The sequence below is a fragment of the Bubalus bubalis genome, chromosome 14 (genome assembly GCF_019923935.1).
Source record: "Bubalus bubalis isolate 160015118507 breed Murrah chromosome 14, NDDB_SH_1, whole genome shotgun sequence".
In the NCBI taxonomy this organism is placed as follows: domain Eukaryota; kingdom Metazoa; phylum Chordata; class Mammalia; order Artiodactyla; family Bovidae; genus Bubalus; species Bubalus bubalis.
In genome coordinates, this window is record NC_059170.1 from 5182093 (window position 1) to 5240003 (window position 57911).

At 54.1% G+C, this 57911-nt stretch overlaps 3 long non-coding RNA genes across 4 annotated transcripts; 2 read left to right on the forward strand and 1 right to left on the reverse strand.

Moving 5' to 3' along the window:
* The first annotated feature begins 4152 nt into the window (after positions 1 to 4152).
* Positions 4153 to 13772, forward strand: LOC123329124. Its single transcript, XR_006544298.1, has 3 exons — positions 4153 to 5268; positions 9073 to 9135; positions 13577 to 13772. It is a non-coding gene; the product is annotated as an uncharacterized LOC123329124 (long non-coding RNA).
* LOC112578675 lies at positions 13773 to 50080 on the reverse strand. 2 transcript variants are annotated; one of them, XR_006544296.1, is made up of 4 exons: positions 48072 to 50080; positions 26542 to 26861; positions 25662 to 26219; positions 13774 to 18497 (listed from the first exon to the last, which is right to left on the reverse strand). It is a non-coding gene; the product is annotated as an uncharacterized LOC112578675 (long non-coding RNA). The 2 variants fall into 2 exon arrangements; XR_003102976.2 differs by lacking the exon at positions 48072 to 50080 and having other exon boundaries at positions 13773 to 18497; positions 26542 to 30831.
* LOC123329123 lies at positions 23621 to 25753 on the forward strand. The gene is made up of 2 exons (XR_006544297.1): positions 23621 to 24596; positions 25627 to 25753. It is a non-coding gene; the product is annotated as an uncharacterized LOC123329123 (long non-coding RNA).
* Positions 50081 to 57911: the final 7831 nt, after the last annotated feature.

Here is a 57911-nt window from a genome sequence, read left to right on the forward strand (position 1 = left end):
CCACCACGATCGGAGCCATGCCAAGAACTTCTTCCCACTGACCTATTTCATTCTCACAACTTCTGACGGGGTGGGTACCACCACAGCCCGCCTGCAGAGCTGAGGGTGAAGGAATTTTGCCCAAGGTGTCACCTAGTGCTGAGAAAATAAATTACTGGATTAATTCATCCTAGGAGGCTGCTCTAGTGAAGGGTACAGCAAGCAGCAGTCGTGGTCATCAGGGGAGTTGCCGCCGTTCTCAGCAGCGTCTGACCGTGACGCCCGGCCCTGGGCCTGGAGAAGCCGGAGGTTCCTGAGCAACAGGCAGTGGGAAGGATGGCCTCTTGGTGACTCTAGGTCCCCTGGAAAAAGGTGGAAGGCAAACCTAGAGCTCCCCAAGGCTAGCAGGAGGGAGACTGGGAAAGCAGCTCAGAGGAGATGAGGGAGCTAGAGTCAAGGACCAGACTGAAGCCTCAAGCCAGGCGAGAGACTCTAAGACTTTAGGGCAGACTTCGGCGTCAGTGAGACCCCCACCACTTCTAAGGAGTCCACAAGTGCTCTTCATCAGATGCCTCACGCTCACCATTCACTGCAGCCATAGCCACCCGCTGGATGGAGCCCGGAGAAAGGCTGAGGCAGGGGTGTTTTTCTGCGTGTCATTTTGGGGTGGGCCACTCTGGTTTGTCCTTCTGTGTGTGGGACCATGTTTGTTATTTGTATATTGTACGTGTGTGAATCAGTATTTGCACTGTGGGGTTCGATTTGTCCACTCAACATCCCCTGAAGGTCAGGAGAAGAAGAGTAAGACCCAGATAGGGTTTGTTGAGATCCAAGTTTGTGAGAGCCACTGGACAAGTTTCTAATATGTAAAATCAGAGTTGCGATCCCTTTTTCCTCCCAGGGCTGTGATGGGTTAATCTAGGGCTTGGAAAACTTATTCTGTAAAGAACCAGATAGTAAATATTTTCACTTTGGGGGCTCATATGGTCTCTCTCACAACTCCTCAACATGTGGTTGTAGGGCGCAGGCTTTAGAGATGATAGTAAATGAACGGGCATGCTGTGTGCCAATAAAACTTTATTTACAAAAACAAGCTATAGGCAAGATTTAGCCCATGGGCTGTGGTTTGCCAACCACGCCTGGCACAGAGTAGGCACTCAATAATATTTGATGAATGAGTGAAATGAGTCTGGATTTCACTTTCTTCACTTCTTAAGAAGAAATAATTACAGGGACTCCCGTGGTGGCTCAGACGGTAAAGAATCCCCCTGAAATACAGAAGACCCAGGTTTGATCCCTGGGTTGGGAAGATCCCCTGGAGAAGGGCATGGCTACCCTCTCCAGTATTCTGGCCTGGAGAATCGCATGGACAGAGGAGCTGCAGTCCGTGGGGTCGAAAAGAGTTGGACAAACTGAGCGGCTAACACTCTTTGATGGTCCAGTGGTTAGGACTTTGCCTTCTGGCGCAGAGGGTGTGAGTTCAGTCCCTTGTTGGGGAGCGAAGGTCCCACATGGGTCATGGCCAGAAACCCTTGTTGCTTACGGCTTCAGAAAGGCGACAGTAACAATGGTGGTGGAACGGCGACAATAACGGTCACCAAGAGCCTGATGAGGTGGGGCCGCAATGGCCCGCTTCACCGGACGTGAGCCCGTGGGACGGGCAGAGGCCGAGCTTGGGATTCCAGCCCGGACCTCCCGAACCTGGGCCTGGCGCTCTCGCTACTCTGGAGTCTGGAGGCTGAAACAGAGACCCTGGGGCCCACACTGGGTCTGCAGCGGAGTCAGGCTCTAGATCTTCGGTTTCATCCTCCCTGCAGCCAGGGGTGTGCTGCCCATACTCCCTCCAGAGCAGTGGGTCACACGCACAAGGGAGGGAGACACAGAGACAGAGAGACAGACAAAGACCGAGACGGCGGGTCCAGGGAGACGAAAAGAGAAACAGAGACGCAAAGAGAGGTGGAACTCAAGGGGGGTGACGCCTCCCATCCCTCCTTCCCGCCCTGGGGCCCCCTCAACGGGCCCCACCATGCTGTCCATCCCCAACTCTTTACATGGAAAATTCGATCCATGCCCCACACAGTCCTGGGTTGGAATCCTGGCTCAGACGATGTGTGACATTAGACAAGGGACTCCCCGTCTCTGACCCTCGTTCTCTCCATCTGTGAAATGAAGATGATGCTGAGTGGACCGCTTCGCCGGCTGCTGGACCAGATGGAGCATATGGTCATGGTTGACTGGAACCAACATGCACCCAAGGACCCTAGGCACCCCACCCCCTCCCTGGGCTAGGGAAGGAGGCTAAGGACACTTTCAGGGCTCAGGGCTTGTATTCCCCAAGGGGTCACTATTTAGTTATTCATTCTTTCAACATTTATTGAGCACCTGCTGTTTGCCTGATCCTGTGCTGGACTACAAGGGATGCAGCAGTGAAAAAGGCCAATAAAATTGCCTGCCCTGGAGGGGCTGATCTCCTAGGTGGGAAGGCAGCTGAGAAACCAACATGCCCATGAACACAAAAGTACCAGGTGGAGAGGAGGGCAAGGGGAGAAATAACTCAAGGACATGGGGGTGGAAAATGCCTCCAGGGGTGGGTGGCTAATTATTGAGTAGTTTCCTGAGTGTAAGGCACTTCCATTGACTTTAATCCCACTGAATCTCCTCAGCAAGCCCAAGAGATAGGTACTCTTATAGCCTGCAATTCTCAGGTAAGGAAATGGGCTCAGAGAGGATGAGTGACCTGGCCAAGATCCCACAGCTGTAAAGGGGCAGAACAATTCAAATGGGCCCTGAAGTCCTGGGGCCAGTCGGAGGGGTTTAATCCAAGATGGGATGAGTCGGTAGCAGTCGGTACTTGCTCTGCAAGTTAGCAGAGCAGGAGCTTGAATGGGGGACAGACAGGCGGAGAACAAGACTTGCGTCAGAGGCCTCAGCAGCCAATAGGTTAAGCCCCTAGGAATCCGGGTCCCCGGGCTCCCTGGCAGTGCTCCAGCTCCAGCTCCAGCTCTCGCCACCACCAGGCCCCAGATAGGGTGACGGCCACACCCAGGCTCAGCCTCCGGCCCGCGCCGCCTACTGGAACACGCAGTCCTTGGGACTAGGAGGCTCAAAATAGAAAGCTCAGAACCTGGGATGGAGCCTGGAATGCCCGGCAGGCAGGCCGGCCCGGACTCCTGGACCGGCCCGAGCACTGCCCGGCCTGCCAGGGCAGCAGAGTCAACAGCATCTCCCGCCAGGGCCTCCATCCCAGCTGCTATCCTCCCGAAGCAGCTTCCAGGAGGCTGGCTCCAGGATCTGATGAACCTGGGCTCCTGTCTTGGCTTCAGCTAGGACTAGCCGTGTGGCCTTGGGCTGCTCACCTACCCAGAGGGACCTTAGCGTCCTTGACGGTGTCACTGTTTAGTCACTTAGTCATGCCTTTGCAGCCCATGGACTGTAGCTCACCTGGCTTCTACGTCTGTGGAATTTTCCAGGCAAGAACACTGGAGTGGGTTGCCATTTCCCTCTCCAGGGGATCTTCCAGACCCAGAGATTAGAACCCAGGCTCCCTATGTCTCCTGCACTGGCAGGCGAGTTCTTTACCACCGTGCCGTTTGGGTGATTTAGTGTCTTTATCTGCCAACAGCCACAGAGTTGCTCATTCAGTCATTCTTCGACTGGCAAGCACCTGTCATGTTCCCGGCCCTGTACTGAGCACTGGAGACCCAACAGAGAACAAAAGAAATAAAAAGCACTGCCTCTGTGGATAATGAAAGTCTACAGTGTGGCGGAAGGGCTTCCCCACTGGCTCAGAGGTAGCGAATCTGCCTGCATTTCAGGAGACATAGGCAGGAGACCTGGGTTCAATCCCTGGGTTGGGAAGATCCCCTGGAGAAGAAAATGGCAACCCAGTCCAGTATGCTCGCCTGGAAAATCCAATCCATGGGGTCACAAAAGAGTCAGGCTTGACTGGGTGGCTAGACAACAACAGCAACAAGGGTGCATTAGGCCCTCTGGGGCTCTTTGCGACCCCGTGGACTGTAGCCCACCAGGTGCCTCTGTCCATAGGAGTCTTCGAGCAAGAATAGGTGGCCCTAGTGGTAAAGAACTTGCCTGACAATGCAGGAGACATAAGAGACGTGGGTTTGATCCGTGGGTCGGGAAGATCCCCTGGAGGAGGTCATGGCAACCTTCTGCAGTAGTCTTGCCTGGGGAACCCCATGGACAGGGGAGCCTGATGGACTACAGTCCGTGGGGTTGCAAAGAGTCAGAAGGTGATGCACACTCTCGGGGGAACATGAAGCAGGGACAGGGACATGGAATACTAGGTGAGGAGGGGAGGTGGAGGGGGGCCTGTGGACACTTGGGGGAAAAGTGTTTCAGACCGGGGGAGCAGCCAGTGCGAAGGCCCTGGGGCAGCATGAGCTTGGGTCATTTCAGAGACACAGGGCAGCCAACGTGTCTGGAAGGGTGAGTGGGGAGGGGGCAGGAGGGAGGGGAGGTCCCTCTGATACGGGGCCTGTGAGCCAAAGGATGAGCTCAAGCTCGATCCTCGAACCGCTGGGGATGTGACTCAGCGAGGGAGCAAGGTGGACTGATGCACAGTTTTATGGGACCCGTCTGGCTGAGGGTAGAGAGGGATGTTCTGGAGGGACGTAATGCAGACTTCTGTACCTGCGCAGGTGAGAGGTAACAGCTGCAGAGGAGGGAGAAGGAAGGACGTGGAGACCCCTCTAGGTCTCAGGAAGCCCAGCAGGAAGTTGGCAGGCCGGAGGCCCAGCCTGGGAGGCTGACTGGTTTGTCCAGCCTGGAGCCTGTGATCCCCACCCCTAGCCCGTGCTGACATGCGGCAGCCCTAGAGCTGGGAAATGTGCCTGGTGTGTCCGCCACGAGGCCTGGGCCAGACAGCGCCCATGGGACCTGCCAGGAGGCTAGGCGGGCACCCTGGCCACAGGCCTGCCCACACGTGGAAACTCTCAAGCCCACTGAGTGGGGCGAGTGGTAATTACAGGGCCTGGAGCAGAGTGGGCGGGGACTGTAGACCAGAGCCTCCCCCACAGCCGGCCCCACTCCTGTTTGCTGAGCACCTATTATGCACTGAACCCCCACCACACACCATCCCAGCCCGCCGGCACCTCAACCGTGTGCCTCTGGGACCTTCACATGACCCGACTTTCGGACGAGGAAGTTAAGTTGCCCACAGTCCCACGGGATGAAACAAGACAGGAAGGAGCTGAGATGTACACCGAGGACCCCAAATTTGGCCTTCCTTCTTTGTGGCTCCACTAGCAACAAAGTGCTGCAGAGATCAAGGTGAGTCCAGAGAAGAAGCACAGGACTTTGAGCCGCATGGGGCTTTCTCTGGGCCTTAGCCCCCTGCTATGTCAAGGAAGTAGTCATTCATTCATTCACAAGGGTTTACTGGACACCTGCTCTGCACAGGCACTGTGCTGGGGGCTGGAGGTACAGCAAGGAGCAATAGACAACACTCCCCCCTTGACGATGGTGACGTTCCAGTGGAAGAAGACAGACAAGCGTTATAAACAAGTACAGTAACCTTCTAGAATAAGCTCTGAGTCCTAGGAAGAAAATAAAAGAGCCTGAGGTGATGGAAATGAGGGGCTGGCCAAGGGCCCCTCTGAGCTGAGGCCTGGGGAGAGCTGAGGGAAGAGAGTTCTCTATTCCAGAGGAAACAGCAAGTGCAAAGGCCCTGAGGTAGCAGCATGATTGATGTGTTTGTGGCACAAGGAGGTCAGTGTGGCCACAGTTGAGCAGAAAATGGGGGAGAGCAGGTGGCTGGGGTGGGGGACGGGGGGACGTTAGAGGGGGCTAGGAGGTGATGGAGTAGAGTGACACCCCCCCACCAAGCCTTGTGGGTGACTGTAAGGACTTTGGCATCTGCTCTGAGAGCAGTGGAAGCCATGGAGTGTTCTGAGCAGAGGAGGGCCAGGACCTGTCTTGAGTTCTAAGGGAATCCCTCTGGCTTAGGAGGCAAGAGTGGAGGCAGGAAGACCCCTGAGGAGGCAGCTGCAAAAGTCCCAGCTGGAGAAGGCAGTGCTGGAAAAGGTGGGCAGTGGAGATGGACCCTCAGACATTTGGACGAGCTCACTGGTGGACTAGCCAGGGTGAAACTCAGGTCTGGAGCCTGGGCAGCCAGGTGCTGGGGTGCCGTCACCACAGTGGGGAAGACCCCAGGTCTTTGCTAGAGGTTGGGGGCCCTTCTGGGCAGGAGGACCCACCCAGAGTAAAAGGGGGTACCTAGGGCTTCCCAGAAGGCTCATGGTAAAGAAGCCGCCTGCCAATGCTGGAGACACAGTTTGATCCCTGGGTCGGGAAGATCCCCTGGAGAAGGAAATGACAATCCGCTCCAGTATCCGTGCCTGAGAAATTCCATGGACAGAGGAGCCTGGTGGGCTACAGTCCATGGGGTTGCAGAGTTGAACACAACTTAGCCACTAAGCAAGGTCCACCACAACCCTGCCTCAAGCACAGACTCAGTGAAGAGGCAAGAGTGGAGGCAGGTACATACCCCATGGACAAGTAGCCCTGGAATCTGAGACCCCAGAGATGAGATGCTCTCCCTGGTGAGAGCTCTGCAGATACAGTGCACCCTTGACCCACCCGACCTCTCACCCCACAATAAGTGAATTCGCTGCTCTTTGCTGTGCCCAAGCATCCCACTGGGCTCCCTGGAATCCCAGGAAGCAGCAGAGATGGGATGGAGCAGGCTGTCTCCATCCTCCATGGTCCCCTCCACCCACCTCCCCCTGCCAGCCAAACAGGGCTGAGGACTCATGGCCAGCTCTTCCCCAGCACCTCTGTCCACCCTGGTCCCCTTCCCCTTTTTCCCTGCCCACACCACCGCTGGCTCCTATTCATCCCAACCCTGAAGCCTTCAGAGGTGACCCCCAGCATCACCTGTGGGCCCTGCAGCTGGGAACTTGGCTCTGGCCCCCATCACCTCACGCTCCATCTCGTCATCACTCATCTGCGGTACTAAGTTCCCATTTCACTGATGGAGGAGCTGAGGTTCTGAGAGAGGAGGCTGGTTCCCAAGGTCACAGGCAAGGTCAGCAGTGCCAGGATTCAAACTCAGGTCTTGATTCCTGACCTCCTAACCTCAGAGTGGTACAGCTGCTCGCTTAGCTGGGCAAAATCGACCCAAGACAAAGATTAGGATGCAAGCTGTATATTTGGGAGGATGACCCCAGAAACATCGGTAGGGAGTGCGAAAGTGGGGCAAGGAAAGGGTGAGCAGGTTACCTTTGTGAGCTCAGCCCCTGGGAAGCTGGGGGAGAAAGCGCATTTATGCACCCGTACTCACACACCTGTTCCCACCCTTCTGCCTGGCACTCCACAGCCCCAGGAAGCCCTCAGGCAGAAAGAGTGAGGACAGTGACCACAGCGTGAGCTCCCAGGTGGGCACGGCCAGGACCTGGGGCTGTGCTCCCCCAGAGGGGTCTTAGGTCCTTCCTCTTCCCCACACCACCCACTCTGGTCCTGCCGCAGCCCTTCTGAGCTGCAAACATAAGCCTAAGAGACAAGAGCTGGTACCAGTGGGAAAACGGAGGCTGACAGAGATTGCCCGCACGCCTCAGCCTGCTCAGGGGGGAGTGGCTGAATGCCCCTCCCTTGTGGGTCTCCCGACTTCTGGAATGCGCTGGCCCCAGGATGCAGACGGGATGCAGCCGAGTTACATGACCACGGGCAAGTCCCGCCACCTCTCAGAGCCTCAGTTTCCTCATCTGAAGAAGGGGATCGTTAAAATCAAAAAGCCAACTCGCAGGATTTTCTGCAGGGATTCAAGGGGATAGAAAGATATAAAGGGCTTAATACAGCACCTGCAAGTATCAGGAGCTGCATCTATAAATGTTTGCATTTCAATGAGAGGGGCCTGTGTCTCTGGCGTTCAGTAGACGGAGGCCACTATTATTGTGGTTGTCATGGTGGTTGGGGACCCTCTCCCTGAGGACCCAAGCCCAGGCCGCTTCTGTCAAGACGAGATATGGCTGGGTCAGACCTCCCGGGTCCCCCAGCCTCTTGCTCAAGGCTCCCTGAACTTTGGGGAAACAGAGGAGGAGGAGGAAGGGGTGGGAGCTCGGCCAGGCCGGCTGGCGGTAACCGCGGACACTGACCCTGCCTGAGAGGCCCGTCCTCGCCCGTCCACCCCTCTGCCAGCGCCTCCTGCCCCTTCCACGCCGGGGACGCCTCATCTTACACAAGACAGGAAGTGGGAGGCCCGGGGGGGAGGCCGGTGACGCCAGGGCCCCATGTCCACCCGGCTGCAGACGGGATGGGCAAGGGAGGCCCCCGCCAGGCTTCCTGTGTGCTGAGCACACTGGGCAGAAAGGAGAAGTGAGGCCCAGGGTCACAGGGAGATCCAGGCAGCATCCTCCCCTCCCCGGCCCAACTGTTCCGCCTGCCCTCCCTGACTCAGGGGCCCTGAGTTCAAATCTCAGCCCAGCCATCTCCCAGCTGCGTGACTTTGGACAAGGCAGTGCTCAGCACCTCTGTTTCCCGTCACTGCTGGGGAGCAGAGACGCTTCTCCTCTAAGCCTCCCACCTCTAGGGTATTGTCATTATCCCCATTTCACAGATGAGGAGAGCAAGTCCATGAGGTTTTTTCAAGCAGCATCAATATACTTGGATATTTAGGGGCATGATGGGAGAGGGTAAGCCTAAAGACCTACTGCACCCTGGCGAGGCCAACAAAGACCCCTAGACTCCATCCTTAATCCACTCGGCACTGTCGTTATTCAGTCGCTCAGTCGTGTCCGACTCTTTGCGACCCCATGGACTGTAGCACGCCAGGCCTCTCTGTCCATCACCATCTCCTGGAGTTTGATCAAACTCATGTCCATTGAGTCAGTGATGCCATCCAGCCATCTCATCTTCCTGCCTTCAATCTTTCCCAGCATCGGGGTCTTTTCTAATGAGTTGGCTCTTTGCATCAGGTGGCCAAAGTATTGGAGCTTCAGCATCGGTCCTTCCAATGAATATCCAGGGTAGATCTCCTTTGGGACTGACTGGTTTGATCTGCATGCTGTCCAGGGGACTCTCAAGAGTTTTTTCCAGCACCGATAGGCATTGCTAATCAATTATGATTCTCCCTCCTAGGAGCCCAGATGCAGCCTCAGTACAGCTCTTCAGCCACTGCCACTCCAAGCCCCTAAGGCCTGAGTAAGTAGGGAGAGAAAGTCTGCTCCCCCAACTCAGCAACAGTTTGGATCAGAGGAAAACTTTCTCAAGAAAGAGGCTGCCCTCTGGCAAGCTGTCTTTGGGTATTTCTCAGCAATCAGGGACCCTCGAATATATCTATACCTATCAGCCCAGACTCTGAGGGCTCTTCCTGGAGCAGTATATTGAGGGGGCCACCGGCAAAGTCTGGGCTTTGAGGGAGACGTTAACACAGTAACTGGGGCTGGGTTTGCCCTTGGAGAGGAGGGTTTGGGGTCCAGGGCTGGGCAAGCAGGGGGCCAGGAGGAAGAGAAGGCCAGATTGCCAGCATGCTGTGGACTCTCAGCCACGCTCGGGGAAGTCCAGTGACCCACAGCCCTAGGGAGGATCGTGTAAGAAGGAAAAATGAAACCAAATGCAGAGCCCTGGGCCTCCGGCCAGCCCTGGCCATCTAGCCCTGTGTTCACTGCCCTCACGCTGGTCCAAGCTGCCATCAACACTCGCCTGGATATCTGCAGTTGTTTCCAACCTGGTCTCCTTGCTTCACCTTTGTCCCCTACACAACCTTTCCACATGGCAGCTGGAGGGATCAGAAATATAACCCCAAGCAAGCCACGCCCCTGCTTCAACCCCCCACTGCCCTTCACATTTAGGATAAAATCCAGATGCCAGATCCTGGCCTCCAAGTCCCAGGTGCCTGGCCCCTTCCTCTTTCCAACACCATCTCCTGCTTCTTTCCCCATCACCGACGCCACCCAGGAACCCCCAGGAAAACTTGCTACTCCTTAAGGAAGCCAAGCTGATTCCACTTCAGGCCTTAGTTCCCTCGGGTCCCTCCACCTGTAACGCTGTTCCTCCATATTTCCCCTTGGTGGGCATCTCAGGAATCAGGTCTCCGGAAATGCCACCTCCTCCCGGAGCCCCCGCCCCCACCTCCCCAGGCCACCCTTGCCGTCTCCCCTGACGCCCTGCATTGTGTTCCTCCGGTCAAGTCACTGTAGCACTCCCCCGGGCCTGGAGGGTTGTGTGCTCAATCGTGTCTGACTCTTTGCCACCCTATGGAGCGTAGCCCACCAGGCTCCTCCATCCATGAAAATTTCCAGGCAAGAATACTGGAGTGGGTTGCCATTTCCTCCTCCAGGGGATTTTCCTGACCCAGGGACTAAACCCACATCTCCTGCATCTTCTGCATTGGCAGGCAAATTTTTCACCACTGAGCCACCCGGGAAGCCCCGAAACTGTCTGCTTATTGGTTTACTTGTTTGTCTGTCTCCTTCACCAGAATGCCAGCAGACAAGCACTGTGCCCACCCTGGTCACTGTGTCCCCAGCACCCAGCACACAGTAGGTGTTTAACAGATATTTCTTGAAATTGAGAGGAAATGGCATAAATCGCCTAGGGAAATTCTCACTGGGCTCTTCCGAGCCCCCATTCACTGTCCCTCCCTGGGAATGACAAGGTGGTCCCTTAAGTGCCATTCACCAAGGGGTGTACAGGCCTGGGTAATATTCTGATTTCAGTGGGAAGGTGATGGGTTAGTGATGTCTGCCACAGAGCAGGCACGGTGGGGCGTCTGCATGCATTCATATCTGGTCTGCTCTATGCTATCTCCACAACACCCAGGACAATGCCTGGAACCCAGTGCTCGAGAAGTATCATGGAAGTTCAAATACATGGGTACTTCATCTAACTGGCTACTTTTTTCAGATAGAAAAACATCGCTAGCTCGTCTAACTAACAACTGTTGGCCAGCCATTCAGCCAGTCCCCAAGGTGTGCTAAACCTGAGAACAGTCTGGGGAGAGACTCCGATCCTCTGTTTACAGAGGAGGAAGCCAAGATGACAAGATTTGATTGAGGTCACCCGGCTGGGTTTAGTTGACCCCAAAGTTCTCCCAGAACTCAGTCTTGCAGCCCGGTGTGGGGGAGACGGAGACCTCACCCAGGCTCCTGCCCTCCCCCAGGGCATCCCTACCCACTCCCTCTGGCACAGGGACTGCAGAGAGGCGGCCTCTGCTTCCCTTTTGAGGCATGTCACACGGCTGTGGTTAAACGGAAGCAGGGCCCCTGCCCATCCCGGGCGCGGACCTCCGAGGGCCCCACCCTCTCCATTCCCGGCTCAGACTCTTTCCAGCTGACCACGGGGGTGTCTGTTCCCTGTTCCTCTTTTCTCTGGGCAGGAGGAAGTGGGTGGGGCCAAGAGACAATGCAGGGACTCAGTTTCCTCATCTGGCAAGTGGGCTCAACCCCGGACACCTCCAGGAGTTGGTCTGTGGTGGAGATTCAAGAAAACTCGTGAAAGATGCCAGGCCAGGCTATGACAGGTGGTCAAGCAGGAGGGCAGAGGTGGGCAGAGGGGCCTCTGGACCCCATCCCCCTCTTACCCTAAGGGCAGCCTCTCCATCACCTTCAGTATAAGAGCGGGCTGCTGCCCCCGTGGAACCTGCCCCGTCCAGCTCTCAGCCTTCCCTACTCCTCACTCCCCCTTCACCTCACAGCTCCAGCCTCATGGGCTTTTGTTTTATTTTGTGCTTGCTTTTCACATTTATCTGTTTGGCTACTTCCAGTCTTGTGGCTCGTGGGCTCCTCGCTGCGGCAGGTGAGCCTCTTGCCAGCTGTGGCTCGAGGGTTTCTCTCTGGTTGCAGCGGGCAGGCTCAGCAGCTGGAGGCCTAGACCCTGCACCAGGCGGGATCAAATCCGTGTCCGCCGCATTGGAAGGCGGATTCTTAACCACTGGACCACCAGGGAAGCCCCTACATGGTCTTTTTAGACTCCCTTATTCACTCTGCTTTGCCTTGCCACAGGGCCTCTGCACACGCTGGGCCCACTGCTGAAACACATGATCCTCCCTTCCTCAGGTCCTTGGCCCCTGCTCACGCTCCAGTTCTCAGGTCAGTTCTTTCTAGGTTCCTGACCTCCCCAGTCATGTTTCAACCCTCCTGCCCCATTGTGTGCTTAGCCGCTCAGTCATGGGCGACTCTTTGTGACCTCCATGGGCTGTAGCCTGCCAGGCTCCTCTGTCCATGCGGATCCTCCAGGCAAGAATTACTGGGGTGGGTTGCCATGCCCTCCTCCAGAGGATCTCCCCAACCCAGGTGTCCCACATTGCAGGTGGATTTTTTATCATCTGAGCCACGAGGGAAGCCCAAGAATAATCGAATGGGTAGCCTGTCCCTTCTCCAGGGGATCTTCCCCACCCAGGAATCGAACTCTGGTCTCCTGCATTGCAGGTGGATTCTTTACCAGCTGAGCTACCAGGGAAGCCCCGTTACAGGCCCTCAAATCACCTCAGGCTTGTCAGTCATAAACAGACGTTTCCGAGGGTGATTTGATTAACATCCAGCTCCCATACTGGGTTGTGGGCTCCCTGTGGGCAGTGGTCATTGTCTCCCTGGTGCCTGGCACAGAGGAGGTGTTTATATTTGTTGAACAAATGAATAAATAAATGGCAAATGCAGAATGAATGAGGCAACAGACACACGTGCCCTCCAGATGCCCTCTCCCACCTCCCGCTCTGGCCGTGGGCCCAGCCCCACCGCTGCCCTGCCCAGAGCCCCTCTCCCAGGAAGGCTGCTTCAGCCCCCACCCCCACCTGTCCCCTCCCTCAGCTCTCAGCAGAGAGAGAGAGAGAGACTTCCTTTCCTGGACAGAAACCAAAGGGATGGACCTCAGTCGTGGGCTTTCAGACTGGCTTCCCCTGAGCCTGATATTCTAGGGCCGAGCCTTGGAGCCAGCCTCCAACAGAGGTCAAGGCTGGGAGGTCTCCCATCCCTGACTTCAAGCCGAACAGGCCTCCCCCTTTTACTCATGTTCTATTCAGGGCAGTCCCAACTTAGGCACTTTAACAGGAATTCAACCATACATGCTCAGCAGAAAAATCAAGCCTCAGAGCGAGAAGAGCTGACCTGGTAGGCGGGCCAGGAGGGGGAAATGTGGGTTAGCAGTGCCCCCAGGGTCTGAGTCTGCTCAGACGCGGCCCTGCTCCCTTAGTGCAGCCCCCAAACACCAGCCCGGCCTCCCCCCGGGTGGGACCTAGTGCTGGGAAGATGGCACGGAGTGCGTACATCCGCTTCGGTCAGGGAGGGCTGTGTCCTTCCTGTGGAATCCCCGAGGGGAACTTGGCCGTGGCCGATTTCCACCTTACGGGCCAGAGTTTGAGCCTGCCCCTGGGCGATGCGGGCCACCGCCATGGGATCTTCTTTCGAACAGTGGGTACCATGGCTCAGAGAAAAAGGAAGAGAAAAGGAAACCATCGGACAAGATGTTCCCAAAGGGAGCACGGAGGGTGAACCGAACATTCCTAAATTCCATTCCTGCCAAGTGTCATGGCCCAGGCTACGATAAGTTCTGGGCTCTGTTCCCCTTTGCTTCAGGCAGAAGGGAGGCTCAGGGGTGCTCGCCCCACCTCTTGGACCCCTCCCTCACTGTCCCCCAACCCTGACAGGTCTAGGCAGCGCCCTGGGTTGAGAGGGACCCATCAGCTCTCAGCCGGAAGTTTCCTCGGCCGCAGGGACCCCACAAGCTGCACCACTGAGGAGCTGCCAAGACTGTTGCCAAGCATAGTGTTCTGGGACTTCCTTGGTGGTCCAGTGGTTAAGACTCTGCTCTGCCAATGCAGGGGTCGCGGCTTCGATCCCTGGTCAGGGAACTAAGAGCTCACTTGCCATATGGTATGGTTAAATTTTTTTTTAATCATAATAAAATTAAAACAAAAATTTTTTTAAAAACCCGGTGTTTTGTGTACCTACTGTGTGCCAGGCTCCATGTGAATAAGACACCATTCCCACTTGCTAGAGCTCACCTTCAGAGTGTGTTCAGGGTGGGCAGAAAACACTGAGCAGATGACCAGATAAGTAGAAAGAGAGAGAGGATGGCAAGCTCACCAGAAAAATGAATCAGAGTCAGGGACAGAGGAGGGGGCGGGGGCTGTCACTGTGGGTGAACCAGGAGGACCCTCGCGGGAGCAGAGGCCTGAGTGAGGAGGGGAGCAGGTCAGAGAAAGGTCCAGAAGGCAGTGTCCCAGAGTGAGCTGCAGCAAGGGCAAAGGTGGGGACGGGCTGGGGAAAACTTGGTGTGTTTAAGGAGGTGCATACGAAAGTCCTTGTGGCCAGAGGGGAGGCGGTGGGAGGCAGGGTCTGCAGGGCAGGGAGGGAGGCGGGGGCCTGGGAGGGCTGTGAAAAGGGCAGCAGTGAGCTGATGGAAGCTCTAACAGGGTCCTTCTGGAAGGCGGCAGCAGGGAGGAGGGGATGAGGAGGGACCAGGTGCTGGCAGAGGAGGCGGATCCAGTCAGGAGGCAGAGCCGGCGGGATTTCTGATGGAGTGGATGTGGGGTGAGAGTGAGCTGAGAGTGACTGCAGGGTCTGAGAGCTGATCCCCTCCTGGGTTGGGGGCAGTGTCGTTATCTGAGCCGGGGAAGATGCAGGGAGTTAAATGACATCCATGTCTCTGATTTGGGAAACTGAGCAAGACAGAGAACCGGGAGGAGGAAGAAACTGGTCTCAGGCAGACCGAGTGGCCTGAGCCACTGATGGACACGCAGACAGGGACTGGGGAGACCTGGTCAAGGACGAGGGGCCCTGTGCGGCTGAGCTCGCCAGGCATGGGGTCAGGTGAAGGCAGGAGAGAGTTCCACTCCCCCTCAAGGGCCATTTCTGAGACCTGAGAAAGAACAGGCGGGGAGGACAGAGGAGAACCAGAGAGACCACCTCTGCAGCCCTGGGAAGACAGTGCCAAGGTACGGGGAGTGACTCAGGGGGCAAGTAAGAGATGTCCTGGCAAACCCAGCCCACCTTTGCTGCCTGGATGTGGGATGTCGGTGAGACTGGAACTGCCGGCCAGCCCAGATGAACCCCCATCACCTTTAGAGCCTAGATTTCTCTGGGGCAGACAGAGAGACTGTGTTCTGATTGGTCTAAAGTCAGCCACAGGCATTCTTTCCCAGCTTAAAGGCAAACATGTGACTCCACTGTCACATGGGACACGAGGGGAAGTCTACTGGGACATTTAGACAATATTTTCCTGTTTGATATAAGAGTGAAATTCTAGATGAGAAAGATCGCTTTCCTGCCCAGCCCCCTTCCTTTCCTGGTTGGGATGTGGTCGTGGGGTGTGATGACTGGTGCACAGCAGCCACCAGGGCCCATGAGGAAAAAAAGAAGGGGAGAGAAATTAACCCAGAGCCCAGACTCTTGTTATAAGGTTTAGCTAAATGTCTTTACTTTTCCAGGCATGGAAGATCTCATCGGGATAAGAGGAAAATGAGAAGGAACCCTGAGATGGGAGAAAATAGAGAGGAGGTGTCAGAAGGCCTTAAAAGAGTCTTTTAGAGGATTTCATTTAGGGCAGCATTTTTGTCTGGTCCCTGGGAGAGAAAAAAGCCAGCCTCACAGATACTTAAACCCTCACCTAGGATGAAACTTAAAACTTCATTCTAGAAGTCCAGGATGACATGGGTAAACATATCTAATGGTACAGATGGGGGAAACCGAGCCCCAGGGAACTCAGCAGCTGCCCACGGCCACACAGCAGAGAAACACCAGCTCGCGCACCCAGCCATGCTGACTGCCTCCCATGTCCTTATCCACCAATAGGGATAAGAGCAGCAGGTATCGGGACTTCCCTGGTGGCCCGGTGGTAAAAAATCCACTTTGCCACACAGGAGATGCAGGTTCAATCCCTAATCAGGGAACTAAGATCCCACACATGAGGCAAGTAAGCCCGCATGTCACAACTACTGAGGCCCCGAGGTCTGGAGCCCGCGAGCTGTAACTAGAGAGCCTCCATGGCTTGGATGTGGGGTTAGAGCAGAGAACAAAGGATCCCACATGACGCAGCGAAGATCCTGCGTACCACAACTAAGACTGGACCCAGCCACACAGATAAATATTTAAAAAAAAAAAAAAAGGACAGCAGGTGTCCATCTGACGTGTCATGAGACTCAAGAATCCAAGAGCACTCAGCACAGTGGCTGAGATACAGGGGGCGCTCAACAACGCCCAGGCACAGGGCCCGGTCCGTGGCGGCTCCGTGAATGTGAGCGGCTGTTTCTGCAAGCGGTAGGTGGTCTACGAAGGACGCGCCCATCTACTGAGCACCTCCTGCATACCAGGCACGTTTCTAATCCAGAGCACCCGGTAATTTGCTTCATCCCCCACAACAAACAGCTCAAGAGGTTTCATTCGCTCTCCAACTTAGAGCTTCCCTGGCCCCATGTTCAACGAAACACCCTAACTCCCCTCCAAGTCCTCACTGACCCCCACTGAGTTCCCTTCGCCCCTGCTTGTATGCCTCCTGGGGCAGGCAGCTCACTCCTGAGGACCCCACTTTCCAAAGTTCTTGGTCCCTGTGTGGCCCCAGGCAAGCGTCGAGGGCCGCTCTGGGCCTCAGTTTCCACACCCGTAAAAGGGCGTGAATCACAGTCGCAGCCCCTGGCTGATGGGGAGCCCCAGGACGGCCCTCGGCACAGCGCCTGGCCTGCAGCTAGTGCTCAGCCAACACGAGTGTGTGGGCATCAGCCATCCCCGTTACACGGGGCCTGCCCGGCCTCTCCTATCCTGCCTCCTGCTGGAGCCCTGGGTCTGTCCAGGTGTGGCCGCCTAGGGGCCCCGAGCGACCCCTGTCCTGACCCAGGAGCTGGAGGAAGGGAAGGGAGGTGCTGAGTCTCCCGGGCCCGCCCGCCGCTGCGCCCTGCGGCCCCCGGCTCCAGCTCCCGCCTGACCCAGGGCCACCACCACCTCTGAGGACCCATTGTTCCTGTCTGACTCAGCTCCAGGGCCCTGGGCCTGCCCAGGCTCCCACTTCCCTCCAGGATCCTCCACCATCCCCAGGGCCAAGGCCTCCATCAAGGGCCCCAGATGAGGTGCCAGGTACGGCAGCGACTCAGCCATGGGACGAGCTCTAATCCCAGCTCCGTTCTCCCCAGCTGTGGGACCTCAGGCCCTCTGCCTTACGCAGCCTTGGTTTCCTACTCTGTTCAGAGAGGCGTGACAAGACCTCACTGCACTGCAGTGAGCAGCCTGTGATCTGCAGGTGGCAGGGCGCCTGGCACGTCAAGAGCCTAGGGGAGCATCAGCCCCACTTCCTCTGCTCCCCACAGGCCTGGAAGATGGAGTCAGGAAGAAGCAGATGCAGGGGCCAGGAAGGGGTGACCGGCCCTGAAGCCAGAGGCCGGGGACCGTGAACAGAGCACTGGATGAGGAGCCCACGGCCAGGTCCTGGCTCCAACCCCGCTGTGTGATCTTGGACAGACGATGGACATCTCTGGGTCCCAGAATGTGGGAAAGAAAAGACTGGGATCCTCTCTCCCTGGGAAGCAAAGCAGGGGGGAGGAGCCAAGTTTTCTTTTCATTTTTTTATTTTCAGCACAAAGGGCTTGAATGAAGACCAGCTGCACAGACAGAGAATCCTATTGTGAAGGCACCCGAGACTCCGGGGCAGGCGGAGAGGCAGCTCTTGGGTGTTGGGCTGGGTAAACAGAGGCTGGGGTATTGGCCAGACACAAGAACAGGCAGGGACAGCTCCCCCCACCCTTTAGAGTACTAACCCAGGAGGCTGGGCGCTCCCTTGGGCGTCTCCAGCTGAGCCACCATCTCTGCTTCCAGACACGGGCCAGCCCTTTCGCTTCTCAGAACCTCTGCTTCCTCATCTGCAGAATGGGCACAACCATCAGCACTTCTCTTTTTGGAAGGTGTGTTGTAATAAGCTCAGGACAGTCTCCTCAGGCAAACAGCGCTGGTCTAATCCTGGCTCTGCCACTCACTGACTGTGTGACTTGGGGTTTCCACTTTCACTTCTCTGTGCCTCAGTTCCCCCATCTGTGAGATGGGCACAAGAGCAGTACTAACCCCCTGGGAAGATGAACCATTTATTACGATCCAGGATCATAATAAATAATGATCCTGGATCATAATAAATAATGATCCTGGATCATAATAAATAGTGACAATTATTATTTTCTTCTTATTTTTATTGTCTCATGAGCTCAGTCTGCTAAGGCCCCATCCTCAGGAAGTCTTCTTTCCTCTGAGTGACAGTTCGTCTCAGCACTTCCATCACGTAATCCTGGAGTGCTTGCTATGCACTAATCTTGGCAAAGCCAGCATTCCAGAAGAAAGATGTTAAACGCCGGACTCGTATGTGAAGGGTTCGGCACGCAACAGGTGCTCAGTGATGTCATTCACCCAACACCTGGCCCCCGTGGCTGCCCTGTGCTGGGTTCTTGCCGGACTCTGGAGATACAGCCCTCTTTTGGGTCCCAGTCAGGGGGTCCAGCTTGGGATGGGAGATTAGCACATGAAAGAGGCAACATTCTTCAACAGAGGAAGTCCAGGTCACCTCAAGAGCCAGAGGAGGTCAGGGTGGGCTTCCTGGAGGAAGTGAAAAAAAATAGCATCTATTAAGAATTACCTTACGTGGCACATAATGCTTAACAGCTGGGCACTGTTCTCTTTAGCCCTCTGGGCAAGGTTTTTTCCTCACACACCTATTCTGCGGGTTAGAGACTGAGACCAGAGAGGTCCAGTGACCACACAGCAAAGACATGGAAGAGCTGAAATTCAAGCTCCATGGTCTAACTCAGGCCCTGCAGTGCTCTCTAGACTGTCTGTCCAGACTGTCTCTTGGATCTGACTGCTGCTTCTGCCTAGACCAGGCTCTCACCATCTCCTCCCTGGCAAAAATTGCCCCGAGGCAGCCTCCTCTGAAGCCTCCCCACACTCTCTGCATGTCGCCTGTAGGCCTTGACACACACAGAAACAGGGCGTTCCTGGGATGAACTCCCGAAAGCGTGGCCCTCCTTCATTCTGGTAAAAAGGAAGGAAGAGAAGGGGCATCTTCTGCGTCCTCCCTGCGTGCCCACTCAATTTCACAACAACTCGACAAGGTCAGGTGATTCGCATTTCTAGAAGAGAACACAGAGGCAACTCTGCACCCTCTCACCCCGACGTTGCTGAAGGGGTGAGGGGGGTGACCCCCAGGTGAGCTGGGGGCTCCAAAGCGTCTCCGAGTCCCTGTTTGCCTGTTTGGGACCTGGGGCCTGCCGCTCAGGGCTGCAAGAGAAACGAGGCACGCGGCCTTGTCCACCTGGGGCCTGGCCGGCAGGAAGCTCCACAGGCTGCGTGATCCCTGCCGCTCTGTTATTACTGTCACAGGGACACGCCCGCCCAGGCCTGGAAGCCCTGGACCTGCAGGCCTTCCTGTAATGAAACCCTCCTGCCAAGGCCTCAGCCAGGGGCCCTGATCACTCATTTAATTATAATCTTTGGGGGAAAGCACACACCCCCACGAGCTACTGGGGGAGCCGACTGTGTGGCAGGGGTAACCTGACGCCCCTAGTCGACCAGCCCTCAGGCCTTTGTCTGAGTTCTGGCCAGATCACGCTCCTATTTTTCTAACCCCAAACCTGGGCTGGCATGAACTCAATGCTCTGCATTGTCCTGGGACCAGGCCCCCCAGGCTCGCAGGGCCTGGCCTCGTCCTTCCTCCACCTGGAGATCCGGCCCCCAGGAGGCGTCTCCGGGGAAATCAGAAACCCAGCAGGGCCCACTGGGCCGCCTCCTGCGTGTGCCCAGCCCTAGGCTTCCTGCACGTCACTTCACCAAACCTTCACAACTTCCCTGTAGAGGGGCTCACACTACGCCCATTTTCCAGGTGGAGAAACTGAGTCCTGGAGCATCAAATCATCCCCCAAGTTGACACAGGGGAAAGTGGCAGAGCCTTTCCCAGGAGGTGGGCAGGGTACCCTGGACCCTCAGCTGGAGCCAGACATCACATCCTGTCAGCAGGAGGTTCTCCTGGGAACCTCACAGAGTAGAGAAGGAAGAAGACTCAACTGTGGGGCAGAGGATGTCATGGCTAAGGGCTAGGATTTCCCCAACAACTGCTCCAAGTTCGAGTCCAGCTCCAGCCCGGCCTTACACAAAACCCAATTGCTCTCCACACCTTGGTGAGGAGACGATTCAGGTTATCAGCCGTGCAAAACACTCCTCAGCAGGTTAAGTGCTTGACTACCAGGTGCTTAAAAAACCAGAGTTTGAAAATGACAAAGGTTACCAGCAGGCACGTAGCAGCTGCAAAAAGGGAATTAAGTGTAAGGACCGCCCACTCAGCCACAGCACATCCCAGGGGCCAGAACTGAAATCAGAGCAACACCAGGGGCTGCCACAGAGGCGGGTAGGGGTGTAAAGTGATGCACATGCCTTTTTTTTTTTTTGGCCACACTGCGTGGCTTGTAGGAACCCAGTTCCCTGAACAGGCATCAAACCTGTGGCCCCTGCAGTGGAAGCATGGAGCCCTAACCACTGGGTCACCAGGGAATTCAACACATGTCCTCTTTAATCCCTCCTGATCTGCGCCTTTCCCATCTTAATACGTGCCTGGGAAGCAGACCCACATAAATGCCACCAGCACCACTCTCAGCTTCCTAGGGGCTTCCCTGAATGCAGGAACCATCAGACACCCAGCGGGGAGGGCGAGGGCAGTGTGGGGACAGCTCCCTCCGTGCAGGCTGTCCTTCTGGAAGGTCTCAGCTCCTGCCAGGACCCTTTCAGTGCAGCAAGCATCAGCTCCCCGCTGCGGCCAGTCCCACACCACACTTTTCCTCACAAATTCCCTTAATCTTGCCTGAAAAGTCTCCTTAGTAAACCCTCCCTAGGGTGCTCCATTCCAGAAGGGTCTGTTTCCTGCCAGCCCCTGAGTGTTACAGACATGATATAAACATGGCCTAGTGCTGAGAAGTGAGGAAGCCAGGTGACTGCGGCCTGGGGCTCATTAGACTATCTCTTACCAAGTTCTGGGCGGTTGATACATATTTTCTAAAGAAAGAACCAGAGGACCAGAGAGAAAGCAAACTCAGCAGGCAGGAAGCCCAGCCCATCCGGGGTCCTGAGGGCACGCCCTGAGGTCAGCGGAGGTCAGAGGGTCCACACTCACCCTCTGCTCACTCCTGGGCTCCTTCCCTCTTTCTCTTTGGCTTGAACCTCCCTGCAGGAAGTGGGAAGTGCATGGGGGTTCACTGCAGAGGGGTCCCCAAGCAGGACCGCTGTGTGCCTCTGGGACCCCTCTGGGACCCCTCAGTTAGAGAGCAGGCTGCACTGAGGGAATCTGGCTCCACTGGGACCTCACAATCTGGGGTGGGGCGGGCAGGGGAAACAGGGGACACCCTCCGGAGAGCAGGCTCCTGGAGGTACTCTCTCCTCTCTAGTTCCTCATCTTCCCAGGCCCCTGTCCAACCCTTTTTGCAGAGAATACTTGGAGGGGTGCGGGGTTGGTGTTTTATTTTGTGTGTGTTTTTAATACCAACATACACAATGACTCAATGTGTAACTTGTCACACATGCCTAAATGGAATTATTTTGTGTGCACTGTTTTGGTTTGGCATCTAGCCGCGTTTTTTTTTTGCTTTTCCTTTTCTGCAGAAGCCCTCTCTCTCACCATGTTGACAGCTGAGAATGGGATCCTGCATATTCTTCTGTAAGCATCAAAATCCTATGCAGGCTCCGGCCAGACAAAGGATTTCTTTATCTGTCCTTTTTTTTAACAAATGGGGATCACGTTGTTTGTTGGCATCTTGCTTTTCTCATTCAGGAAGACGCAAAACAGGGACTGGCGCTCGGATATTCTTAGCAGTGTTATTCATAATCGCCAAAGGTGAAAGCACCTAAACGTCCATCAGCAGACGGATGGGTGAACATAACGTGGTACATCCATGCAGCAGAGCATTATTCGGCCACGAAGAGGAATGAAGAACTGAGACATGTTGCAGGAGCCTCAGAAAGATCGTGCCGATTGAAAAGCCAGACACGCAAAGTCATGTATTGTGTGACCTCATTTGTATGAAATATCCAGAACAGATTAACCCGTAGAGACAGAAGGCAGAGCAGAGGTTGCCAGCGACTGGGAGCAGGCTGGGACGAGGAGCGACTTGTTGAATGGGTAGGGGTCTCTTTTTTGGGGGGCAGTGAACGTGTCTTGGAACTACATAGAGAAGAGGGTTGCTCAACATAGTGAATGTTCCACATGCCACTCCACTGTACACTCTAACATCATTAACTAATCAACGATTAATTCAAATGACTTGGAGAAGGAAATGGCAACCACTCCAATATTCTTGCCTGGAAAATCTCATGGACAGAGGAGCCTGGAGGGCTACAGTTCATGGGGTCACGAGAGCCGGACGTGGCTTAGTGACTAAATCACCAAATGACTTATGTTTTGTGAATTTCATCATGCTTTTTTTAACTATAAAAAATATGAATGTCTATATTCCTCCTGCTGAGAACAAAGGCAGGGGTAAAGAATCCGCTTGCCAATGCAGGAGACGTGGGTTCCATCCCTGGGCCTAGAAGACCCCCTGGAGAAGGAATTGGCAACTCACTCCAGTCTTCTTACCTGAAGAATCCCATGGACAGAGGACCCTAGCAGGCTACAGTCCATAGGGTCACAAAAAGTCAGATAAGACTGAGTGATTAAGCAATAACAAGAATACTGTATACACTGTATTTTTCCTTTAAATTTTTCAGTTAAAAAATAAGCCCTAGGGGGAAAAATGCCTGTGTAAGTAAGAATGTTTAAAAACAAACAGAAAAGATTAACTACACAAGGCACCTGGGAAAACCATGAGTCATTCTTTTTAACGGCTGCATTGTAGTCCATGGTGTGGCCAGACCAGAATGGACTCACCCATTTCTCCAAAACAAGGAATGATGAGTTTTCATTTTCATTCTTTTTTTCCTCCTTTTTTTCCTCACACACAAGATTTTATTTCACCCTCACTCCAATTCTAAGTTTTTGTTCCCATTCCTCAGGTGAGAAAACCAAGACCCAGAAAGAAGAAAGTCAAGAAGTGACTGAGCCAGAACTCAATATCAGGACTGTCTGGCCCCACAGCCACACAGCCCTGGGCCCACTGCTTGCTGTGGATACAGCAGGGAACAATACTGACCAAGGACCTGCCCCCTGAGAGCGGGCAGCTTCCTCACTCTAATGAGGGAGAGAGATGAGAAATAAGATGAACTGGTGACCTGTGTGCCCTGTCCCGGGTGTCAAGGTTATAGGAAGAAAAAAGGGAGGGACGGGGGAAGGGAATAGTGCAGTCAGGAAAGGCCTCGCTGGGAAGATACATCTGGGCAAAGGCCTGAAGCAGGTCAGAGAGAGAGTGAACCTTGCAGCGGTCATCCATTTAGGGGAACAGTGTTCAAACTGGAGGGAACAACAAGTGCAAAGATCTGCAGACAGGGAGAGACAAGGAGCTGGGTACTGCTGCGTGAAGGGAAAAAAGCAAGATCAGGCCACAGAGGGCTTGTAAACCCCCTGAGGAGGCTGGACTTTATTCTGGGAGTCATGGAAGATTTCGTAGCAAGACAGATTGGAAGTTAAATCTGGCTTGTGAAAAGCTCCCTCTGGCCTCTCTGGGTGGAGCCGGAAGACCAGGAGAGCATGTCAATGGTGGCTCAGGCAGGTGGGGGTTGTCATGGAGATGAAGATGGAGAAAAGCTGTCTGGGGCTGGGGAGAGGCCCTGTCCACCTCCCCTCTACCTATGCATCCTTGAACTTAATCCCCCTTGGAGGAAGCCAGCTCCCTATTTCCCCAGAGAAAGTGCCAAGAGAGGAAGGAGAATTTTGCTGACTCACCGGCAGAGGCCTCCCAACAAGGATGGACGGGGGAATCTAAGTGCAGATGGTGGGGTGGGGAGCCTTGTGGGGGCTGAAAGCAAATAAATAATTACAACTGTGCTAAGTGATGGAAAATAGGGAGGACTTCCTGGTGGAGGCAGTTGTCTGGGCAAGAATCAGAAGAAGTAGTAGTTTAACTAGGCCAAGGATAGAAGGAAGAGCATCCCAAACAGATTAAACTGCCAAGAGACTGGAGCCAGCCTAGTGAGTTCATGTTCCTGAAACGAGGCCTGGCGGGGCAGATACAGCCCTGCGTGCTGAGCTCAGGACAGACAGTGGCGTCAGCCAGGGAACATACCCAACCTGGTGCCACATGCGGTCAGCTCCCGGCAAAGGACTGCTCCTGCCACCATGGAAACCATGTGGGTAAAGATCCGCCCTCCATAAACTTCTCTGAGCATCACCACAAGCCAATAAAATAAGAAGAAGATTGGAAGACCAATAAAAGAAGTTCCTGAGATTGTTCTTCTCTTCGGAGAGACAAGAAGAACAGGGCCCAGGGAACAGCCAGATTGTCGCCTTCGACGAGTCACTTCGTGAGAAGGTTGCTGCGAGCTTCCCTGCCCGGCACCAGCCTTCCTGGCTCCCTTTATGCGCCTTGCAGGACCACAGGACAGACCAACTTTGTCACCCTTGGAGGGGGCCCCTTGGTGGTGCAGATGGCAGCTGGAAAAGCAGGAAAGCAACCTGCAACAGAAGCTGGCTTGCTGCCCGAGGAGGGGAGCTTCAGAGAGGACAGACAGAGATACCGAGAGAGACAGAGGACAGAGACAGAACAAACAGAGAGAAGACAGGTGAGAGGAGGGAGCGGAGGGGAGGAGAGGAAAGAAAAGGCAGATAGCAGAGAGAGACAGAGAAAGGGAGCGATGAGACCACGGAGAGACAGAGAGAAGGGGAGAGGCGGCGGGAGGGAGGGGAATGAGACAGAGACAGACAGATGCTGAGACAGAGCAACAAAGAGGAAGACCCAGTGACAGAGGGAGACAGAGAGGGGCCCGCCGAGCTGGGCTTGAGGAAGGGGGCAGATGGACCCCAGAGCCCCTGAGTCTCCGTGCCTCCGAGTCTCCAACTCTCCACTGCGGGAGAGATTTTAAGAACCTTGCAAAGCTTGCGCGGTCTGATTTCACAGCACTGACACTCACTCATTCGACAAGCAACCACTGAGCGCCTGCTGTGTGCTGCGTGCCAAAAACCGTTCCAGGCACTGGGGTACAGCCCCCAGGCCCAGCTCCCCTCCTGGAGCAGATAGCCTGAGGGGACACAGGCATTCTTCACGTGAGCAGATCCATGGCTGTGTTTCTCCAAACTGAGATAAAGGGCTTGGAGGGTGGAGACAGGGAGCCGTGGGCAGGGCAGGTTGCTGGGGGCCAGCTGACCCCCAACCCGGAGCCCCAAGAAGGCGAGGTGGGGATGGTGGTGGGCGAGGCCTGCTCAGAGTGGCGACACGACCCGACCAGGCCTCACAGGACCTGGTGGAGCCTCCTAGCGAGGTGGTGTCCTGGGAGAGCGCTGAGCAGGGCAGGAACACGGACTGCCTCGGTTCCAAGGGGCACCTCTGGCTGCGGGTAGAGAACCAACCAAGGGGCCCAGGGTGGAAGCAGGGCACCCAGGGAAGGGGCGACTACCACGATCAGGGCAGGAGAGGACGGGGTGTGAACGATCAGGCGGAGTCTGTGGAGGTGGGGAGATGGGAAGGAGCCTGGAAGTCCCACCCTGGTGACACAGGAGGGACTGCAGGGGGGACCGGGAGCCTGTTTTAGGGCTCAGCCTCAAGCGCCCTGAGAACCCCCCTTTTCTGATACAATGAACTGCTCCTCCCCACAGGCCCCCACCCGTATCACACACGCCAGAGGACTCACATATTCTCAGTGTCCCTGAAACAAGACCTTCGGAATCTGGGTGCTTCCTTCTGCTGAAGAGTCTGCAGATGGAAAGAAGCGGGGTGGGTGGGGGGCGGGGAAGAGAAGGAAGCGGCACCTGCCCTCATCACAGACCCATGGACGCCCACCCCACACACTCACCTTCCAGAATCCCTAAGAATAATGGGGAAGGGACTTGCCTGGCAGTCCAGTGGCTAAGACTCCACACTTGCACCACAGAAGGTGTGGATTTGATCCCTGAGGAACTAAGATCCCGCATGCCACTCCAAGCAACCAAAGAGGGAAAAACAACAACCAGAAAGAATGATGAGACAGAAGAAAAGCCTCCACCGGAGGTGTGAACTGAGCCTCTGGTGGCAATCATTTTGAGATCTATAAGTATATCCAATCAACACATGAAAGTCACGCAGTCATGTCCGACTCTTGGCGACCCCAGAACTGTGGCCCTTCAGGCTCGTCTGGTGAATCAACATGGAATCAACACGTGGTTCACCTTAAATTTACCCGGTGTTATGGGTCAATGACACCGCAATGAAGCTGGAAAGAGAAAAGAAGAAGAAAGTCATGCCAGAGCTGGGCAAGGGCTCCAGGGTCCATTGCCTCTTTAGGAAACTTCAGGAGTAAGTGATTCATTCCTACCAGAAATGAGAAGAAGACATGATAATAATAGCAGTCACTGTTCCTGCATACCAGCATGCCAACGGCTTCCCAGACATTACTTCTATTTTTATAAATTATTGTGTATTTGGATTACAAAACTAAGAGACTCACTATAAAAAAAAAAAAATGAGAGAGGAGGAAGGGAAGGAAAGGAGGAAGAGAGGGAGGTGAGGAATTCGCACATCACGGAAATACGTACCTTACTGTCCCCTGGTCACGCTGGCCTTCTCACTGCCTTGCAAGCACCTCAGGCCTGTGCCTGCCCCAGGGCCTTTGCACTTGCTGTCCTCTGTCTGGAATGCTCTTGAGTCAGAGAGCCAGGCACACGGCTCTCTCCCTCCCTGCCCACAGCAGCACCTCCATCACGCCGACCATTCTTCACAGAACTCAGTGCTGCCTGACCCTGTATTGTTTCGTGGCCCCTGAGCGGCCACCAGAACGCCAGCTCCGCGACGGCAGGGACTTTTGTCTGTTTTGTTCGCTGCTGTGTCCTCTGTCTTCTGAATAACTCCTGGCACACTGCGGGTGTTCAATAAATTGCAGTACAGGTGAATGAATAAGTAAATGAATGTGCACATGAATGAAACAGCTCTCTCTTAGGCTAGGCCAGGAAGAGGAGCTCTCTGAGGGCAGCAGCTAGAGCTCGTGTGTCCGGCACCTGGTAGGCATTTGTGGATTGAACAGGTGGCGAATGCGGTCATTGGGAAATGGGAAAAAGGAAGAAAAGGAAATATTTATCCAGGCTCCCTGAGAGCCTACCGCGTCCTAAGCCCACCCCATACGTTAGTCCACTTCAACACCACAACCACCCTGTGAGGTTTATTTCAAGCCCATTCTCCAGATGAGGAAAAACTGAGGCTGAGGGAGAAGAAACCTTTTCCTCCCCAGGTTCCATAGCCAGGAAGGACTGGCTGAAAGTCGATCCCATCTGCCTCTAAAGCCAGGGTTCCAAGCCGAATGCATTTGGCCTGTTCATGTTTTCAGCGGTGGCCGAGCACCTGCTCTGTGCCAGGCACCGGGCTGAACCAGCTGGGGGATGAGAGCTCAGGGCTGCCAGGCTTTCCACCTTTGTAAGAGAGCCTGGGTGTCCACGTTTTCCCATGAAACCTTTTGCCCTTCAATGCTAGCTACCAAATCAAAATGTTAGAAAGCACTGCGCAGGCAAAAGGAAGCGTGTCTGAGGGCCCCTCGCTGGAGACCCCGAGTCTGGGCCGGGAATCTCCGAGAACAGGGACATCATTGACGGTGAAGTAGGCAGAGAAGGCTTCCTGGGGAAGGCAGCATCAGCCTGGCCCTAGGCTGGAGGAGGGTGGGGCTGCTGAGAGAAGGAAGCCTGGTGCAGAGAGGAGGGAGGGGCTTGGGCTGCCCTCAGGCCATGCTGGGGGTCAGAGCAGTCTCCTGTCCAAGACTCCCCTCTGAAGATGCCCAGCAGGTCAGACCAGACTGACACCAGGAACCCCTGGGGGTCAGAATGCCACGGCCGCCCGGCCCTTCCCGGCACCCACGCCCCGTCTCCACCTTCCTCGGGCCCTCTGGGATCTGAGCCGCCTAGCACATGCTTCCCTGAAGACTGTGTCCTTGCAAATTTCCCACCAGGCCGGCTGGAGGGAGACCCTGAGGACGGCCCAGCAGGGCGACTGGGTGGATGTGCCTGAGCTCTTTCATCAGTCCGTCCTCAGATACAGCAGAACTTCACGCAGAAAAAGTCTGAGATCCAAAATACTGTATTGGCTTCAAAGGAAGTCATGACATTGACGTGAAATGTCTTTGAAATATAATACTATATCAACCAGTCAAAAGGGTAAGACAATGTCTCTTCCTTTCTTTTTGGCTGTATATAAACGCTCTTTAATGGAAGATGTGGATGCACTTTATGCTTGACACGACTGAACCAGGTTTTGACACCGACTCCATCACTTACTGTGTGGGAGACTTTCAGCAAGATCCTGACTTGTCTGTGCCTCTAATACCTCGCTGGTAAAATGAGGTTGAGGGGAATAACTAGGGCCTGGGGCTGACAAGTAGCCTAAAGGAGATAATGCTAATTTCTAAGTGTTAAACACTTAGAAAGTAAGTAGCACATAGTAAGCACAAAGTAAATGGCACTGATAATTATCGTTATCAATATAGTGATTCATCGCTATTTCAAATCACATTGTAAAACACATTGGATTCAGGAGATATCAGTATGAACTCATGTCTAGTGAAATATAGATACAGCTGGTCACATGTAGAAATATTTGTAGATAAAATCATATACATGAGTTAGTAAATAGACACATATATACACATATATTGGGTTGGTCAAAAAGTTCATTTGTATTTTCCTGTAAGCTGGTATGAAAAACACAAATGAACTTTTTGGCCAACTCAATGCTTTTTTTTTTTCCTGTTACTTTTGAGAAGGCCTAAAAGAAATGCCACCCACTAGCAGTGGACACGTGTGGCACCCAGATGGGACTTCCCTGGTGGCATCTTAGTTTCTAACACCACACTCCAGAGAGGAACAAGGGCTCCACAGAGAAATGACTGAGTCTAAGTTTGGAGCAAGAAATACACAAGACGAGCCTCGCACATTGGTGGCACCGGAAGTCAGCAAATGCTCAAAGAAAGAAAGAAAAGAAAAAAAACCTACGCTGATGGTGGAACATCAGTGGGCAAGGGAACCAACCCAAAGGACTCCCACTGGCCAAAGCTGCAACAATTTGAATATTGAATTATAACTCAAAGTATAAATGAAATAAATAGCCAGGAGCCCATGCTGATACAACTGAATAAACTGATATGTAAAAGAGAACAGACAGATGTGGGCAGAAGAACTCTGAATCATTTGTACAGCAGAGAGTAACTGCCTCCTCCTTGGGTGGAGGCTAACAGAGTGACTTCCTTCTTCCCTTTCTTCCCAGGTGGCTCAGTGGTTAAAGAATCCACCTGCCAATGCAGGAGATGCTGAAACACGGGTTCAGTCCCTGTGTCGGGGAGATCCCCTGGAGGAGGAAATGGCAACCACTCCAGCATTCTTGCCTGGGAAACTCCCATGAACAGAGGAGCCTGGAGGGCTACAGTCCCTGGGGTCGCCAAAGAGCTGGACGTGGCTGAGCACAAGCACGACTACTTCCTTCCCAAGAGCACGATGTCGAGGCAGGCGGGGGTGGGGGAGAAGCGTGACGTCATGGTGGAGAAACCTGACAAGCACAGCCTGAGCCCAGTGATCAAGGTCAGCATCAGCGGCAATGAATCCTGTTGACAGCATGCACTCTTGATGTGATGTGATAAAAATGGCACTTTATTGCTGAGAGCTTCCTCCTCAAAACCCATAACCCCCACCTAGCCGTGTCAAAAACAGCCGACCGGTTCTGCCCATAGAGGAGCAGCCTACAGAAAGACGTCACAGGTATTCCTCAAAACTGTCACTTCACCAAAAAGAAGGCACGTCGGAGAAACCGTCACAGCCGAGAGGAGCCTAAAGGACATGATAACAAAATGTGGTGTGGAATCCTAAATGGGATTCTCAAACAGAGAAAAAAAAAAGACACTGGGTAAAAAAATTTTACAAACCTGAATAAATTGTGGACTTTAGTTAATAATAATGCATCAACACGGTGTGTTCACCGTAACAGATACGCTAGACGAACATTAAAGTGTCCATCGTTGGAGATGCTAGGGGTAGGGTGCTCTCTTTTTCATTTTTCTGTAAATCTAAAATGGTTGTAAAAAATAAAGTCATCCTTAAAAACTAGTATCTTTTTCCAACATGGTCTCTTGCACATTCTTTTTTAAAATATTTATTTATTTATTTGGCTGGGCCAGATCTTAGTTGGGGCAGGCAGGATCTTTAGGGGCAGTGTGTGAAATCGTAGTTCCCCGACCAGGGATGGAACCCAGGCCCCTGCATTGAGATCATAGAGTCTTAACCGCTGGACCACCAGGGAAGTCCCTTATACACTCGTCTAAGTCATGGAATGACTTTGTCCAAACCCAACTGACGCGTCTTCTATAACAGAAGCTTTATTTTTCTATTTTACTATCCAACTTGTGAGCTTCAGACCTCACGTTTCCAGAACACGGCCTGTTCATCTCCACGTGACACCCTTTCTGTCTGGAAATTGCGCCTGAAACCAAAGGACTTTTCCTCCTGACCCTGGAGAAGTTCTTTGGTTAATTCATCCTGTTGATGTCTGTGTTTAACCTGAATATCCCGCAAATGCCGCTGTGGGTTGAACCCTCAGGAGTCATCACTAACTCCGAGTTAAACTGCTTTCTCTCCTCCCTCTTTCTGGTTCTATGACCTTGAGAGGCCCTCCCAGGACCCTGTGTCCAGCTGAGAAGTGGTCTGAAGGCTCCACTCGGGACATTCCCCACGACAGAGAATAATCTGCTTCAAATGCCAGCGGTGCTGCGGATGAGAAGCTCTGTGATCGAGTAAGGATGGGCCCCGACCCCCGACCCCCAAACCCTGACCCCTCTGGACCCTTGCTCCCAGAGTCCCCCTCCCCTGCTCCCAGCGTTCCCCCTGGCCCCGAGGGCAGCTGACACTGTCTGGGAGGAAAGAGCAAAGGGGAAGCCCCTGGCAAGACACCCATTTCTCAGAAGCTCTGGGTTGGAAGTCAGGGGGCCTGGGTTCAAGTCCAGCGTCTGCCTCTGACTCATAGTGTCACCTTTGGCCACTCACTTCCCCTCGTCTGGACCTCAGGTTCCTCATCGGGGAGTCAGGGGGTGGACCAGCTGGTCTGCCGAGCCTTCCCCATTTGACAGGCGCTGTTGAAATTGGGGCAGGTGAAACCATTCCCCTTCCCAGCACCCCTGCTCCCGACTCTCCCAATAAGCGCCGAAGTCCAGAGACATTCCCAGCTGACAAACTCACATTCCCATCTAACAGATTGTGATGACCTGTCCCCTTTGTATTTCTTGAAAACAGAAAAGCTCAGGGAGGGGTGGGCAGGTGCTTTTCTCTAAGGTGCCAGTTCCAGAGGGCCCAGGCTCTGGGCTGGAAGTGAATCACCATGAGTTTGCACTTCGTATACTGTAGTCACTCATAACTGTAGCCTTTGTTTATAATAATCACCGTTGGAATGAAATTCAGAGTCCTCCTGCCTCCGAGGCCCTGAAGGACCCACCCGCCTCCTCCTCCGACCCTCTCCCTTTCCCTCGCTCTGACGCACCTTCCTGTACTTGGAGCCCCTAACTTGTTCCCATCTCAGGGCCCTGGCCTCTGGGGTTTGCTTCACCATCAACAGCCCTCTTTCAGGTCACAGCTGCTTCTCGGGGAGACACTCTCTGACCACCCTACTTCAGGAAGCCCCTGGCCACTCTCCGTCACCCCGGCCTGCCGTGTTTCTCCTAAACGGGCACCACGGTCTGAAATGATGCTGTTCGCTCACTCACGCACTGTCTGTCCAAAGGCGGGGATTGTTTTGTCTGTTCTGTGATCGGACCACGACCTTCCTGCCCAGGACCTGATGCACAGTAGGGTCTCAGTACATCCTGGTGGAATGAATGAGCAAATGAAACACGAGTCATAGAACTCGTCGGCAGCAGAGTCTGAAGTCCAAAGAGCTGGTATTTGGTGAGCATCTACTGAAGTGCCAATACTCTGGCCACCTGATGCAAAGAACTGACTCCTTGGAAAAGACCCTGATGCTGGGAAAGATTGAAGGCAAGAGCAGAAGGGGACAACAGAGGATGAGATGGTTGGATGGCGTCACCAACTTGATGGACATGGGTTTGAGCAAGCTCCCGGAGATGGTGATGGACAGGGAGGCCAGCATGCTGCAGTCCATGGGGTCGCAAAGAGCTGGACACGACTGAGCAACTGAACCGAACTGTGTGCCAGTCACCACACTGCTGTCTCATCCTCCCAGACGGTGGCTTTATGGTGCCCATTTTGCAGTTAAGATCAGGAGTCCCAGGCTTTAGGGCCTTCAAAAGGACAGAGCTGGCCTTGAGCTCAGCCTGGGGCCCCAGTGCCTGGGCTCTGTCCTCTCCACTCGGCTCCCCACTGGTGAGAGAGCTGGGGGAGGGGAGCCGAGCCCCGCAGTGCACACGCACCCCTTGTCTCAGACAGAGCCTCCTGAGGACCTCGCTGTCCCCGCCACCTGGTGGAGCCCCGGGGACCAAGCTGGGAGCCAGGTGTGCGGGCAGCCTGGCCTTACGCCCGTCGGTGCTGGGAACCAGCTAGGGGAGTAAAGAGTCTGGACCCGTCCCAGGGCTGCTGAAGGGGGCCACTGGCCCCAGGTGAGCTCCTGGGCGTCCCTGGGGCTCGGACAGCAGCAGTGGGCACAGGGTGCTTCTGGGGGCCCAGAGGCTCGGGTCCCACCTGCCTTCCCTTGAGGGCAGAGCTAACCTCTGGGGTTCTGAGTGGAGGAGGCAGGTAAACAGTGGCCGACAGGCAGCCTGTAAATCCCCAGTGCAGACCCCCTTCTGCGCTTGCTAGCTGTGTGTGCTTGGGCAGGTCTCTTCACCTCTCTGGACCTCCATCTCTGGCAAGCGGGTGATGTGACTGATTCTAATGGAGCCACTATATTTAAGGTCTGCTCGGGCAACAGAGAGGAAAGAAGACAGCTGAGGGGTTGGAGGACAGGCTCCTGCTCAGGTCGAGGAAGCTCCCCCCTCCCCAGTCCACCTCCTACTCCCGGAGGAGGAGTCTGCCCAGCCAGACCTGGAACAGGGAGTGGGAGTTTGGCGCAGAGAAGTAGAGAGAAGGGCGCTCCGGGCAGAAGGCACAGCCTGGGCAGACAGCGGGCATTCTGCCCGGGGAGCCTCCTTCCTTGCTCAGGTCTCAGCTCAAACGCCACCTCCTCAGAGGGGCCTCCTGCTGTCTCCAAGGGAGGGAGCCTCACCGCCTGCCTGCCATCAGAGCAGCTTCCTTTCCTCCTCGCACGTAGGGCCGTCTCAAGCGTTAGTTTATTACTTGTGTGCCCTGCCAATTCCCCCAGGACAGGGACGCGTCTGTCCTGCTTGCTGCTCTGCCCGGGGGTCCAGCCCCGCCGCTGGCACACGGCAGACACCGGCCCCCGCTCCGTGCCTCGCTCTCCTCGCCCGCGAAATGAGCGCCGTGACAGCACACCCCTTACTGCGGTGTTGTAAGAACTCAATAGTTCACATTTGTGGAGCCCTTAGGAAATCCAGGCCCCCAGGAGGTGCTCTGCACAAGTGTATAAATTAAAAATACCATCACTGCCTTAAGACAATCAGGGATGTGTAGATTAGAAAGTCATAATACTGCAGATCCCAAAAGCTGCGTAACCCAATATGCTACAGCTTATGTTTACATTCCAGGCTCTATTTTACCTTTTGCCCAGCTTTTCATTTTGACAAATTTTAAACGCATAGAAAATAAATAAATAAATAAAAAGAAAACATGGGGCCATGAAAGCCTATAATCTCACCAGTCAATTGACATGGCTCAGACGGTAATGAATCCACCCACGATGTGGGAGACACAGGTTTGATCCTTGGGTCGGGAAGATCCCCTGGAGGAGGGCATGGCAACCCACTCCAGTATCCTTGCCTGGAGAAGCCCTTAGACAGAGGAGCCTGGTGGGCTACAGTCCATGGGGTCACAAAGAGTCAGGCACGACTGAGTGGTTAACACTTTCAACACTGCCTTTTAGCCTCGTGTGCTTCCCTCTCACTAGATAGAACGAGAAAGATGGATATTTATACTTTTATTTTCTTGTCTTATTCTTCCATTCTGACCCATATGGGAGCCAGTTGAAGACACCAAGATAATTTATCCCTAAATTCTTCAGCTGTTGTAATTTTTTTTTTTTAATCTCTTGCTCAAAGAATGTATGAATTCTCTGGAACCAATTGTAACCAATTCCCTTACATATTTGTAATTCTACAAACCTGCTAACATGTGAATCCTTGAACCTGGGAACATTTGGTTCTAGAAACCATCATCTGTGGTTTCTTGGAGTCCACGCATGCTTGAGGTTCTACCTCTTGCTCCCCTGGGATTCCTGGAGCCCTGCCGCTGTGGTTCAGGAAATCTGCAAGGCGTCTGATGCCTCTGAAGCCAGATTCCCACTTCCCAGAAGCCGATGCCCGGGACTGAGCAAGGGGAAAACCCAGCCAGCCCTGACACGATGCCAAGCCCCAGGGATGTCAAGTGGCACAAGGGCCTGGGTCACAAGCCCAGGGGTGAGACCCCGACCTGGCCGCACCCACTAGCCCTGCAGGGCCTCCCCAGGGTGCTCAGGCCTCCTCAGGCCAGCCTGGTGAGGGGCAGATGGGCGGCCCCCACCCCCGCCCTGCTCATGGAGCAATCTTCTGAGTCACCCCCACCTCATGACTGGCCTGCCCGCCACCACGGAGGCCTGTAATTAGCCTCCTCCGAGGCTGGGTCTTATCGGCCCATCGGGGCAGACCAGGGAGGGGACGCCCCAGAGGTCCCCACAGACGCGGCCTGTCCCGGGGCTTGATGGCACGCAATCCGGGTGTCAGCCAGTCCCACGTCCAGAGGCCCACTTCAGGCTCCCAGCATACCCCCAAGTCTGTTCCCCAAAACTCGGCCTCAATTTCCACCATTCAAGCCATGTTCCTGCAAAATGTACATGGTTCACTCACGTGTCAGAGTGATTTTGCCAAAGCCCACCTAAAGAACCGGTGCCGTTAAGCACCTGAGGGGTCAAGGAAGACCCACTGGGGAGCTGCCTGTGGTCGTGACTGTCAGGCAGCCCTTGCAGGGGGTGCTGGAGAAGAGGGGAAAGAAAGGATGTCTCCTTCCCTCCTCCCCTGGTTGGAGGCCCTAACCCTCCTCATCTACAGATGAGGAGACTGAGGTCCAGAGACGCTCCAGACCAACACCCACCTGCCGGGGTGTGCTAATGTTGAGGGAGTGGATAGGGGCCTCTTCCAGGGAAGGGGGAGCCCTCTACTCCCAGCAGAGAGGACAGCGAGGGCAGTCAGGCTGCGACCCAACACGCTGAGTTCAAATCCACTTAAACCTTTGTGCCTCAGTTTATTCAACAGCGTCAGCTGCAGATAAAAACACCATCCTCCTCGTGTGAGAATTAAATCTGGCGCAGACTGAGGAGCCTCCTGAAGACACAGAGTGGGCTTTTTCCTGCCTCCTCTTGATCCTGGCAGACTCCTAACTTGGGCTGAAGGGAGGCAGGGAGGCCACAGTGTGCCTCAACCCAGGGAGGCTAACTCTGTGTCCCCCGTCACCTCACCTCCCACACACAGGTCCCCGGGAGGCTGCAGCTGATCCCCAGACTGTCCCCCACTCCAGGATGGGGCTCCCTAGAATTAGCACCCCAGCCCCACACCTGCACAGACACACACAGACACATCTCCAGGCCTGCAGCAGGGCAGGTTGCTTTGCGATTATTAATAATTTCCTCCCTCCATCCCTCCCCCAGACCTGCTCAACCAGTCTCCCCACAGGCAGCAGAGCTGGCCTGACATTTGAACTGACTATTATTCTCTCACTTGTGGGAGAAGCCAGAGGGAACATGGGCGCTGTGTCCTGAATCCTGGGGTGGGGGAGCACCCAGGCCATCCACAGGTCCCCCTCCACCCTGAGGTCCTGGGCACAGCATTCAAGTTCCCCAGGGCAAGGGGTTCATTGACCCTGAAGACCAGGTAAGATAGAGAGATTAAGCCCCTGGCAAGGGGCAGACTAGAAAACCCTCTTGAATGGGGCCAGGAATGTGGCGTGGTTAAGAGTCAAACTCAGCATCTGGATTCACATCCTGGCTCTGCCTTTGACTTGCTGTGTGGCCTGAGACAAGTCACTTGCACTCTCTGATCCTCTGTTTTCTCCTTTGTAAAACAGGGATGGTGAATCCCCACATTGGAGGGTCAGTGAAATTTACAAAGCCCCAGGCCCAGTGCCCACCTGGTTCCCTGGGGCCAGGGTCTGCTCACTGTCTTTCTTCCTCGGAGCCCAGAGGTTGCGTCCAAGTGTGGCCCCTGAGGCCTGGGGCCACTAAGACCTTAAGGTCTAGGCCCATCTCCAGCTATCTCTGAACTCCACCAGTGGGAACAGGCCGGGATACATGTCCCCCTGACGACTCCCTTGCTCCATAATTAGCATTCGTGGCTTCTTCCTGATAGTTAGGCAGCGCCTGCAGAACCCAGCACACAGGGCCAGAGACCCAGCAAGGACCTGTGCTGCCCACGGCACCCACGCTGGCTGGAAGAACAGAGGATGGCTCGGCACAGCGAGTCCTGGGGCCGTGGGGAACCACCGAAGGCCTCTGAGGAGGGGCGAGACCTGAGCTGGGCGGGTCAGACGGTCGAAGCTGAAAATTCAGGGCCTCCCAGCTGTTCCTCTCCCCCTGTGGAACAGCAGAATAGCCAAGGGTGCAAGCTGCCTGGATCCAAATCCACTCAATACCTGGAGCTTCGTGGCCATGAGCAAGTCACAGTGCCGGCATCTCCGTTTCCATCAATCAAAGAGGGGTGATAACAGCCTAGAGGTGGGGGAGTTTATATGCAGCAAGGACTCATGAGCACACGGAGTAGGTGATCAATAAATAGAAGCTGGGAGCCGTTTCTGCATCCAGCCAGTGTCACTCTTCATATTGCTCCCTCTGCCTGGGAGGCCCTTCTCCATTTGTCTCATATGAACTCCCATGCATCCCTATGCTGCTGCTGCTGCTGCTGCTAAGTCGCTTCAGTCGTGTCCGACTCTGTGCGACCCCAGAGACGGCAGCCCACCAGGCTCCCCCGTCCCTGAGATTCTCCAGGCAAGAACACTGGAATGGGTTGCCATTTCCTTCTCCAGTGCATGAAAGTGAAAAGTGAAAGGGAAGTCGCTCAGTTGTGTCCGACTCTTAGCGATCCCATGGACTGCAGCCTACCAGGCTCCTCCGTCCATGGGATTTTCCAGGCAAGAGTACTGGAGTGGGGTGCCATTGCCTTCTCTGTGCATCCCTATGGCCCCATCTAAATATTCCCTCCTCAGAGGAGCCATCCCTGACCCCCTACACACACACGCACGCACACACACACGCACAGGAAGTCCTCTTTTCTGGGCTCTCTGGTGCCACATTTGGTGACTCCTTCAGCAGCTTGGCCATACTCCAGGTAGATGAGCTGATGCTCTGGGGTTCACCATGGATCACCATCGCCTGGCATGCAGGGATTGTGGATGAAAGGAGTCCTCTCTCTCTCTCTCTCTCATTCACTCTCTCTCTCTCCCTCTCTTCTTATTTCTTTTATAATTTCAATCAAAACAGACTCAAAAAATCCCTGCAGATGTGGGAAAAGCTTATAGTTTCCAGGCAAATCGAAAAACTTTTCTCTGACCACCTCCGGAGAAAAGGAGAGCAAAGATTCCAAAAAGGTAAATTTGAGATTGAAAAGTCCTATAATGAAATGTGTTATAGATTTGAAAAAAAAAAAAGGAAATACCATGTGGAAAGATAAGAAGAATAGAGTAGATCTGTGTGTGCCGATCTGGAACAGGGTCCAAGATAAGCTGTCAAATAAAACAAAAATAGAACGAGGGGCAGACTGAGGTATGAAAGACATTGGCTACCATTTGTGTGGGTAGGAGGGAGACAGGAAAGGACAATTTATAAATTTGTTTGTATTACGTAAATTAGCTCTGGGGGAAAAATTGGTAAACAGTGGCTGCTTATTGGGGGAGAAAGTTGGGGACTGGGGGTCAAGAAGAGCGGGGACTTATTTTTCACTCTGTATTCTTTTGTACTTTCTGGAGTTTGTACCTTTCACTCACAGGAGCTATTCAAAAGTAAGCATGTGAATAAAGTTTCGGGCTTTGGAAACACACACTCCAGCACCAGGCCCCACCTGCTGCAGGAACACTCTTAGCACCCCTGACAGGCTCTCCTGCCTTGAATGCTCCCAGTGATGGGGAGCTCAGTAACTCACTAGCCAGTTAATCCATCCTGGGGTGGCTTGGAAGGGTGGGGTTGGGCTCAAGGAGAGAAGGCAGAAATGTGCGTCTGGGGCTGCAAATAGATGCCTCTCTTGTGTCCCCGAAAGTGGATAGAAATGTGACTTTCCAACTTAGGGACCTGCTCCAAGGGCCTGTCTGTCCCAAGGCCCAGGCAGGAGGTGGGCAGGGTGGCAGGGCGTGCTCTACTGTGACTCAGGCCCCACGGGTGCCCGGGGCACAGACAGCTTCCCAGGGCACAGGGCTGTGAATCAGGGCCACACAGCAGGGCCAGCCCAGGTGGCAGCTGGCGGGCCACCAGCACACCCGCGCCCTTTTCAGCCTCGAACCCCAGCACGGCCTCTGTCCCTGGGCACTTGGCACCTGGCTCAGCGCTGGCCCCCGGCAGAAGGTGGGATGGGGAGAAGAACTCTCTGGCACCAGGCGGCCTGGGTTTAAACCCTGCCTCAGTTTCTCCTTCTGTACAGGAGAGCGCTCCATCGCCCTGCCTCCTCATAAGGCTAGTACAGAGATGCTCTGAATTCATCACGTCCACACGGGAAGCAGCCCCAGTACGGAGCCAGCACTCAGTAAACATCTGCCATTACTGCTGTGGGTGCCCAGACTGTTGTGAGGGTCACTGACCCTGGAGCCTCGCAGGGAGGCCTGGGCACCCCACGGTCACCCTGCATGGCCCGGTGAGCAGGCCCCGAAGGAGCAGGCCTCCGGGGCACCCAGCAACCCTGAGGGGCTCCTAGGTCCTCCCCCACAGGTTGGAGGAGGGCAGAAGTTTCCTCTTTCATCAGCTGTGCCCCATGCTTGGTGTGGTATCTGGCACACAGTCAGGGTGGGCTTCGTGGGCATGTGACCAGGCTCCTCCCATGGGGCCCCACGTTCAGACGCTCCCTTGCTGGCACCATCTTGAAATTCTTCCTTTTGAATAAGAGGCACTGCATTTAATTTTGCACAGGCCCACCCCCCACCCCCACCAAATTCTATAACTAGTCACGTACATAGTCGACACCCAGTGTGGACTTCCGGACTTCCCCGGTGGCTCAGAGGGTAAAGAGTCTGCCTGCAATGCAGAAGACCCGGGTTCAATCCCTGGGTTTAGACGATCCCCTGGAGGAGGAAATGGCAGCTCACTCCAGCATTCTTGCCTGGAGAATTCCATGGACAGAGGAGCCCAGCAGGCCACAGTCCATGGAGTCGCAAAGAGTCAGACAGGACTGGGCAGCTAACACAGCAGCATGGACTTCTGAGTAAACGAGCGGCCAGATGAATGTTGCCCGTGGCATCACCTTGTACCTTTCACCCCGAGAGTCGTGGATTCCAAGGCTCCTTTTACTGACGGGGAAACAGGCTCATGGAGGTGAAGAGACGCACCCCAAACCACCCAGAACTAGAACCCTAAAGCCCTAGTGCCCACGGCCACCTCAAGTGCGGCAGGCCGGGTGACGGGAGGACAGAGACCCGAGGATCTTGGGGGAAACTGAGGCCCGGCTCAAGGTGGGAGCTGGCCCCACTTGGCGCGAGTGCCTGCCCGGGAGGCGGCCTGGCCAGGTGCCTGGTCAGGAGGCGGGAACCCCTGTGAATCGCTCCTCAGTCCCCGCGACCACAAGCGGGTTGGGTGAAAGGCGGCGGCTCCCCGCCCGCTTCCCCGCCGACGTGGGCCCAGACAATGGGCCTTTGTGCCCGGCGTGGGCGGGTTGTCAAGGTGCGCAGCCCTGGCCCGGAGCCCTGGCCTCAGCCTCCACGCGGGCCAGGGGGCCGGAAAATCCAGGAGACAAGGAAGCAAGGCCTCTCCCCAAGACAATCACAGCCAAGGAGATGGGGGCACAGAGCAGGTATGCCAGGCCCCCAGGGCCACACAGCGCACGGCGTCAGAGGCTGGGCAGCAGCCTGTGATGCCAGCCTCCCGGTCACCCCACAGCCGGGGCTTGGACTGCCCCGCTGCTCAAACCCACCCTCGGAGGGTCGGCAGAGCCAGGACCCCCTCCCTTTCTCCTCTCACTGCCCCTCTCACGTCCATGTCCCAAAGGAGCTCGACTGGGAGTGACAAGCCCCCCCATCTCTCGGAGTTCCCCCCTAGGCTGCCACAGCCACAGCCCTGCTAGGAAATCGTGACCCCTGAGGGCTCCATCAGACCTGTTCTAGAGCTCTTTCTCCTTTTGAGACCACATGCCTGGAGGGGAACCGCCTGGTCCAGCCAGCACTGCCAGGAGCTCCACTTTACAAGAGAAAAGAGGCTCTGAGATGGGGCTGAGCTCTCCCAAGGGCCCCCAGAATGCAGCAATAACGTGTAGCTGGACTCCAAATATTTCCGCTGACCTCCAGAGAAAGATGGGGGCAAAAGATGGGAGCCTGGCCCTCCCAGCACCTACCAGCTGGTGGGAAAGACAGAAGTCAACAGGAGGGACAGTGATAATAAAGAGTAGCTACCAGTTACTGAGCATTCAATAAGTGCTTTATGCACAGAATCACATTCCACTGCTGCAAAATCATGGGGAGGCGGGTATTATTCTTGTCCCCATTTTACAGATGAGGAAACTGAGAGGCTCAGAAGAGGCAATCTACCCAAAGTCAGTAAGCTAACGGATGGATCCAAACCCTGACCCCTGAATGTTTCTGCTCACTCAGCCCCTGCCAGGCAGGGCGAATGGTGCCAAATTACCGATGAGGACGCTGAGGCTCTGGGCACCAATGTGACATGCCCAAGGTCACACAGCCAGAGAGTGTGAGGGGGGCTTCAACCCCGGGCTTCTGGCCCCCAGAATCCAGGTCTGGGTTCCTTCCTCCTCTACGTCAACCGAGTCTGTGAAACGTCCCTCGGAGCCATCTGCACCAGCGGCCCCTCCTCCTCGTCTCCCACCTGATTGGATGCAGCCGCCCCTCCGCCCCCATCCCCTCTGGCCTCTCCCTACACAGAACAGATGCTTATGAAAATCCGGAAAGAGAATCCCAGTCGGGAGCAAGCTAAACGTCCATGCGGAGAGCTTGCAGGAGAGCGCTGTGGTCTGTCCGCAGGACAGATCCTACACCAAAAATAAATAGATGCGCCCAAGCTGCTGTACCGATGGGGACGGATCTTGAGAACAGAACACTGAGTGGGAAAAAAAGCAAGTTGCAGAAGCAAAAGTGACACCATCTGTTGAATCACACCCACAACCAAAACAGTACCCCAGCTCTCTAAGGGGTGTGCGTGTGTGTGCGAGTATAAAAGCATAAAGATGTTGTACAAACGCTTTGGGAAATTGGCCATAGCTACAAGGACTAAATGTGTGCATCTATAGCCTCACTCTTGAACATACACTAAAAGAACTGTGTTCTTAGGTCTGCCAAAAGATATGCATAAGAATGTTCGTAACAGCGCTATTTGAAATACTGGAAACCAGAAAAAAAAAAATGTACATCTCCATGGACAGTACAGCGATTATATGAACTGTGATCTGTTTACCCAGTGGACTACTGCACAGCAGTGAAAAGGAAGGAACCAGTGACACAAACACGCATCCGTCCCACCAGGTTGAGAGAAAGCGCCAGAGACAGAAGACCACTCACAGAGTGACTCCATCTGTATGCAGTTCGAGAAGAGCAAAAACCAAAGGCTCGGAGCGGCCTATGACTGGATCCGGGTAGTGATCCCACAGGCCATCAGATTACACAGTTAAGATTGGTGTATTGTACTGTGTGTACGTTATACCTCCATCAAACAAACAACAGAAGGACAAAGACATCGGTGGAATCACGAGCACCAAGCCAGGCCCACAGTAGCTTCTAGGAGAAATGCAGCCGGGAAGGGGCAGGGGCCGGAGGCACCATCTCCCCTGGGCTGTTTTCTTCTTAAGCCGAGTGATGGCTGCATGAAAGCTGTATGATCTTTCAAATGTTTTTCTGAATGTCTGAAATATAGCACTGAAAAAACAAACCAAAACCAAAAACCATTTCCAAGGCTTCTGCTGCTCCAGAAGGCACGCTGGTTCCCCACTGCCTACAGGTTGAGGCCCACCCTCGTTTTCATGCCATTCAAGGTCTCCTCCTGGGCCTCAACCTGTCTTTCCAGCCTCCTCTCTCACTCCTCCCCACCAGCCAAGCTGGTCTCTGCACTCTTTCCCTAACACACCTTAAACATTCCCAGCTCCACGCCTTTCCTCCCACCTGGAATGCCCTCCCCATTCCTGTCTACTTGCTCTGTGCCAATTATGCCGAGTGCTTTAAGCTATTAACTCCTGAAATCTGAGGCTGAGGCCTGGGGAGATTGGAGCACTGCTCTCAGCCCAAAACAATCTCCATCGTCACCCCCCAAAAGCAAGCACAAAGAGTGGTTCTGCTGTGCCACAGTTTCCAGATGTTTCTCCCACACCCCATTTCTGGAGTCCCCCCCCCCCACACAATAGAGGAATTGTGGCCCACTACCGGATTTCATCTTCACTCATCCCTAAGGGTTGGGTCTGTATCATTCTCATTTTACACTGGGGGAAGCAAAGGCTCAAAGTGGGCAAGTGACTCGCTCAAAACACTCAGCAAAGACTGTCTGGTTCCTGAGACCTTTGCATCCCCTGAAAGCTTGCCATCATGACTGGCTCCAAGCTTGTTCCTGCCTCGTGACCTCTACATGTGCTGTTCCCGCTTCTGGAATGCCCTTTTCCTAGATCTTCCTGTGCCCAGCTCCTTCTCATCATTCTGGTTTCTGAATTCAGAGCAGCCCTTTCCAGATCCCACTCCCCGCAACCAAGACAAAGCACAAGCATGCTAAGTCACTTCAGTCGTATCTGACTCTTTGTGGCCCTGTAGACTGTAGCCCCTCAGGCTCCTCTGTCCATGGAATTCTCCAGGCTAGAATACTGGAGTGGGTAGACATTCCCTTCTCTGGGGGATCTTCCCGACCCAAGGGTAGAACCCGCGTCTCTTCCGTCTCCTGCCCTAGCAGGCAGGTTCTTTACTACTAGCGCCCCCTGGGAAGCCCCGGGGCAAAGTAGTCCCAGCCTTATTTTATTCTAGTCCCATCACTTGGCATTACCTGAAATTGCTCTGAGTATTTATTCCCTCACTTCTCTTCTGTCTGCCACACGCACAGCCCCTAGGACATAAGCACCACCTGCACGGTTTCTGCCATTCAGTGTGGTGTACCGGGGTCCGACACTGCAGGCGCTCAGTGAATGAGCGAGACCACCGTCACTGACTGACGGTGCCCGCCGGGGTCACACAGTGAGGGTGCGACAGAGAAGGGACTCCGTGACCGCGCAGGACCAGAATCTCTGCTCCTCAGCCCTCAGCTCTACCCGGGGCCAAGGCTGCATATGGGCCAAAGAGGCGGGAACGAAAGGTGACGATGCTCTGGGCCGGGCATCCTGGCAGACCCCATCCCAACCACCAAGCAGGCTGAAGGGCCCCACGTCCCACTGAAAACATGTATTTTTTTGCTCTTGATATTTCTGACTTTGTTTAATGGTACGATTTTGCCCTTATATTGCTGTTAATTTTTAGTTTGGGGTTTCTTCTTTGTCTTGTAGCCCCATTTCCCCAGGTTTTTAGCATTTTCATAGATGCTTATAAAGCCTGTATGGCCCCCATAGGGTAAAGATAAAAAGAGAGAAACAGTAAGAAATGGGGAGAAAGAGACAGAAATGAAAGAAGGGATACAGAGGCAGAATAAAGAGAAATAGGTGGACACGGACAGACAGGTACAGAGAAAGACAGAAGAAGGATGATGAGACAGAGAGAGGAGAGACCAAGAGGCACACGGAGCGAGGGCCCGACGGCCACATCTCCTCTGTAGAACGCGCACCTCGCCGACAATTGCAGCGTTTACTGCACACTTCCCACCTGCAAGCACATGCCACGCACGCTTACGTGAAAAACCGTGAGGTGAGTGTTACTCTCATCCCTGTTGTAAAGGCGGGACACAGAGGGTCCCCAGCTCACGCCCGGTCACACAGCCAGCCCACGTGAAGCCAGCTCTAAGCGTCAGGTCTGCCCCAGACGGAAGGCCGAGCCACCTCCTCTAGTAACGGGTCTTGGGGTTTCTAGATTTGTTTTAGGGCAGCTCTTCTCAAACTCGGCTGCGCCAGCCAAAGATGGCACAAGTCCTGATTCTACAGGGCCGGGGCGGGGCCCAGGACGGCATTTCTTTCAGCCTCTCGGGTGGGCCCGACTGACGCTGTGGAGCCCAGATCACAGTCAACCAGCACAAGCGTAGAGGCCTCTGTCAGCCTGAGGATCTGATCGGCAGCCTGGATCCCCATCCAGGCCGCAGGCCCTGGGGCTCACTCGGCCCCTTTGGGTCAGTCTTCTGTTCTCAGCGCTTCCTGTTGCTCTGCCTTCAGATGCCTGGGAATTCCCCATAAGCCAACTGCTGCGGCACATGAAGGCAGCTGCACAAAGATGTCCTTTGTGGCGTCGCTTATGGGAAAGACGCACTGGAACCACCTAAATGTCCACCAGCTGGGGACTGTTCAATTACACCGGGATTCACGTGGCCATTGAAAATGGGGGCAGAGCAAAGCTGAAAACATGCATGACACCTGACCCACCGTTCCACTTCTAGGAATACATCCTCCAGACTTGCACATGGGCACACAGAGGCTTGCACAAGGCTATCTGTTGCAATTTGTAGTGGTGAAAGCCTACAAGCAACTTGATATCCCTGAATAAGGAACTGGTTCACTAAACAGTTCATTTCTATAAGAGCCTACCCCATGGGCTTAAAAAAAAAAAAAAAAAAGCCAAAAGGACAGTCCTTTATGCACTATATGGACCTTCTCCAAGGTCTATGGTTCCGTGAAAATAACAAGGCATGGAAACAGTGTGTAGGGTCTTTCAATATCTATAAGGAAAACAAGAAGAAAAAAATTATATGTTTTTGTTTATCTATGTGTAGGACTCTTCTGGAAAGCAAAACAAGAAAACATCTCGGCGAGGAGCTGAGGGAACAGGGACAGGCGGGACACAGGCTTTACTGACACTACTTGTACCTCTGGAATTCGGCAGCATATAAATGTATCATCGATCAACAAAAATTAATAAATGTTTAAACAAGTTTAAATGAGAGAAGAGTGCTACATTTGGGGATGTGGGGAAATGCTTCTGATGAACTGTTGAGGGGAGAAAAAGGAGACGACCCAATCTTTATAATACAGTGTTCATATATACCCATGCGTGTAGGTACAGAGAGAAATGTCTGTCAGGAAACTGTTAACAAGCAGAGTTGCTGCTGTTGACACGCTCTGTTAGTTCATTAATCCTCACAAAGGTGTGGGGAGGAGGATGGGCTGATGTTGATCCCATTTCACAGGTGGGGAGACTGAGGCCCAAGAGGGGCAGTCTCCTGGCCAAGGTCTCACGGTCAGGGCAGGCAGAGCGAGATGAGAGCCATGGTCACTAGGCCACAGGGCCCCCTCAATTCCACTTGGGTGATTTTTAATTTTTGCTTTGAATTTTTCAGCATTGCTGGAATCTAAAACAATGAACCTGCCTATCTGTCTGTCTCTCTCTCTCTTTCTCTCCCTCCCTCCCTTCCTCTCCTTTTAAACAAAGTTTTTAAGAAAAGGCCTTCAGAACACCCATGTTCCCACATTAGCCATCCCCCTCGCCTAGCACTCATGTACCCCTGGGACTTGCCTTTGAGCCCCAGGTATGAAGAATCCTGGGGACAGCTTTTAAGAAAAGTACATTTTAAAACTTCCCTTGTAGTCATATTAGGTCTTCCCTGATAGCTCAGTTGGTAAAGAATCCGCCTGCAATGCAGGACACCCCAGTTCGATTCCTGGGTCAGGAAGATCCCCTGGAGAAGGGATAGCTACCCACTCCAGCGTTCTTGGGCTTTCCTTGTGGCTCAACTGGTAAAGAATCCGCCTGCAGTGTGGGAGACCTAGGTTCAATCCCTGGGTTGGGAAGATCCCCTGGAGAAGGGCAAGGCTACCCATTCCAGTATTCTGGCCTGGAGAATCCCATGGACAGTCCATGGGGTCACAAAGAGTCGGACTCAACCGAGCGACTTTCACTTTCACTCAGTGGAGCTCCAGAGGATGGGGAGTCCGCCCGCCAATGCAGGAGACACGGATTCAGTCCCTGGTCCAGGCGGATTCCGCGCACCGCGGAACCACTAAAGCCTGTGGGCCACGACTACTGAGCCCACAGACTGCACCTCCCGAGGCCCGAGCACCGAGCGCCTGCACTGCACACGAGAGAAGCCACCACAGTGAGAAACCCACGCACCGCGACAAGGAGCAGCCCCCGCTCGCTGAGACTAGAGAAAGCCCGTGTGCAGCAAGGAAGACCCTGTGCGATCAAAAAAAAAAAATGTAAGTATATTATATATCAAGCCAGGGCAGAGAGAATGTTCTGGATAAAAGGAGACCAAAGAGATCCTATCAAATGCAGGGCCTGATCCTTGACTAAAGTCCAGACAAGAAAGATAAACACACACACACACAGAGCTATTGAGGACACTTTGGAGCAACCTCAGTAGTTTGGACACAGACTGGATACTAGGTAACGTGACCAGACCAATGCTAACTTTCTTGGACGTGATCATGGCATTGGGGCTGGGCCTGGGAATGCCTGCACTCTTCAGAGGTGCTTGCTGAAGTATTTAGGATGAAGGGTCAGGATGTGTGCATATACAAACATGTCAGCAAAAAATCATGCAGAGAGAGACCAAGAATGCCCATGGGGCCAAGTGATGAGTGTTGACAGTTGGGGCATCTGGATGAAGGCACTTCAGCGGTTCCGTGTAAGGTTTTTGCACGTTTATAGAAAGACTGAAAATCTTCAAAATAAAAATCTGGGGGAGATCACTGGTTGTCCACATGTGGTGGTATTGAAAGAGACTGACCACAAAGGCGCACCAAGGAACCTTCTGGAGCGATGGAAATCTGTGTCTTGATCACGGCGGTGGTTATGCAATGAAATTCACAGAACTGTGCACCAAAAAAGAGTGACCTCTATTGTAAGTTAATAAAGTGACCTTTATAGAATTATACTTCCCAAAAGGTGACTTTAAAAAAGAAAAGTTGGAGAAGACAAACAGCCAGCCAGGCCCCAACCCACACAGGCTCTGGGAACACAGGGGGTCCTGCCTTGAGCCAGCCATGCCTGAGCGCGTTCCACTGTGGACCCCAGGGGCTCAGCAATGCACAGAGGCTGGCTCTCCAGATACTGGGACCCACAGCCTGGCCTCGAGGAGCACCCAGGCAGCAGTTGGACGCCTCCTGCCTCACCGCGTCGGCCTGACTGCAGGGCCTCAGTCTCCCCGGGACTAGTAGCGGCATACTGAATACTAACTCCCTGTGTGTCCCAGAGAAAGCGGGTCTGGGTGCCCCTCGCAGGAGTGAGTGGCCACTCATCTCCATCACTTGGTCCACCCCGCCATCACTGGGTACAGCCGGATCTACAGGGGCCCAGAGGAGGGAAGCAACTTGCCCAAAGTCACACAGCAAGTCAGGTCGCTCTGTCTGGGGTGGATCATTCCTAAAGCTCAGGTCGCTCTGTCTGGGATGGATCATTCCTAAAGCTTTGAGCCTGAGGTCGTCACATCCAAACACCCCCATTTCTCAGATTGGAGGCCCAAGGCCAGAGACAGTGTCAGCATGCAGGTGAGCCGTGTCTTGGGACCCCCAGACCCTGCTGCCCTGGCCCTATTTGGTGTGGTTCCCACAGGCAGGCTCCTCGCGGGGTTGCTGGGGAGGTGGGGTGTGAGTCTCCAGTCCTGACCACCAGCCTCTGTCATTCCTGCCGTCCCCTCCCGGGCGTCCTCTGCCCCCACCCCACAGAGGCAGAGGGAGGAGGCAGGGGTCCCACGCCCGCCCCCCACCGCCCCAGGGAGCGCCCACATGGCAGAGAGCCATGGATTCTGCCCAGCCCACGAAACTCACCTCACCCAGAACCTGTTTCAACTCCTCCAGCTCTCCTTGGCAGCTGTGGAGGCCTCATTAAGTGATGCCAGTGCCTCCCACACACACCTGAAGAAGGGGAGGGGGCACACACCATGACGGAGCCCTAGGGCACCTTCCCCAGAGACCCCCAGACCCCCGGAGGGCAGAGACGGCCCAGCACCCCGCCAGCCGGGGCCTGGGTATCAGTGGCCTCGCTGCGAAATGGCCAGGCCACCTTCTCCCCAGGCAGGCCTGCGTGGGTCCTCTGAGCTGTTTAACCTCCTTAATTAACCGGCAGTGATTAAGAGGCCACCTTGGAAGGCCCCCGGGGCTTCGGGGAAGGCTGGGGGCAGGGCCCCCCCCAGCCATGGCAGACTCAGAGGCTCCCCGCTCAGCAAAACAGAGAAGAAGCCCCATCCCACACCAGAGAGCTGGGGGAAAAATAGCCCATCAGCACCCCCCACACCCCCATCAGCTGTGTGATGCTGAGAAAGTGGCCTCGCTTCTCTGGGCCTCGGTTTCCACTGAGAGGAAGGCAGGGTGGCAGTGAGACCTGATTAATGACTGTTTGTGAAAAGGTCCCAGTGATGCTGCTGATAACAGGCCCAGCTATTATTCTGGGAAAGGCATCGAGGAGTGTCTGAGCCCATAATTACCAAGAGGATGAAAACAGTAAGGAACAAGGAGGCCTCGCCCAGTCCTCGTCCTGCCCCTCATGCCTGCCCTCCTGCCCCAGCAGGGCTCCTCCCAGTACACAGGGACCTTGGGAAAGAAGGTGTCAGACCCCAGCCTGGGCCCTGAGACTTCTGTTCCTCTTCTCAGCACTGAGCGTACTCAACTGTGTCCATCCATTTCTTCACTCATTCATTCGTTCACAAATGTTTATCAAGGAGGGCATGGCAACCCACTCCAGTATCCTTGCCTGGAGAATCCCCTGGGCTGAGGAGCCTGGCAGGCTAGAGTCCCCAGGTGGCAGAGTCAGACACGACTGAGCACACAAGCACCCAGATGTCAGTCAGTACAGCAGCAAACGAGATAGACGTGGTCATGCCCACAAGAGCTCATTCTACTAGAGGAAATAAATGATAAACAAATAAGAATCCTAGAGGAGTAGGGCATTTTTTAAGCTGATGTGATAGGGAACAACTGATCTCAAGGGCTTAAGGAGGACTTCTCTGGAGTGGTGACTTTAGCACTGAAAACCAAAGGATGAGATGGAGCTGCCACGGGAAGAGGGTTCCAAGCAGAGTGCAGTGCATGTGCAAAGGCCCTGGGGTGAGAAACTGGCCTGTTGGAGGAAACTGGAGCAGGGAGGAAGAAGGGGAGAGTGGTGGGAGGCGAGGTCAGAGAGGCGGGCAGGGTGGGAAGCGGACCAGGCAGGCCCTGATGCAAGCGTGAGCCTGGATTGCATCCTCGGGTCAGAGGGCAGCTGCGGGAGAAGTTTAAGAGGAGGAGGGACAGAGTGGGATCAGCTCACTGTGCAACGTGCAGGCCTGCTCAGTGCACATGAGCATGTGAAGTTAGCATCCAGACGGCTGAAGACCCCGAAGATGACGGCCTTGCCCGTCTGTAGAACCCTTTCCCACTGGGGAGTCAGAGCTTGGCTCTACCACTCCCTGCCTCTGTGACCTCAGGCCTCAGTTCCCTCTCCTGTGAAACAAAGATAACAGGTTCTTCCTTTGAAATGGGGACGGGCCCCCTCAACTCACATGGAGAGGATGATCTAAATCCCCAGACACTGACACAGCACGAGTTTCCTGAGCACCTACTATGTGGAGTGAGGATCCGCAGGATGGACCTGCCAGGAGGACTTTGAAGGGGGACGTTCAGTCCTCCTGAGGGCTCTGGAGCATCAGTGCCCAAGTTCAGATCCCAGCTGTGCCCCTGAGAAGCTGTGTGCCCGACTTCCGTGGGGGCTCAGTGGACAGGAATCTGCCTGACAATGAAGAGGACATGGGTTCGATCCCTGGTCCAGGAAGATCTCACATGCCACAGAGCAACGAACCCCATGCCACAACTACTGAGCCTGTGTGCCCAAAGCCTGTGCTCCACGACAAGAGAAGCTGCTGCAATGAGAAGCCCGTTCACTGGAACAAAGAGTAGCCCCCACTCACCCCAACCAGAGAAAGCCAGTGCACAGCAGTGAAGACCCAGCGCAACCAAAAATAAATAAGTATTATAAACAAGAGCGTTCCTTTAAAAAAAGAAGCAGCAGCTGTGTGCCTTGGGCAAATGTCTTGACCTCTCTGAGCCTCAGTTTCCTCATCTACAAAATAAAGTTAATAATAGTAATAGCTACCTCATGCGGTTGTTGGAAGGATTAAATTAGTTAATATATATTATATATTGGGCTCAGCAGGTAAAGAGTCCACCTGTGATGCAGGAGACACAGGAGATGTGGGTTCAATCCCTGGGTTGGGAAGATCCCCTAGAAGACGAAATGGCAACCCACTCCAGTATTCTCGCCTGAAAAACTCCCATGAATAGAGGAGCCTGGGGGCTACAGCCCACAGTGTCTCAAAGAGTTGGACACGACTAAGCGACTAAGCAAACAATTGTGTATTATCCATTTCTTAAATCCTTCTTTAAGCAAGCTCCCCACCTCTTCGCCCCCTACCAACTTCCCGGTGCTGGATCTCTTGGCTCAGTCACTGCCCAGCAAGTCCAGTCTCACCTCTAGACTGTTTCCTCCCAGAGACAGGAGGGATCCTTTAAATCACATTCCGCAGAGGACTTCCTCGGTGCCACTGTGGCTCCCCACTGCCCCCAGGCCAGGGTACCTCAAGCAGACAGTGCGTGTTCCCGGCCACCTCTTATCCCACCCTCATCTTCCCATCATGCCCCCAGCCCGCGCAACTTCCCGTTCTCTGAACGCCCTGCCTCCGGCCCTTTGCACATGCTGTGCCTTTTGCTGGAATGTCCTTCCTCCCAGTATTCTGCCGGAACTAACTCTTCCTCCTATGGGAAGGCATCTGGGGCTCCCAGGGCCTGCCCTATGCTGCCCACTTAGCACCCCGTGCTCTCCCATCATAGCACCTGTTGAGGGACATGTCAGCTAGACTGGGAGGATGCTGGCAGCCGGAACCGAGTCTGGGGCCTCTCTCTTCTGCGAGGCCAGAAGGCTATCTGTGAAGGGGGGCGTGGCAAATGGAGTGAGTGAGTGAGGTGCCTGAGGTGGGTGACCTGAGCCAAGTTGAGCTGAGGGGAGTTAAATCAAGTTTCGACAAGGTGAGTTGAGGAAATGAGGTGAAGTTGAGCTGAGTTGAGCATTAAATTGAGTTGAATTGACTTGAGTGAATTGAGGTGGGTGAAACTGAGGTGAACTGAAGTAAATTAAACTGAGTTGTACTGCGAGAAACTGAACTGAGTTGAGGGAAGGGGAGTTAAGTTAGGATGAGTTGACTTAAATCAAATTCAAGTGGGTTTTAAACTGAATTGAGGAGCACAGAGCTAATGTACGCTGAGTCAAAATGAATTGAGATGAGAGGAATTAAACTGTGAGTTTAGACTGCAGTGAGTTTTGTTGAGTTGAGTTGAGGGGTTCAGTCAAATCAAGTTTAGGTGAGTTTTAAACTGGATTGAGTTAAACCAAAGTTAACTCTTTTTAATTGCTGCCCCAACAGCATTTGTATGGACTTCCCTGATGGCTAAGCAGGTATAGAATCTGCCTCTAATGCAGGAGACACAGGAGACTCGGGTTCGATCTCTGGGTTGTGAAGATGCCCTGGAGGAGGAAATGGCAAGCCATTCCAGTATTCTCGCCTGAAAAATCCTATGGACCAAGAGCCCGGCAGGCTACAGTCTATGGGGTCTCAAAGAGTTGGACACGACTGAGTGCCTAAGCATGCTTTCATGCATGCAAGGAGCATATTTAGACAGTTTTTTTTTTCCTGTCTCCCTGTGAAGTTTTGATGCCTGTCTTCTAATCTACTATTGTATATCTGTTTGTTTTTTTTTTTGTATGCATATCTGTGCTTTAGACATAAAAACATTAAGAGATTTTCACCCCACAAGAATCAATTTCCATTCTCTTGGGGGCAGTATCATCCCCATCACTGCACCCCATTGCCCTTGAGAATGTTAAGTTAGCCTGAGCTGAGGCAAACACAGTTGCAGCTCTTGGAAGGGCTCCATCTTGTCTTCCTGAAGGTAGAAGCTTCTGGGACAAGGGTTGCGACTCCTGCAAGACTGAGGCAGAGGCCAGGCCAACCTCAGTCCCAACTCCCCTTCCGCCCTGCCTAGTTCCCTTCAGCCCATTCCCTCAGCTGTGTAAAAGAAGGAAAAAGAAGCACACAGCCCTGAAGCAGAGACGAGCTCGAAGTGTTGAGCTTAGCTGAGGGAGGCCCATGTGACTGGATAAGTGAGGAGGAGATGACTCGGGGGTGGTGAGGTTCTTGTGGGACATTGGGATAATTGTGGCTTTTATCCTAAGGCAATGTGGAGCCATGGAAGATTCTGAGCAGGAGAGAGACTTGACCTGCCTGGAACTAGAGTCTGGATAGAGGCAGAATGGACTCCCTCCGGGTCCAGGATGGTGCATCTGATTGGCCAAGCCATCACATGTCTATGCTCTAGCTGCCAGGGAGGCTGGAAACCTAGCTTCATATGCCCAGCATCCTTTGTGGAAAGTAGAATCTGCTCATAGAGCCGGGAATTCTCCAAACGTCAGAAGGAGATTCAGATTCTGGACAGTTGAAATAAGTGGCCCAAAGTGACCAATAGGAACAAAATAAATAAATAGAATGCAATGAGGCTGGTTGGGTGGGAGGCGAAAGGTCAGGCTTAACCTGGTAGGAGCTGCCCCCATCCCAAGACCCTGAGCCAGCCCTCATATACACAAAGCCGCTTCCTGGTCCCCAGCCTGGGACAAGGACCCTGGGAACACACCGCTGGATCTTGGAATCTTGGGCCAAGAGTTGCTACGTGCACTGCTTTATTTAGCTTTTCAAGGCTGTTCCATCTGTAGCCATGGTGGCCCTAAGGGACCCAGTGGGACATATATCAGTAATGCATGCTCCCAGAGACATCCCTGCCTACAAGAAGGCAGGCTCCAGAGCTGAGCAGACTGAAGGTCCAATCTCTGGCTGACAACTTTACGTCCCTGAGTCTCAGTTTCCTCACTGTGAGAGCGGTAGGAACATCCCACCTCAAAATGGAAGTCACCTCCCCCCGGGATGTCAGGATGGTCTCACACTGGTCATCGGGCACGCAAAGATCCTAATTTCATCCCCCGACCACGCACCTACTAAGTGCCAAGCGCCAGACTGGACATCTCACACCTCCAGTCCTAAGCCCCACAGCAAGCCACAGAGGCAGGGCGGAGACTCAGACCCAGGGCTGCGGGACACTGCACCCGCGCTACCAAGTCTGAGCTTCAGCTGTGTCCCTGGCCCTGCTCTAGACACTTAATCTGTGTCGGCTCACTTAGTCCTCACCACCCTCGATGAGTGGAATGCTATGATTATTATCTCACTTTCTAAGTGAGGCTTAGAGAGAGAGATGGGAACTTGACCACGTTCACCTCTAGGGAAAGGGGGCAGAGAGGAGATTCAAGCCCAGCTGAGCTGACTCCAACAACCAGCCCTTCATCTCCCCTCTGCACACCTGGCTCAACACACACCTCCTCCACGAAGTATCTCCAAACCCAGTGGCCCCCACCACCACCACCCAGCTTGCCCCCATCACTGCATGCCCACTGGCACTCGTTTGGCTTTTCCTGTAGTTGCTTGCCATGACTGTGAGTGCCATCATTCCTAGAATTTGTCCCTTGACATCCCTCCTCCACCCCAGGTCCCCACCAGCCTGCCCCCGCACCCTGCACAGGGGGCCTTGGACCAGCCAGAGCCCCACCTGCTCCGTAATGATTAATGAAACCCCAAACTGTGACCTGCACTCTTGGTCCAAGCCTCGTGCCTAGTGATCTCAGCTGGCGTGGTGAGGGTGGGAGGGATGAGGAAGCAGTGGAAACATTCGTGGGATAAAGGGGTCTCCCCGCTCCACCCGCCACTCCCTGAGAGGACCTTTGGCAATCAGACAAGGCAGTAGGTTTACCAAGAAAAGGAGGAAGAAGAAAATGCAGGCAGAAGGCAAAAAGCGCATGGCAAGGGTGAATCAACACCCAGTGGGCGGTGGGTGCCTGGATACCAGCCTCTGGGGAGCAGCTGACCGAAGAGGGGGTCCATAGCCCAGGAGGAGGGCCAAAGTCAAAAAGACCCAAGCACAGAGAGGAGGGGTCCATGAGCTCTGAGCACCGTGTGCGGCTGTTGTCCACTCAGACCTCCGTAACTCCGCCCAGCAGCCCTACAAGGCAGGTATCCACACCCCCATTTAATGTAGCAAGACACGGAGGATCAGAAAGGTGAAGTGACTTGCCCCAGGTCACACAGCATCTAAGTGGTGGAGCTGAGACACAACCAATGTTGATGGCTCAGAAAAGGAGTTAAAACAAAAGCCTTCGTCGTCATGCCTGGATTCCAGTGTGGGCTTCCCTGCTTGTGCCTGTGTGGCTTTGGACATGTCACAGCTCCTCTCTAGGTCTCGACTTCTCAGCACAATGGACAGGGCAACACCCCAAACTCATTCATTGTCGGGCGACATCTATGAGCTGGCACAAAGCCTGCCTCAAATCAGAGACGGGTACCGTGGGGCTGCTGGTGTGCACCCTATTTGAATGCCCCCATTCCTGGGGAGCCCAGTCCCTTACAGAAGTGATTTTCCCCTTAAAACTTCTCCTTATTTTGAGCTAAATAAAACCTTCCTTTCCCAGGACCAGCCCAGGCTAAGGTGGCGCCCTCACTACCCTCCACTCCTCCTTTGACAAAATTAAACGAGACCGCTGACCTTGCAGAGAGGGCTCAGTCACCTGACAAGCATTTACTGGGCCCCTACTGTGTGCCAAGCCTTGGTCTTGGCACTAGGGGCACAGAAGTAAACAAGACCGAGAAAGTCTCTGATATCACGGGGCTGGTGTTCTATGGAGAAGAGACAGACACTAACCCTAGGAACCCTCAGGAAATACAACCACTGGGTCAGTATTCATTGGGGAAATCTAAAGACAAGAAGCATCCAAACAACAGAGAACATTTTGAATTTATTATTCGGATCGCCCAATTTTTAAACGACGTCATTGTATGAATGAGATGACATTCCTTCTTGGCTCAAAACCTTTCTATGGCTCCCACCGTCTTCAGGATCGAGTCTAGACGCTGTACAAGCAACCAGTAGGGTTCCAAATGATCTGGGCCCTGTGGACCTCTCTGATTTTACCCCCTTGCTTACTCCACTCAAGCCACACTACGCTTCTCCCTGCTCCTGGAATGTGCCAAGCTCTTTCAGCTCTCAGGGCTGCCGCGAGCAGCAAGCTGTCCCCTCCACCTGAAGCTCTGCCTCTCTTTCTCCAACTGGCCGACTCCTCCTGCAACAGTTGCCATCCTGCACCCCAGGGAGACGCATCTGGATCCCGTCTTGCCTCTGTGTTTGGCTCACTTGGCCTCCCTCCCCCTGCCCCTACGAAAATCCACGCAAAACGGAAAGAAAAATAGCCAGGAAAGAGCGTGAGTCATTTGTTTACAGGCTAATTAATTACTAAGCTCAAAAACTTGATTTCCATTCTTCCTTTTTTTCCCCTCTCTGCCCTTTGAGAATGTTTGGAATCCACATTGTTTCCCAACGCAAAAGTATGTCAAGTATATTTTTAGCAAACGCACATGATGGCTCGGACTGTTATTCATCCCACCCGCGTCAGTAAGGAGCCACTCCACAGAGCGTGCGGGCTGCTGAATGCTCTTCACATGTGGCTCCTGGGAGGCCAGCAGGTCTGCCATAGCCTTGATGGCCCTGGGCTCAGTGAGACCCGAGCGGGGTCCAGGACTGAGGGACTGGGATAGATGTTCCCGGCTGCAGTTTCTCCTCCTGACCAGGGCTGGCGCTGTGGTGCCAGGGTGGGAGGAGTGATGTCTCCCAAGCTGGCTGAACAAATGCCTTTTTCCTGGACTAGCGAGTGGTAACTTGGGTATTCTGGGGACTTGTCCCTCCACTTTTTGTCTTTTGGAAGAGAGTGGGAGAAGCCTGGTTCATGAGGATGGACAAGCCCTCCTATTCTGTCTTGCTGGTACTCCTGTGCCTTCTCTGCGCACTTCCCCACCACACACCCTCACTCCCACCCTCCACGCCTGTCAGCCGACCCTGTCGCCCACTCCTGCTCTCTGAGAGCCCAGATTGGAAAGTAGGGGCGGCCTTGTAGTGGGAACTCTTCCAAGGGTTTCCTTCCAAGATGGCTGCTTCCACTTCCTGTCCCAAGATGGAGTCCAGCAGCTATGAAAAATCTACTTCCAGCTACTTCAAGGGAATAAGAAAGGACCTGTCTCCAACAGATACCGTTACCCAGCAATAAAGATGGCATTATGGCCGTGGAGAGCAGGAGACTGCTACCTCTAGAAGGCGGGATGATATCTGTCACACTCCCGTGGTGTGTGTCCCTGGGCCTGGCATACAGTAGGCACTCAGTAAAGACTTAGTAAAGGATTTGTGACCTGAGTTCTGGGCTCATGATGCAATATTAGTTAAGTCACGTGCTCTTTCTGAGCCTCAGTGTCCCATCTTGCAAATGGGTAACTGACCTCTAACTCTACAGCTGGGGTCACAAACTCAGCTGCCCACAAGAGTCAGGGAGAGACACAGAAGTGAAACAGGTTGGGGGCGGCTGTGGCCGGGTAGGGCCCTTGGTGGCAGCCATTCCTCGGCTCCAACAGACAGCATTTACGAACCCGGGGTTCCTGGATCCTCTCGTTTCTCAAGGGAAGCCAGAAGTGTGGCTGTTTCTGTGCAATATCCTTAATTTTTAGGGTTGGCAACTCATTTTAACTTTCAGCAAAAGCACAGCATGGGCCAAACCCAATGTGCCTCGAGGCCGAGCAGGCCCTTGGGCCACCAGCTTGAGCCCTTGGTGGTTAGCGCTCGTGGTTCAGGAGACCTTGAACAGGCCTGTCCCGCCCAAGCCTGGGACAGGGGTTTGGGATGGAGGAGGCGGTGGAAGCCTCGCCCCATGTGGGAGTAGCTATTATCCCGGCTTACGGGCAGGCTGGGCTGGACTCGGTGGTGCTGGGGCTGTGGGCATTGCCTGCAGAGCTCTGCCTTCCACTTAATTAAGGAAGCTGATAATAATCTAGGTGGAGCGTGGAGATAGGTCGAGAATGAGTTAGCAAACTACAGTCGGTTGATTGTATCTATTGTAAAAAGCCCAGATATAATATCAGATTAGTACACTTTGTGTGCCGTTTATAACACCGTGTCATTATTGGACAGGCGTGTTATAATTAAGGCCCCAGCGGGCCCCCTTCTCTCCCTGACTTTGCAGGTCCAGGCACTGTGTCTCCGCTTAACTCCTTCCTGGCCAGTGTGCTCTGCTCGCGGGGTTTGTAACACAAATCTGGATCAGCCAGGCCCTGACACATCCCACAGGGTGCCAGACTCCTTGCTGGGCACTGGTGGGCAGCAGGAGAACCAAGGCAGCCGTGGGTCTGTTCTCACAGAGCTCCGAGGCTGGGGGAAGGAGGGCTGAGAGTAGATATAGACACAAACAAAACAAGTCAAGTTCATGGTAAGTGCTGTCAGGGAGCTGGATGGGGGCCCCAGGGGGAGTCGGGCAGTCAAGGAACCATGTGACAGGCTGGCCAGGGAACCGTCTCCAAATACAAGCTGAAGATGGCAAAGCATGTTCACTGGCCCTGATGAGGTTCACTGAGGTGTAATCTAGGCTGACATGGCCCTTCCTGCCCACCTATGCCCTGATTCAGCAAAACTTTGTGGTGCACCTACTGTGTGCCAGGAGCTTCCCAGGTG